Below are 72,089 nucleotides of genomic sequence, written 5' to 3'. Positions count from 1 at the left end.
ACCAAGTAAAGCCACCTGCCTTCTTCGACAAACAATGTTCAGCATCGTCTTCTCCATAGCTGTGTCTTCTGTGTTAGCCAAAACAATCACGGTAGTGCTGGCTTTCCTGGCCACAAAACCAGGGAGCAGCGTAAGGAGATGGTTGGGGAAGAGCTTGGCCAACTCCATCATCCTTTCTGGTTCTGCTGGAAAAATTATAATTTGTGTAATCTGGCTGGGAGTTTCTCCTCCATTTCCTGATTCTGACCTGCACTCCCAGCCAGGAATGATCATCCTTCAATGCAATGAAGGCTCAGTCACCATGTTTTATGTTGTTCTCAGCTACATGGGTTTCCTTGCTATCATTTGCTTCACCGTGGCTTTCCTGGCCAGGAACCTCCCTGGGGCCTTCAATGAAGCCAAGCTGATCACCTTCAGCATGCTGGTCTTCTGCAGTGTCTGGATCTCCTTCTTGCCCACCTACCTGAGCACCAAAGGGAAATACATGGTGGCTGTGCAGGTTTTCTCCATCTTGGCCTCGAGTGCTGGACTGCTATGCTGCATCTTCTTCCCCAAGTGCTACATTATCATCCTCAGACCGGATCTAAACACTAAGGAACATTTAATGATAAAAGTCGGTATCTGATTATGAAATAGTTTCTTAGGCTCACAAAATTTAATTATTTATTGCAGTTATTATTGAGTTTGTATGTTTATTTTGACAATTAAGGTTAGTTAAAATAAAAGGAAATAAACATATAATGCACGTAAGACTAAAGATAATCATCAAAGTGTAAAATAAATTAATTAATAATTTAAATTGCCATGTAACAAGGGAAGGGAAAGATAAGAAATGAGATAGCTATATCAACATAATAAAGCTGCAAAAGACTTCCCAGATGGGCTGGGGGTGTGTGAAGAAAAAAGTCCTTGCCTAACAGGGGATGAATACAAAATCTAACTCTGTTTGAACATTGTTTCTTTCTCTCTATGGCTTGTTTCCAAAAGTAGATGAGGGCTGTAGAGCTGACTATCAAACACATGCAGAGGACCCCTGGTTGCAACACCCTGGTTGACAAAAGGCAATTTTACTAAAGATGCCAAAAGAAGCAAAAGTTTCATACAAGGAACACAGTTATAAAAGATAAAAGATCAAAAATCCTAACACAATTCTAGCCATTTCCAAATTTTATTTTATTTTTATTTTATTTTATTGAATTTATATACCGCCCTTTCCCGTAGGACTCCCGTAGGACTTTGTTTCCAGCTTTGCCAGCTTCACCCCCTCATCTAGCCAATACTCTCAAATGAACCCCCAAACTCTTCCCGCTTTCTTTTCCATTATTTGATTTCTGGTAAGGTAACCATCTTTGATCCCAAAAGGCTGACATGTTCTTTAAAGGGCCAGCTACTACACACTACCCCACCCCTTGTCTTATTCCATGTCCTTTGCCTACCATTTCTTTTGTCTCTTTCAAATTTCCCAGGTATATTTTTGTCCCAATCAACTGCTTGTATTAGAATTAGATGGGGGAAATAGAAGGGGAACTTATCAAGTTTGCAGATGACACTAAGCTGGCGGGAATAGCCAACACCCAAGAAGATAAGTTCAGGATCCAAAAAGAAAGTCAAGGCGAGATCTGGGGAAAAGCCCACTTAAATGGTATAGTTAAACTATCAATCTTCCTCCTCCCACCAAAGTCATACTGTCCATTTGAAATCCAGCCAATATACAGGTGGTACGATGTTTGGGTAACTGGCACAGTTGGCTCGAATCTCAAGGTCTTCTCCAGTTTCGTTTCTCCGTAGCTGTCTCCCTGATAAGGGAAACACAGTCTTCTCTCAAGTGGATAGAGGCGGGAGAGGAAAAGCAGAAAGTGAAAGTTATCCCAAGCAAAAGCAAACTCCACCCCCACCCTCCCACCCCAGCAATGGCAGACCCCAAAGAAGAGCACATATGCAGGGAAAACAATAAGGATTTATTTATTATTTATTTATTTATTTATTTAATTACATTTATATACCGCCCTTTCCCGAAGGACTCAGGGCGGTTTACAGGGAATTAAAAACCAAAACTACAAAAGTTAAAACCAGTTTAAAAAAGATTAAATTTATCCCTGTACAAATAAAACCCCAATTAAAATAAATTAATCCTCAGCCTGGGCCAGAGAGCTCGAAGAGCCAGGTCTTCAGGCCCCGGCGGAATGAACGGAGGTCGGGGGCAGTCCTCAGCTCCACTGGCAGCTGGTTCCAGAGGGCAGGCGCCCCCCACTGAGAAGGCCCTATCCCTGGGTGTTACCCGCCAGAAATCTCTTACCGGTGGGACCCTAAGAAGACCCTCCCTGTGGGAGCGCACTGGAAGCCAATGCAGCTCGCGGAGTAGAGGTGTTACATGGGAGAATCGGGAGACCCCCATTACAACTCGCGCGGCCGCATTTTGCACCAGTTGAAGCCTCCGAGTGGTCCTCAAGGGCAGCCCCATGTAGAGAGCGTTGCAGTAGTCCAAACGGGAGGTCACGAGCGCATGAGTAACTGTGCATAGGGCATCTCGGTCCAGATAGGGACGCAACTGGTGCACCAGGCGAACCTGGGCAAAAGCCCCCCTGGTCACGGCTCCTATATGGTCTTCAAAATTGAGTTGTGAATCCAGGAGGACGCCCAAGTTGCGAGCCCTATCAATGGGGGGTAACACCTCACCCCCCATCGTTAGAGATGGAATAGTCTGGTTGACCCGAGATGCCGATATGCACAGCCACTCATTCTTGGCGGGATTGAGACGAAGCCTGTTTCTCCCCATCCAGACCTGGACCGCCTCCAGGCACTGGGACATCACGGCAAGGGCATCACTGGGTTGGTTCGCGGTGGAAAGAAAAAGTTGGGTATCATCAGCGTACTGATGATACCCCACCCCAAAACCACGAATGATCTCACCCAGCGGCTTCATATAGATGTTGAACAGGAGGGGCGAGAGAACTGACCCCTGAGGAACTCCACAAATGAGAGGCCTCGGGGCGGATCTCTGCCCTCCCATCAACACCGACTGGGAGCAGCCCAGGAGATAGGAGGAGAACCACCGTAAAATGGTGCCTCTCACTCCCAACCCCCTGAGACGCCGCAGCAGGATACCATGGTCGATGGTATCGAAAGCTGCTGAGAGATCTAATAGGACCAGGACAGAGGAGCAACCCCTGTCCCTAGCCCTCCAGAGATCATTCACCAGCGCGACCAATGCCGTCTCCGTGCTGTGTCCGGGTCTGAAACCCGATTGGTACGGGTCGAGATAATCAGTTTCCTCCAGGAACAGAGGAAGCTGATGCGCCACCACACTCTCAACAACCTTCGCCAAAAAGCGAAGGTTGGAGACTGGACGATAGTTATTTAAAACAGCCGGGTCCAAGGGAGGCTTCTTGAGGAGGGGTCTCACCACCGCCTCCTTCAAGGCGGCAGGGAAGACACCCTCTTTCAAAGAAGCAGTTATTACTGCATGGAACCAGCCTCGTGTCCCCTCCCGGGCTGCATAAGCTAGCCAGGAGGGGCACGGATCCAACAAACAGGTGGTGGTGCTCAGCCTCCCCATGATCCTGTCCACATCATCAGTGGAAACAGGGTCGAACTCAGTCCAGATAACATGCTCAAGACCGTCCGATTCCTCCACATCAGACTCTGCCCAGTCAGAGTCCAGACCGGTCCGGATCTGAGTGATTTTGTCCGCCAGATGCTGACTAAACTCCTCGGCTCGTCCCCGCAAGGGATCCTCCCTCACCTCCTGGTTAAGGAGGGAGCGAGTTACCCTAAACAGGGCAGCCGGGCGATTATCTGCGGACGCGATAAGGGCAGCAAAGTAGTTAGACTTCGCCGTCCTTATCGCCGCAAGATAAGACCTTATAAAGGTTCTTAACTGCAATCGGTCAGATTCGGATCGGCTGGACCTCCAACCGCTCTCTAGACCTCGTCTCCGACGCTTCATCTCCCGGAGCTCCACAGAGAACCATGGAGCCCAGCGGGACCTGACAGATTTACTGGTGTAAGAAATGCACTTGAATGACCATTTAGAAATTGAGCAATATCTTATGGATTACCCTGACAAACCAAAACAAAACAGATATTTTTTTTTGAGTTATTTCATGGAAACTACAAGTGAACATAAAGTTAATAAGAATTTCAAAAAGAAGAAAAGATGATAGAAGAAAACAGGACTTGGAATTATTTATTTATTTGGGTTTTTATTTATTTATTTATGGGATGTAAGGATGGTTGGGTTAAGAAAGGAATATAACATATCTACACATATACATATATGTACAAATACATGCACATATATACATATACAGACACAGACACACAGACACACAGACACATATATACATACATACATACATATACATATACATATACATATATACATATATGTGTATGTCTGTGTCTGGGTATATGTATGTATATATGTATAGATAGATAGATAGATAGATAGATAGACAGACAGACAGACAGACAGACAGACAGAAATAGAGATAGAGATAGAGACACATATGGATACATATATATAGATATGTATATATAACATACATATACATATACAGTACTTATAAAAATTGGGGGCAAAAATCTCCAGTGTTCTTCACTGGCCCTCTTCAAAGTTTGGAGCCACAACTTTGAGTTTTCCCTTTAGGCACCTCCTATTGACTCATTCAGAGTTCAGATGGTTTTCTTCCTTGCAATTATCCAAATTATAGTGATTTGTGTTGTCTAGATTAGGGCGCCGGAGATGTTTCTGCAAACTGTTATTATTCTTATGTTTATTGATACACTCCTAACCAAGTTTGGAACTGAAAATAGAATCTGGGGGGTTTTTTTGAAAGAGAGAGAGAAATGTTCTGATCCCTCCCAATGTAGACCCAAAGTTCTACTTCCAGCCTAGCTATTAAAGTTGGCTTGGTGACCTAGGCCCAGTCACTCTCTCTCAGCCCAACTCTCTCTCAGGGTTGTTTTTGTGGGAAAAATAGGAGAAGGAAGGTGTGTTGCATATATTCGCCAGCTTGAGTTATTTGTACAAGGAATAAAGGCAGGATACAAACAAAACAAACAAACAAACACTTCTGATGTCGTTTCTAAACTCTCTCTTTTCCTTCTCTTTCCAGCTTCACCCTTTCCTTCAAATCCCTCAGTTTCACAATAATTCCATAGATGGGGTATATTTGGATGAGAATGGAGAACTGACGGCTGACCTGGACATTGTGAACTGGGTTGTTTTCCCAAACAAATCTGTCAAGAGAATGAAAACTGGAAGTCTAGAAAAAGAGACAACCCAGGATTTTAAAGTCACCATTGATCAGAGGAACATTGGACAGGTAGAAATGCTGACAATCTATGACTAATATTTATTTAATTATACTAAATGTGGCAAAAACAGGACTACAATTTTGGGGTGGGTAGGTGTTTTCTTTCATTGCTTTTGAGTATTCACGTCAGCTGATCAAGTTCTCAAATGTGCAAATATAATCTTTATGAAATATTCAGTTGGTCATGAAAAATAAAAGCTTTAATTTGCATGAACTCCAATGTTCACTTTATTAGGCAAAAACAATTCGGCAAGTTTTGAAAAAAAGCTAACTCTGAAGTAATGGCAGGAAACAGATAGTTAAAAGAGTAAAGCTTTCCCTGCCATCTCTGACAGTTCAGGTCACATTGTTCTGTGGGAAAAATCCAGAGAAAGAAACATTTGGGGGAATATTAAAAAGGCAGAGTACTCAGCAGAGGCCAAGTTCAAATTCAATAATCCTTTCAGAAAACCAAGAGCTGAATTTATTGTGAAATACCTTTCTTCTTAAAAGATTTCCTTATTTCTTCTTCTGCTTGAATTAGTCTGGTACAAGAATTCCCAACAAGTGTCTGTCCATGAGTCATTGGTGGCAGGGCTGTGAAATGTTTTGGATTTCACCTTTAAAATGTGGCAATTGTCCTTCTGCATTATACTATTTAAACTTGCTAAGCATTTCTGCATACTTCCTTTATCCCCACACATTCATCCATATAATCACTAGTTTCATTCCAGCTAAGCATCTGATGGAAGTATCTGCTTTATGATAGATATTAATCTTGCTCTTTTTCAGATGCTGAACAATGCACAAAATGTCCAGCAGATCAGCATCCAAGCCTCAGCCGAGATGATTGCATACCTATGATGGAAACTTTCCTATCCTACCAAGAAATGTTGGGGATCATGCTAGCTTCCCTTGCCTTGTTCTTGTCTTTGGCAACCATTTTTGTCTTTGGAATATTCATTAAATTTCAAGAAACTCCCTTGGTCAAAGCCAGCAATCGTGATCTCTCCTACATCCTCCTCATTTCCCTCCTGTTTTCATTCTTGACCTCATTCTTATTCATTGGTCAACCAAAAGTAACCACTTGCCTTGTCCAACAAACAGCATTCAGCAACATTTTTACAGTTGCCATTTCTGCTGTCTTGGCCAAAACCGTCATGGTGGTGTTAGCCTTCTTGGCCACAAAACCAGGGAATAATGTACAGAGATGGCTAGGGAAAAGCATGGTCAATTCTATTATCCTTTTTTGCTCTGGAGTCCAAGTTGTCCTTTGCAGCATTTGGTTGGGCACCTCTCCCCCATTCCTTGAGTTGGACATGTATTCAGAATCTGCTGAGGTCATCCTTCAATGTAATGAAGGCTCTGTTGCCATGTTCTATCTTGCCCTTGGCTATATGGGCTTCCTGGCTGTCATCTGCTTCACAATGGCCTTCTTGGCCAGGAATCTACCTGGGGCCTTCAATGAAGCCAAGTTGATCACCTTCAGCATGATGGTGTTCTGTAGCGTTTGGATATCTTTTGTACCCACCTACCTGAGCACCAAGGGGAAGTATATGGTAGCTGTGCAGGTCTTCTCCATGTTGGCTTCCAGTGCTAGCTTGTTACTATTAATTTTTCTCCCCAAATGTTACATTATTTTCCTAAGGCCAGACCTGAATACAAAAGAACATGTGATGTCAAAATAAAATAGTAGCTTAAATTTGGTTTATGTGGCTCCCAGAAATGTGAATTAATAATTGTAACAAATGGTTTTTGATACTTTAATGTTTTTCAATAAAATAAAAACCACACTAATGAATTATTCCTTTAAGTGGTAGAAATGGACTCCCAGTTAAAATAAATGCCTTTTCCCCTTTCTTTTTAATGTTTTTTTATTTTTATAATACAATTTATTAGTTTATTAAAATATAAAATACAAAGAGAAATTTTAAAAAGTAATAGAAAATTGGAGATAGGGGAAGAGAAAATATCTTGTATAGAGGGAAAAGGAAAGAAAAAGACTTCAACTTCCAACTTTCTTTAGCACAGTAGAAAATAACATTACCTCAACTTTTCACTTTTACGTAACTGCAGTGCTTTTTTTCTAAAAAAAAAAAGGTGCCGGAACTCTCATCTTGGCGGGCGCAGGAGGTGGGGTGTGGGGGGGGGCGGTGCTGCTGCAGTCACAGGTGCGAAGGGTGTTGGCAGCAGGCTCCCCTCCCTGGGGCCGGAGCTGGCGCGGATAGTGCTGTGGGAGCAGCAGAGCCCACTCTATATGGCGGGGCTGCGCAATGCGGGCAGCGGAGGCGGTGCGGGCCAGGCAATGTTTTTAAAACGTTTTATGATTTTAAAAATATATTTTTTCTATTGTAAGTTTCCCCAAACCTCGCCATGTAGATTGCATACAAATATTATGTAATTGGTAAATAAAGGTAGAACATACATTAAATATACATCAAATGATAATATGCTTCCCTACAAAGTCAATTCTTGCTCAATGACAGACCAAGGAGTTAACTCGGAAAGGCAAAAGGAAATTCTAGAAGAGGTCTGTGCAGCTCTTCAACATCTTCATCAACAATTTGGATGAGGGGATAGACGGGGAACTCATTAAATTTGCAGACAACACCAAGCTGGCAGGAATAGCCAATACTCCAGAAGATAGGCTTAAGATACAGGAGGATCTGGACAGACTCGAACACTGGGCACTATCTAACAAAATGAAATTCAATTGTAAAAAAGTAAGGTTCTACATTTAGGCAGGAAAAATCAAATGCACAGGTATAGTATAGGTGGTACCTTGCTCAATAGTAGTAACTGTGAGAGAGATCTCGGAGTCCTAGTGGACAATCACTTAAATATGAGCCAGCAGTGTGCTGCAGCTGCCAAAAAAGCCAACACAGTGCTAGGCTGCATTAACAGAGGGATAGAATCAAGATCACATGAAATACTAATACCACTTTACAATGCCTTGGTAAGGCCACACCTGGAATACTGCATCTAGTTTTGGTCACCATGATGTAAAAAAGATGTTGAGACTCTAGAAAGAGTACAGAGAAGAGCAACAAAGATGATTGGGGGACTGGAGGCTAAAACATATAGGGAACGGTTGCTGGAATTGGGTATGTGTAGTTTAATGAAGAGAAGTTTGAGGGGTGACATGATAGCAGTGTTCCAATATCTAAGGGGCTGCCACAAAGAAGAGGGAGTCAAGCTATTTTCCAAAGGACCTGAAAGCAGGACAAGAAGCAACGGATGGAAACTAGTCAAGGAGAGAAGCAACCTAGAACTAAAGAGAAATTTCCTGACAGAACAACTAACCAGTGGAACAACCTGCCTCCAGAAGTGGTGAATGCTCCAACACTGGAAGTTTTTAAGAAGGGACTGGCCAGCCATTTGTCTGAAATGGTATAGGGTTTCCTGCCTAAGCAGGGGGTTGGACTAGATGAGCTCCAAGGTCCCTTCCAACTTCTTCTTCTTCTTCTTCTTCTTCTTCTTCTTCTTCTTCTTCTTCTTCTTCTTCTTCTTCTTCTTCTTCTTCTTCTTCTTCTTCTTCTTCTTCTTATTATTATTATTATTATTATTATTATTATTATTATTATTATTATTATCTTGTAGTAAGGAAAGCCCCACACTGATAAATTAAAAATCAAAGGAATGCTGGTGGGCTAATCAATGATTTGGTGACTAGAGGAGCATCTACAGTGTTGGAGCTTGTGGTCATGGTAAGCCATGGAGGCACTAGGCAACATGTGGTGGTGATTTTATTACTTAAAAAAAAGTCTGTGCTCTGTCCAAGGGTGCTTGGTAGGCTGCATGTACAGGCCTGGTCTAGAATTTATTTTGGAGCATTCAACTATCTAGAGCAGGCATGTCAAACTCATTTTGTTTGAGGCAACTTTTTATAAAAGAATTGCCATTAATTTGTTTTAATAAAATAATTTAAATCAATTTTTCACTTGATTTCAAATTAAATGAGTGAGATTTTTTAGTACAATTGCCAAATGCAATAAACTGGTTTTAGGTCTATGTTACTGGAAGGAAAAGGCAATCCCTGTTGTGTTACTGATCCCAGAGAAGCATTTGCATGTATGCAGGTATCCTTAGGGTGCCATAATTATGGATGAGAAATATTGGTTGCAAAGATGGCATTTCTGGATGTAATACAGATATTTTGGACTTATTTTTCTTTGCATGTTTGATATTTTTTAAAAGGCATACTGTATGCTACTGACTACACTTATGCACATATGTAACATGATCACTGCTTGTCCAAAATTTTATTATACAGATAATAACCCCAGAAATTATTTTAGCCTTTTTAATAAATGTTGTTATTGATGTTAAGCTCACCAGGGAAAACATCATATATTGTTATGTATATACTAGGTTAATTATTTGAAGACTGAAGTGCAACATAACTAGATTCTAAATAATCTATTTTTCAAAACACACAACAGTCCAAACAGTAAAAGTAAAGTCCAAATTAAGAATATTTCATTCTTAAGAATTGTTTAGATTCAAAATAGTTTTCAAGAGTGTACAAAAGATACTATTTTTTTCCTAGAATCAGCTAAATTAGACATATTACATTGAGAAAAATGTTTCTCATTTCTTTCCTGTTACCTTTGATTTCATTGCAGAGATGTTAACATAAGAAATAGATTATTTTGTTATCTAATTTTACCTTCCAAAAGACGGAAGCAGATGAAACATGTGAGGTTCTTTCCTGTTGGCTTTTCTGAATTAGCTGTTTTAGATTCTAAAAGTTTAGTTCCTAAAGAAGTAATCCTGTAAATAATTTCAATGTCCTCCTCTAGTGCAGGCTCTTTTATGACTCAAGGACTTCAACTCCCAGAATTCCTGAGACAGCATGGCTCAGCTTGGAAACCTCTCCCTTTCCCCTCAACATGGCTGACTCAGGATTTCTGGGAGTTGAAGTCCACGAGTCATAAAAAAGAGCCAAGATTACTAGCCCTGCAATAGGCTTTGTTGTTGTTGTTAGTTGCAAAGTCGTGTCCGACCCATCGCGACCCTATGGACAACATTCCTCCAGGCCTTCCTGTCCTCTACCATCTTCTGGAGTCCATTTAAGCTCACGCCTACTGCTTCAATGACTCCATCCAGCCACCTCATTCTCTGTCATCCCCTTCTTCTATTGCCCTCATTCTTTCCCAGCATTAGGCTCTTCTCCAGTGAGTCCTTCCTTCTCATTAGGTGGCCAAAGTATTTGAGTTTTAGCTTCAGGATCTGGCCTTCTAAAGAGCAGTCAGGGTTGATCTCCTCTAGGACTGACCGGTTTGATCACCTTGCAGTCCAAGGGACTTGCAGGAGTCTTCTCCAGCACCAGAGTTCAAAGGCCTCAATTCTTTGGCGCTCAGCCTTTTTTATGGTCCAACTTTCACTGCCATGCATTGCAACTGGGAAGACCATAGCCTTGACTATATGCATTTTTGCTGACAGGGCGATGTCTCTGCTTTTTAGTATGCTGTCTAGATTTGCCATAGCTTTCCTCCCCAGGAGCAAGCGTTACAAGTATACAATAGTAAATAACAAAATCATTTGTAGATAGCTCAAGTTACACCAACAAGTTACATCAGTCTTGTCATCTCTTCTTCGACCACGTCCAGCTTGCCTTGATTCATGGATCTTACATTCCAGGTTCCTATGGAGAAAAAATCTTTACAGCATCGGACTTTCCCTTCACCACCACACACATCCACAGCTGAGCGTCCTTTCAGCTTTGGCCCAGTCGCTTCATTCTTTCTGGCACTACTAGTACTAGCCCTCTGCTCTTCCCCAGTAGCATATTGGACACCTTTCGACCTGAGGGGTCATCTTCCAGTGTCATATCATTTTGCCTTTTGGTACTGTCCATAGGATTTTCAGGGCAAATATACTGGAGTGGATTGCCATTTCCTTCTTCAGTGGATCACGTTTTGTCACAACTCTCTGCTATGACCTGTCCATCTTGGGTGGCCCTGCACGGCATACCTCATACCTTGATTGAATTACACAAGCCCCTTCGCCACGACAAGGCAGTAATCTATGAAGGGGACTCCAATACTACACTTATTCTTTTTAAGCTTGAGGCTTGCTTTTTGCAGCCTTTGAAGGACAGCTCTCAGCCTCTTTGCCAGCACCTCAGTGGACTCACCGGCGATGAGCACATCATCAAAATGGGGGCAAACCCCCGGAATGCCCTTGAGTGTTCGCACCCTAATGCCTTAAAAAATGCCACGCTGACCCCAAATTGCAGGCGTTTTACTTTAAATTCCCCCCTGCGGGTTACAATTGTCTGTGCCACAGCTGTGGACTCATCAACAGGAAGCTGTTGGTAGGCCTGAGCCAAATCTAATTTTTCAAAAATTTTAGCACCTTGCAAGGATGCCAGGATGTGGCTTACTACGGGTACTGGGTATGTATGCTGTTTGAGTGCACGATTGTGCATTTGTAATCGGCACAGTTTCAGACCTCCCCATTGGCTTTTAGTGGCATGACGATTGGGGTCTCCCATTCACTCGTATCTATGGGCTGAAATACCCCTTGTTCTACAAGTTTATCTAACTCAGGATCTATCTTGTGTTTAAGAGCAAATGGCACTCTATGAGGTTTAATCCTGACCGGCACTACAGTAGGATCTAGTTTAAATGTTATTGGCGGGCCCATGTACATCCCCAGATCTGAGTTAAACACATCTGTGAATTCCTCACATACTGTCTCTAGACTCGCGACTTGTGTCTGGTTGATTCCGGTTACTTGGATGCCTAGTGCATCAAACCAATTGAGCCCGATCAGGCTCGTTCGCTGACCCCCTACTACGACAACATCCAGGTGCCCAGAAAACCCCTTAGATTTGACGGCCAGTGTGGCCTCACCCTTGACTGCGACTCTTGCATTCTGGAACTTGGTTAGTATATTGTCAGATGGCCTCAGCTTGGCCTATCTCTTGCTGCGATTGCAGACGAAATTAAATGTCTCAAGTGATATAAAGAATATGGCTGAGCCCGTATGTAGCTCCATCTTGCAAGAGACCCCTTGCAGTTCCACCTGAAGTCTAAACTTCAGCTTAATAGGGTGGTGAGCTCCCATATGGCAAATGCTTATGCAGCTGGAGCAAAATCCTACGCTATACTGCTCTGGGGCCCCAGTACCTCTCCTAATTGGAATGTCCAACTGGCAATTCGATTGCTGGTCCCTCTGGTGACCTCTGCAGATGGACGCGATGTGGCCGGTCTTCCCGCAGGCCTGGCACGTGGCTGTCCAGAACCTACAGTCCATGCATTGGTGGTGGCCACCACACCCTGGGTACCTAAGGAAGGGATCTGCCTTGTAAGTTGCCCCTTGTTGCTTGTCGCTGTGATGCTGTTGGTCATTGTCCCTTTGTAGCTTGTCAACTTCCATGTTGACTTTGGGGTCTTCCGCGTGTTCGGCATCCTCGTGGTGGATGGCTTCCTTGTGCTGTGCTGTTTTAATAGGCCACATGGCTCGAACGGCCCCACTGGTGGCTTCATCCACCATGATCTTTTTCAGCACATCTGGGAATGACAGAGTCTCTTTGGTGAAGAATTTTTTGCTGTAACTCTTGATTTCAGAGATCATAGACAAGCCGGTCTCGGAGCCTCTCCTCTACGTCGGAGAACTGGCACAGGCATGCAGCCTGCCTGAATACCGCAATGAATTCAAATGCTGTTTCACCTTGTTGCTGAACCCTCTGTTCAAATGTGTGGAACCAAGCGATTACCGACAGCTTGGGCTGGAAATGGTTGCCGAGCCGTTTCTTCAAGTCCGTGAATGTTATGGACTCCAATGGCATTGGCATGAACAAGTTCTCCGCAATGTCGAATGTGGCTTGGCCACGCGCACACAGGCCGTCCTCGGTGACTTGATTCACACGTAGATAGTTCTCGACCCTGGATAGATATGAAGACAATCTTTCTGGGTGAGCTATATCAAATTCTTCCAGCTTTCTGACCTTTGCCATTTCTTCTGGTCTTCATGGCTGGGGCTCGACGTCTTCTTATCCTGCTCCTCCATATGCCCAGGGACTGGTCCTCTGGGTGCGTGGTCGCTAGTGTGGCTGTGCTAAGCTGACCGTAGGGGGGGGGAATTGCTTTTCCCACCAGGTGTGCTCAGCTTCTCCCCTAGTGACTATTAGCTCTGCTGGAGGAGCAGAATCCTACCTTCGCCGCCAGTTTTATATACTGGGTTCGTTGCTTGATTGACGAGATGAGTGAGTTCAGGAAGAATCATTCTTTATTTGCTTATGGGAACTGAAATGAGAAACAGGGCTATGAATGCAGCAATTTATACCCTGGCCTCTAGGTGGCAGCCAATAGGTTTAAAGCAACTTATTGCCACCCTAGAAGCAGCCAATGGCGGCGCTGGAGACAGGTTGTCTGAGGAGCTGGGAGCCGATAGGCAGCTTCTCTGCTTAAACAACCTTCCAGCAATTAACCCCACGTGATACTCTTTTTTAAGACAAAACCCAATATATTACATTATGCATAATGTATGCAATGAAATCTCATTTTAATGTATGCTCCTTAGGATATATTTAAAGTTACAAAAAAGTTATTATTCTGTTCTGTTCTGTTCTGTTCCGTTCCATTCCATTCCAACAACCTCAGACCAATGCCCTCTAAGGTGTATCTGTAATTTTTCATTAACATGCTTTTCTCCAACTTCTCCTCTGCATATGGAGGCCCAGAAGTAGTTCAGAGTCCTCAGAGAAGTTGCTTCTTACAGTAATTATTAAATCCTGGTCTTTGAGGTGTCTCCTGATACTTCTCCAGAGATTGCCTTTGATGTAAACATCAAACTGAAGCAACATGCAAGGGATCTTGCATCAGGAAAGGATAAATGTCTTAGGTGACATTCTGTGTGGTACAAATTTGGGCACATTCAGGGACTGTGCTCTTGAATGTACCTTTCTCTCCTTTCCAGGAGAAGTTTTTTTATCTCTCTCTCAATCAAGAAAGTCATTCTCAGTTTCATCTTTTGAACATGCTTTGAATTTGTTGAACTCTTGTTCTCGTTTAGAAACAGGAAGGGGATTGATTCAGCCCCATGAATTATGGACCTTCTTCTGCTTCTGCTGCTGCTGATGTTTCAGCCAGTCTTTGGCAAGCTTAGAAAGAAATGCCTGCTGAGTTTGGAGCAGCAGGATGGAAAAAAGCAATGGAACTATTACAGGCCAGGAGACCATCTCATTAGTATAGTCTCCTCTGCCACAATAACATCCCCTATAACTGTATCTTTCAACACAGCTCCTTATAATCAATCTCTCTAGTAAGTCATTCAGCGTGATGGAGTTGCATTTCCTCCATTTGCAGTCCTAACACTCTTCTTTCAGTTACTGCTATATTGTCTAATTTCTTGAATCATTTGGATTTCCATGGCTTCTTTTAATATTTTATTTTAAGGGACCCCAATCCAAGGATGGAGGAATCCCCTCACCCCAAGTCCAAATTATCTTCCCATCTCTGTACAATCCTGAGTTAATCACAACTGTTTATAAGCACTAAATGCTTAGAGCTCAAAGCATTGTTAGAGACCCCACACACCCACTTCACAGTCTGTTTCTGTTACTCCCCTCTGGGAGGAGGTTTTGAAGTATTTATAACATAACTACTAGATTCTGTAACAGCTTTGTTCCCTATGCCATCTGTCTGCTAAACTCAGAAGATTCATTTTTCTTGCCATGTATATGTATGCTTCTATAATCATCATCATCATCACCACCACCACGATCATCATCTTCTTCATCATCTGGAGGCAGATTGTTCCACTGATTAATTGTTCTGTTTCTCCTTAGTTCTAGCTTGCTTCTCTCTTTGGTTAGTCTCCATCAGTTGCTTCTTGTCCTGCCTTCAGGTGCTTCAGAGAATAGCTTGACTCCCTCTTCTTTGTGGGAGCCCCTGAGATATTGGAACACTGCTATCATGTCACCTTCTCTTCATTAAACATACCCAATTCCAGCAAATGTTCCTTGTATGTTTTAGCCTCCAGTCTCCTAATCATCTTTGTTACTCTTCTCTGTACTCCTTCTAAAGTCTCAACATCTTTTTACATCATGGTGACCAAAACTGGATACAGTATTCCAAGTGTGGCCTTACCAAGGTATTGTAAAATGATATTAACATTTCACGTGATCTTGATTCTTTCCCTCTGTTAATGCACCTTAGCACCGTATTGGTTTTTTTTTGCAGCTGAAGCACACTGCTGGCTCATATTTAAGGGATTGTCCCCTAGGACTCTAACATCCCTGTCACAGTTACTACTATTAAGCAAAGTACCACCTATACTGTAGCTGTGCATTTGGTTTTTCTTGCCTAAATGTAGAACCTTACTTTTTTTTTACCATTGAATGGTGTCGTCTGCAAATTTGATGAGTTCCCCATCTCTCTCCTCATCCAAATCATTGATGATGTTGAAGATCACTGTGCCCAGAAGACCCCTGGGATACCACACTACACACTTCCCTCCATGTAGATGCAGTTTTATTGAGGAACACATTCTGAGTATGGCCAGTCAGCCAGATACGAATTCATCTGGTGGTGATGCTGTCTAACCCATATTTTTCTATCTTAGCAAGTAGTAAGTTGTGGTCTACTTTATCAAATGCCTTACTGAAGTCCAAGTAAATTATATCCACAGCATTCCTCTGGTCCATTAATTTTGTCACCTGGTCAAAGAATGCAATAAGATTTGTCTGGCATGATCTGTTTTTGACAAACTCATGTTGGCTTTTGGTAATGACTTTGTTTGCCCCTAGGTGTTCGCTGATTCATTGCTTGATTATCTTTTCTGAGATCTTCCTAGGTATTGAAGTCAGGCTGATAGGTCTGTAGTTTCCTGGATCCAGTTTTCTCCCTTTTTTGAAGGTGGGAACTACATCAGCTCTTTTCCAGTCCTCTGGTAGTTCCCCAATGCTCTAGGATCTTTGAAAGATATAGTTCAGTGGTTCTGAGATCACATCTGTCAGTTCCTTGGGAACCTTGGGACGTACTCCATCTGGTCCTGGTGATTTGAACTTGTATAGGCTGGACAGGTGCACACTTACATTTTCTTGCCTATCTTAACTTGTGTTTCTATTCTGTTTTTTAACGGTACTGTTTTTGATAGGTTGAACTGTTTCTTCCCTTTGTGTAAATACGGATGCAAAAAATAAGTTGAGTAGTTCTGCTTTCTCCCTATTGCTTGTCACCTTCTTGCCACTTTCTCCCACTAGTGGACCAATCATTTCCTTAACTTTTTTCTTGTTTTTTACATGTTGAAAGAAGCTTTTCTTTTGTCATTTTTTACTTTTGTTGCAAACCAATTGTTCATTTTGAGCCTTAGCTTTCCTTCTGAACTAGATTGTATTCTTTCTCTGAGTCATATATGTGTGTGTATGTGGATATATGCATAATTATTTTTGTCATGTTAATGCTGTATATTGGGGATGTTTACACTTTGAGACTTCTATCCAATGAAATCTCATTTTATTGTATGCTGACTAGTTTACATTTAAAGTGACAATAAAGTTATTCTTCTATTCTATTCTATTCTATTCTATTCTATTCTATTCTATTCTATTCTATTCTATTCTATTCTGTTCTGTTCTATTCTATTCTGTTCTGTTCTGTTCTGTTCCGTTCCGTTCCGTTCCGTTCCGTTCCGTTCCGTTCCGTTCCATTCCATTCCATTCCATTCCATTCCATTCCATTCCATTCCATTCCATTCCATTCCATTCCATTCCATTCCATTCCATTCCATTCTATTCTATTCTATTCTATTCTATTCTATTCTATTCTATTCTATTCTATTCTATTCTATTCTATTCTATTCTATTCTATTCTATTCTATTCTATTCTATTCTATCATTATCTGGCTTATTGAAAAATTTGTAGTTGCCTCTTGCCAACCCATTTCCCTATTTTTATAACTACTCATTAATATTCAATGCCCAGTCCTAGTAGGAATAGAGGATCACCTATTTTTAGAATTGCTTTTCTGGGTCACATATGAAAACTTCACTTTGATAGTGATTCTATTTTCATGATTGAATGATTTTCAAACTTGGGTATGGCACAAATTGAAAATGAGCATTATTAAAAGTAATGATGTATTTGTGAAAATTAAATCTCCATCTCACTATCTCAAGAATCATAAAAATTAAGCAGTGATGGGTGACTATAAATTTGCTTCTTCTTTTGGACACTTGGCTTAAGACTGAATGGCCTTGTGGAGAGAAAGAGGAATAAATGAAAATATATTTTGTTGTTGTTGCTAGAGATGATATCATCATTAACATTTTTATATTAGTTTATTTACTAATCCATCAAGAATCCTATGCTTCATTTTTCCCATTCAACAAATCAACAAGAATTCTCAGCTTTTGTACAATCTCACACTTGGCTACAATATCCACGACAATTATGTGAGCACACTTGGCACTTCAGATGCCTTGCTGAACATGCTCTCAACTGGAGAAGCCAATGTTCCCAACTACAGCTGTGGAAAGAAGGACAATCTTTTGACTTTTCTTGATGGAGCTCTTGATGACATATCCATTCAGATGTCAACATTAGTGGGCACCTACAAAGTCCCACAGGTTTGTGTTTGTGTGTTTATCTGGTAAAGTGAGCAGGGTGGTGGTAGGTGGGTAATAGAGTCAATTATATCTTTTCTATGGACTTCATGAGCTGCTTTTCATCATGGCCTATGTGATCCCATGCTTAGGGATTGGGATCCACAGTGGGGAGGAGGCCTACACATTTAATCAAGCAGACTTGAGAAGCTGGACACAACATTAAATATAGAACATTTAAGCAAGTCTCTAAAAATGACCTGCTTTATCAGAAAGTTTTGATTCTAGAAAAATATTTACAGAAAGTTTAGCAATTTTTTTTCAAAAGAAAAAAGAGTACTTTTTCCAGCAAGATTGAAGAATTTGAAAGTACATAGTTAACTTTGTTAATCAAAATGGTGATAGTTTACAAAGATTATTATGTTCAAACAGAAATACATACTATTCCCAGAGCAAGGAAGATAAAACAGGAATGGTTAAATTGATCATCCTATTCAAAGAGGAGAATATATTTCAGTATGTTTTTCATTTGGATACCACTTCTGGATTTCTTGCTTGTTGGGGAAAAAAATGAAATGTTGATTTTGTCAATTAGATTTGTCACTATAGAAATGGATAGTTATATATTAATGTGTAAAAAAAAGCTGAAGTTGGAGTATTTTTATCTTGTACTGTGTTCAAAAGAATCAGAAATCAATATCTTTATTTTCCATTTTTCCCTTGTACCACACGCCTTCTCTTCCCCTCTCCTTTTCCCTCCCTTAATTTCCTATTTCTATTTTTCTTTGTGTGTCATATATTAAATAAAAATTAAAATTGCAAGGTAAAAACTAAAAATGAACTGATTTGCATTTGCAGTGCTCTAGAGATTGAAGACATATACGTCTATTATCAGAATGTCAATTTTATAAGAAAAGGAAATAAACTACTCTAATATGTTCATGAGAGCCACACTGGATGTGTTAAAAGCTTACATTTTGGACTTCCTCTGACTTAAATATAATACACCAATCTTTGCTCTTTTTTCAGATCAATTTTGGAATTGTTTCAGAGGCTCTGTGTGATAAAAGACAAATCCCCTTTTTCCATCAGATGTTCCCCCAAAATGGGATCCAGTATCCAGGAATTCTCCAACTACTCCTCCATTTCAGATGGACTTTGATTGGTCTCTTTCCACCAGACACAGAGGAGGGAGAGAATTTCATGAAAACTTTCACTCCTATGCTTGTCAGAAGTGGAATTTGTGCTGTTATCTCACAACAGTTCTCAATGACAAGAACGACAGAACCTCTCAGAAATGCCATCTCTAAGTGGAGACAAGTCAATGTCTTTGTTCACTTCATAGAATTTGTTTCCCTTTTGGATAGAATTCGCCATATCCATTTAACACTTGAAAGTTTGCCAGGACCCATTGAAGGGAAAGTCTGGATCACCACAATCGTGGAGAAATTAAAAGTTCCAAGGCATACACTTTACAAATATATCCATAGTATTTGGAACTTTGATTTTCAGGAAAAACAATGGCCAAAGGATGAAGCCTTTCAGCCCAATCTTTTTAGGGATTCCAAATTCGAAGAGCATTCTTTTCATTGTTCTTTTTCAAAGCACGTTCTTTCTGTCAAGGGCCGGAGACGATGCACCCAGATAGCACCACTGGATATGCAGGAGAAGAGGAACAGTATTCAGATCCAAATTGCTCACCGTTTTTACAGTGTTGTTAAGACTCTGGCCCATGTCTTGAATGCTGCATATTCCTCAACATCTAGGAGGGCAAAAAAGGAGGAGATAGAGAGATTGGAAGTTCCAAGGCTACAACCATGGCAGGTATGGGATCCTGATAAGGATCCATCAAACCTAGTCCCTACTAAGAAAAAACTCCAATGCTGATGTAGAACTTCCTTCTTTTACAAAAGACCAACAGTTTTGGCCAAGATGCAGCTAGATTTAGCTCAGAGGATTATGTTCCAAAGAGCAGGCACTGTGACAATTATATTTTGATATTAAACACTATTGTAGTGTTTATAATAACATTATTATACATTCCTGTACTTATGGGTTTGTAATTAGCATTGTAGAATTTTATATTCATAAATTTCAAGTGAGCCTGGGAGCCTTTAGTCCAGAGATGTCAAACTTGCGATGTCATGTGATGTCGCCGGATGGTTTTGCCATTGCCGGCAATGGGGTGGATGCAGCTTCCGCATGACACGTCCGGTCCACGGGCCAGCAATTTGACACCCCTGCTTTTGCCCAACTCTTTCTCACTGCAGAAATCCAATTAAAACTTTTCAGACTAATGGCTGTTCGGTCTATGCATTTAGCTGTGGTGGCACAGTGGTAGAATGCAGTATTGAAGGCTAACTCACTGTTCACTGCCAGGTGTTCGATCCTGACCAGTTCAAGGTTGACTCAGCCTCTCACGCTTCCAAAGTTGGTAAAATGGGAACCCACATTGTTGGGGACAATGTGCGGACTCTTAGCCACTTAGAGAGGGCTGCAAAAGCACTGTGAAGAGGTATATAAGTCTAGGTGCTACTGCCAGGGCTTTTTTATATCATAGAATGCTCAGAATGGAGTTCCGGCATCTTTTTTGGATGGAACCTTGTAGGGTAGGCAAGGCGGGCTGTATGACATGTATGAGTTCCGGCACCTTTTTCTTTTACAAAAAAAGCACTGGCTACTGCTATTTAGTCAAATAATGAAGGGGAGACTGAACTTCTCCTGTTCACTGGCTCACCTTTAAAATTGCTTTCCCTTTTGGTATGTTTCAAATTTCTTTCAAAATTCCTGGATGTTTCAATTCTAGTTCCATCCTTTTCTGGAGAAGAATGAGTTTTGGAATCTTTCCTGGGAGAAGCTGTACTTGGACCAAAGTGGAAATGTAGCAGCAGATCTGAATATCATAAGTTGGTTGCTTTTCCTCAAGGAGGACGCCATCAAAGAGCAACTGGGGAGTTTTGAAAGACAGAGGCTTATTATCAACCAAGATGCTCTTTCACGGCTAAAGTTGCTCAACAAGGTGGCTGAAAATATTGGCAACTTTTCTCTGTCTATATGGTTGGTGTTAGGGACGCGGTGGCTCAGTGGGTTAGGACGCTGAGCTTGTCGATCTGAAGGTCGGCAGTTTGGCGGGTCGAATCCCAAGTGCCGCGTAACAGAGTGAGCGCCTGTTACTCGTCCCAGCTTCTGCCAACCTAGCAGTTCGAAAGCACGTAAAAATGCAAGTAGAAAAATAGGGACCACTACGGTGGGAAGGTAACAGCGTTCCGTGCGCCTTTGGCGTCTAGTCATGCCGGCCACATGACCACGGAGACGTCCTCGTACAAGCGCAGAATAAAAACTAAAAAAGCACATGAAAATACAAAATTTAAAAAAGAATTAAACAGTTCAATACATAGTAATTTAACCCCATAAAACCAAATTTAAAACCATAGTCAGTCCATTCCAGGTGATCCAAGGTGTTCAGTTAAAATGGAATCAGAATCACTTCTCTGATGTGAGTTAATGCCTTAATCTAGAAAAATGAAGGACTGAAAATGACTTTGACCCCATCCCCTAAAAAATTCCTTCTTCACACTTGAAATAACGAGGGTCAGTTTGTAATGAAATGCTACTTAGCTTTGGTCTTTGGCTTGTAAGCCATCAAAAAATCCCTTGAATGCAATTTTTAATCTTGATTGTCAGCTACCTTTTGAAACAAAGAACTCTCTAAATTTAAGTAGAAAAAGACATGTGGATCTTTCTTTCCATGTTATCTTATAATAATAACAACAAATTTAGACGGGACCCTGGAGGTCATCTAGTCCAACCCCTTGCTCAGGCAGGAAACCCTGTAACATTTTGGACAAATGGCTGTCCAGTCTCTTCTTAAAAACTTCCAGTGTTGGAGCATTCACAGCTTCTGGAGGCAACCTTTGCCACTGCTTTATTATTCTCCCTGTCAAGAAATTTCTCCTCAGTTCTAGGTTGCTTCTCTCCTTGGTTTCTATCTGTTGCTTCTTGTCTTGCCTTCAGGTGCTTTGGGGAATAGCTTGACTCCCTCTTCTTTGTGGCAACCCCTGAGATATGGGAACACTGCTATCATGTCACCCCTCGTCTTTATATGTTTTAGTCTAATTGTATTTCTGTTTCTGGGAAACGATGGAGGACAGGTGGTCCTGGAGTTTGATGGTCCTTGGGGTGTCCAAGAGTTGGACACGACTAACGATTAACAACAAAACTGTAATTCTTCAACAGAAAGGACCCTGTCTTGAATACTTAACTGGACCTTAGAAATATCCCTTTCGCACACAGGGTTCATATTCAATGTGCTGCATCAAAAGACGCCTGACTTAACTGTTTTGAGGGATGACTCATGATTATGTCATCTTCATAAGTGGAGATGAAGTCTCATGACTTCATCTCCACTCATCCTCAGTGTAATTCTAGAAACTAAGCAATAATGTTTAGTTTTATTTCTCCAGCACGGCTGCTGTATGAATTGAAAATATAAATGTACAGATATAACTAAATAATACTTCATTTGAGGTTGACAGCCCTAGTTTGTGAGGAATTTTTTTATATCTTTTTTTTATTAAAAGGTTTTACAATACATTTTTAAATACAAAAAACTCCCTCCTCCCCCTCCCCTCTCCCCAACCCTCCCCTCCCCTCCCCTCCCCCCCTCCCCGACTTCCCAGAGCTGAATACAGGGTATAGTGATACAAACATAAGCTAAAATATGCTAACAACAAAAGTAAAACATTAAATTCTATCGCACTTTAACTCTCCATAATAATATTAATGAAATAACAAATAACTAATTATACATCATAAAAATCCACTACTTATTCAAATGCTAAATGAAACATTTTAGTCCCATATTTATTCTGAATATATTCAATCCATCTTTTCCATTCCACAATATATCTCTGTTGCGATTGGTCTTTCAAATATGCTGAAATCTTTGCCATTTCCGCCAAGTTAGAAACTTTCAAAGTCCACTCTTCTGTTTATATCTTAACTGGAACAAGGTTTTGGATTATTTTTAATGGTGAATGCCTTTGCAATATTCTATTTAGTCCAGAAGAAACCATTCCTGATCCTCCTGCTCAGAAGTTTTTTTCTTAATCAGTTTCATTTTATTTTAATAAATCTAATATATAAAAATTTAGCAGATATTTTGGAATGAATTCTGTTTTTCTGTTTAGTCTCTGCCTGAGTCCAAATGTGTGGACAATTGTCATCCTGGATTTGTAAAACGAGCTCGGGAAGAAGAACCAGCATGCTGTTATGATTGTATTCCATGTCCAGAGGGGACCATATCCACTCAGGAAGGTGGGTGACACCAGAGAGGAGGGCAACTGGATTCAACCAAAGCATTTTATCATAGTGTATGTAAAGAGACATATGTGAACTTGATTATTTTTTTTTAAAAAATATTATTATTATTGTTTTAAAAATTCCATTTCTACATTGAACAGTGTGTTGTCTAGGTATATAAGTATTAAAATATAATAATCATCACATTCATAATAACCTTATCAAAATACAATCATATACTAAAAAATAGCAATCAAAATATTGAAAATAGTATTACCCACATTAACATTAGTTATATAACAATCAAAGTATTTAGTAATCCATTTTAAATCTTGCTCACATAATTCACATATTCTCATATTTCCAATTTTCTAACCTCTATTTTTATCAGCTAACCATTGGTAAAATAAGTCCCATGTCATATAATATTCCGTTTCTTCTATTTAAATTTTTTAATGTTAACCTATCCATTTCTGCACATTCCAGTATTTTTTTAATTATATTCTTCTCTGTAGGAGTTTCTTCATTTTTCCAAAATTGTGCATATACTATTATAGCTGCTGTTAAAATATGTAAAACTAAATAAGTATTACCTTTATTATTATTTCCTTGTAACATGCCCAGTAATAATATCTCTGGTTTTAAATCTATATGTTGTTTTATCATTACTTCCAACCATAGATGAATTTTGTTCCAATATTTTTTTGCTTTGGGACATGTGATAATACGAACCTGGTATTTGATGGCATTTCCAACTTTTAGCAGATTTATCTTTATACATATTTGCTAGTCTAACAGGTGAAAGGTGCCATCTGTACAACATTTTATAAAGATTTTCTTTATATGCTCTTGACATTGTAAGTTTATTGTTTCTGTCCCACAGTCTTTGCCGTTTACCGAACTCTATTGTACAGCCAAAATTTTTAGCCCATATTACCATTGTCTCTTTTAGTTGTTCTTCCAGTTTAGTATTTAATAAATAATTATCCTTTTAATTAATTCTCATCTGTCCCCATTAGAATCTGATCCAATTCAATTGGTTCTGTATTAAAGCCATATAACTTCCTGTCTTTTTCATATTTGGAATGTATCTGTAACTGTGGCCACCATGATAGTTCAAACCCTAGTCTATTAAGTTCTTGTTTAGTTTTAAGTTCCCTCTTTACATTTAATATATCATTATATCTTATAATTTTTTTCCATATTAATTACATTCGGATGTATTAACATCTCCATTGTAGATAACCAGACTGGTATTTTCAAATAATGTAGTTCTTTGATTTTTGTCCATACTAGCAGTAATGCATTCCTTATATAATGTCTTTGGAAGTAGCTATGTTTCTCACTCTTCCCATACCATAAAAATGCATGCCATCCATCAGATTAATCCATTCTTTCACCCATGTGAGTACTGATGCTTGATAATATAGCTCCCATTCCAGAAGGCCAAAGCCTCCTCTATTTTTGGCATCTTGTAACATTTTTACATTTATTCTCACTTTTTTACCTTGCTATATAAATTTTAATATCATTTTATTTAATTCTTCAAAGTATTTTTCACTAGTCTTATTAGAATTGTCTGAAATAGGTACAATAATCTTGGTAAAATATTCATCTTAATTGTAGCTATTCTACCAACAAGGTCAGTTGTAGGTTTTTCCAATTTCCCAAATCTATTTTAATTTGTGCTTTCAATTTTTCACAGTTATCTTCTTTGATATTTACACATCTTGCTGTTAATTGAACTCCTAAATATTTAACTTTCTTTCCGATCTGCATACCCATCATCTTAGCAAATTCTCTTTTCTGTTTGTCTGTAAAGTTTTTAACTAATATTTTAGTTTTCTCTTTGTTTATTTTCAGCCCTGCAACTGCACCATATTCTTCTATTTTCTCAATTAGTTTGGGTCCTGTTTCTTGTGGTTCTTCTAGGATGAACACTAAGTCATCAGCAAATGCCTGTAATTTATACTCCTCTTTCTTTATTTTCATACATTTTATTCCACTTTCTTGTCTAATATTTCTATTTAACACCTCTAGAGTTAGTGTAAATAACAATGGTGATAAAGAACATCCTTGCCTTATACCCTTAGTTATATAAATTTTTTCTGTTAAGTCCCCATTTATAATCACCTTAGCTGTTTGTTTATGGGATATTGCCTTAATCGTAGTAATAAATTTCTCTCCAAAGTCCATATGCTTTAATTGTAAAAACATAAACTGCCAATTCACATTGTCAAATGCCTTCTATGCATCAAGGAAGATCAGTGTCATTTGCTTTCCAGGGTGCATCTTATAGTATTCCAATATATTCAAAATCATCCGCATATTATTTTTAATTTGCCTCTTAGGTAGAAATTCATTCTGATCTACATGTATAAACTCATTTAAGAACCTTTTCAGTCTCTCAGATATTATTGAAGCATACATTTTATAATCTACATTTAACAATTATATTGGCCTATAGTTTTTTATTTGTAATAAATCAGAATCTTCTTTAGCTATCAGTGTTATATTCATTTCCGTCCATGTTTTAGATATCTTTGCTTCTGATTGTGCTTCATTACAGACTTTGAGCATAGATGGGCCTAATGAGTCTTATAGGTGTTTATAAAATTCTGTCGGTAAGCCATCTATCCCAGGTGTTTTATTATTTTTTTGTCTCCTAATTGCTTCTGTTAGCTCCATCATTATTTTATTCTTCACTGTTCTTTTCAATGTGTCCCATAATGGGAGGACTGAGAAAAAGATCTTGAAGAAAAAGGCAGGGAGTGATAGAAGAACATGCTGGATTGGCCAAGATGAATTCTGCTAAAGGAAGTATTATTTCTACAGTACTTGTCAGCTTGGAAGTTTCCTTCTGTGTTTATCATCTAAATTTTTTGAAACTTGAGGAATGGTTTCAGGTCAATGGGTTTTGCTCATCCAAACTAATGTTATCTTAAAGGTCAAAAGCTATATCAATCAATCCATCAGTCAGTCAGCCAGTTAATATTTATTAAGATCAAAGAGGTGGTGGCTGAAGAGATCCTCTTTTAACTTAATAAAGATAAGGTCCCTAAAAGTGATTAAGAAATGAAAGGCACAACTTACAGTCAATTTGAAAAATAAATTCCAAAATGGCTGCCTTTTGAACAAAGAAGTGATTGCAGCCCTGCCTGGCAGCTGAACATCTCACCAGATCACTCCAAAGCACACCTCCTGAAGCTACTTGCACACCACTTCTGTATGGAGGATTTTGTATGGGGTGTTTCTAGAACTTTGCCTAATTCAGGCGAGTCATATAAACAAAGGAATGCCGGTTCCTTCTGATAGTAAGTTGAAAAAGTGACAGAACAGAGAAAACCATTTCAGGGAGCCCAAGGGAGCCTTCTCTGAGCATATTGTCAGTTGGCCATCTTCACTGGAAGTCACCATATTGCCCATCAAGAGGATATCAGTATGAGAGAAGGGATGCAGAATAAATTTTCCATTATTGGGGATAAAAACCTGCCTCTTTCCTCTCTGATGCACTAATTATCCATGTTGTGGATTAAGAGGTAAAACACAAATATTGTTAATACCCCAATTCAACAGTTTATCATAGCCATGATAGTGGATTTCTTGGTAGGATTACTACTGGGTCTTCCCCCTTCTCCTATCTTTCAATGTTCTTCCTTATAATATAGTGAAATGTGAAACAATCACCACATGAACAAAAAAGGAATACAGTCATGTTTGTGAAAGGAAGGAAATCCTTCAAACCCTTTTAGGATGAAAAAGAACCAGAGCTAAATAAAGGAGAGGGTAAAAAATTAATAAAAACCCCAATCTACATAATATCCAATAATATTTATCTGGAGCTCAGTCAGTCTTTAAAAATTGTCATCACATCTAGACAGTATGGAAATATATTGCTTTATCTTCTCATTTTTAGAAGCTAAATACATTGCAGAGACAGATAACAGACTCATTATCTATTCCTGAATTATTTCACAAAATAATTTTTGATGCCATAAATCATGATATCCTTCTGGCCTGATTTCAGATGACATAGGTCCATCTTTTAGGACTTCTCTCCTTTCTTCCTCATCATTTACATGAAACTGCTAGGTGAATTCATTTGCCTTTATGAGGATGGTATAATCAGTATGATAACCATGGCTGGGCAGCTGTTGCTGGTGTCATGCTAGCTGAAGACCTAGAGGCTGTGTGGACTGGATGGGGAGGAACCAACTTTGACTCAACCCTAGGAAGGTGGAGTAGCATCCTGTTTTGGGGCCCCTCAAGGTTCTAGTGATAAGCCATCTCTGAATATGGAGGGAGATGATGAACAAGTTGTGGGTCTTCCTAGACTCTTGCTGTAGTTTGTTGTGCAAGGGGAAGCCATGGCTAGAGAAGGTTTCTTGGGCACTAACTCTACCCTTTCCTGCACTGCGGAGTCTTGCTCATGCCTTAGTCAATTCCTGTTTGAATTACTACAATATGTTCTACATGGGGTTGATCTTGAATACCACCTGGAATATACAAATGGTCCAGAATGCAATGGTATATACAATGTTGGGTGCCCGTATATTCTTCCATGGTACACCACTATTACATAAGCTGCACACGATCTCAGTTTTCTTCCAAATGCAATTAAATTCACCTTTTAAACCCTACTTTGCATAGGGCCAGGATATCTGTAGGGCCTCCTCTACCTGAGAATATCTGTTTGTCCCACTATAGCAGATACAGAAGACACACTGTAGGTCTCTTCCCTAAAACATTGCTACCATGTGGATCCTCAAAAGCCTGCCTTTTTTGTTGCAGCTCCTGCCCTATTAAACACCTTCCCCATTGAAACCCAACAGGCCTCCACTCTCCTAAAGCTCTGGAGACCTAGTTCTTCTTCCAGGCATTGGGAAGAAGTGAGGTCTGTGCAAGATTGCAACAAGGTACATTGCCTCAGGGAAGAGTGTTTATAGTGCCAATTATTTCCCTTTGGGGTTTTAGTTTGGTTTTTGTTGACATTTTTATAGTTGTATATATTGGGAGTTTACTAAAGTGGACTGTAACATTTGGTTTAAGATGGGCAGCTGGAAAGAATTTATATCTTTCTATATCTATATTTATATTTCAGTTTACCAATTACTATGGCTTTCTTGTCTCTCACTATCAGCTGTCATCCAGAGAAGGTCTTTCTTGAAATGTGAAAGAGCAGAATATCAAAATAATATTACTTATTGTTTTCTCAGATACTGAAAAATGTACCAACTGCCCAGATGATCAATATCCAACCGAGAACCGAGTCCAGTGTATCCCCAAAACAATAACTTTCCTGTCCTATGAAGAATATCTGGGTATCATCTTGGTCTCCTTTGCTGTACTCTTGTTTCTAACAACAGGCTTTGTTTTAGTCATATTCCTTAAATATCTAAGAACTCCCATTGTCAAAGCCAACAACAGGGACCTCTCCTTCATTCTCCTGCTTTCCCTCTTGCTTTGCTTCTTGTCCTCCTTTATCTTCATTGGCCGACCAAGTAAAGCCACCTGCCTTCTTCGACAAACAATGTTCAGCATCGTCTTCTCCATAGCTGTGTCTTCTGTGTTAGCCAAAACAATCACGGTAGTGCTGGCTTTCCTAGCCACAAAACCAGGGAGCAGCGTAAGGAGATGGTTGGGGAAGAGCTTGGCCAACTCCATCATCCTTTCTGGTTCTGCTGGAAAAATTATAATTTGTGTAATCTGGCTGGGAGTTTCTCCTCCATTTCCTGATTCTGACCTGCACTCCCAGCCAGGAATGATCATCCTTCAATGCAATGAAGGCTCAGTCACCATGTTTTATGTTGTTCTCAGCTACATGGGTTTCCTTGCTATCATTTGCTTCACCGTGGCTTTCCTGGCCAGGAACCTCCCTGGGGCCTTCAATGAAGCCAAGATGATCACCTTCAGCATGCTGGTCTTCTGCAGTGTCTGGATCTCCTTCTTGCCTACCTACCTAAGTACCAAAGGGAAATACATGGTGGCTGTGCAGGTTTTCTCCATCTTGGCCTCGAGTGCTGGACTGCTATGCTGCATCTTCTTCCCCAAGTGCTACATTATCATCCTCAGACCGGATCTAAACACTAAGGAACATTTAATGATAAAAGTCGGTATCTGATTATGAAATAGTTTCTTAGGCTCACAAAATTTAATTATTTATTGCAGTTATTATTGAGTTTGTATGCTTATTTTGATAATTAAGGTTAGTTAAAATAAAAGGAAATAAACATATAATGCACGTAAGACTAAAGATAATCATCAAAGTGTAAAATAAATTAATTAATAATTTAAATTGCCATGTAACAAGGGAAGGGAAAGATAAGAAATGAGATAGCTATATCAACATAATAAAGCTGCAAAAGACTTCCCAGATGGGCTGGGGGTGTGTGAAGAAAAAAGTCCTTGCCTAACAGGGGATGAATACAAAATCTAACTCTGTTTGAACATTGTTTCTTTCTCTCTATGGCTTGTTTCCAAAAGTAGATGAGGGCTGTAGAGCTGACTATCAAACACATGCAGAGGACCCCTGGTTGCAACACCCTGGTTGACAAAAGGCAATTTTACTAAAGATGCCAAAAGAAGCAAAAGTTTCATACAAGGAACACAGTTATAAAAGATAAAAGATCAAAAATCCTAACACAATTCTAGCCATTTCCAAATTTTATTTTATTTTTATTTTATTTTATTGAATTTATATACCGCCCTTTCCCGTAGGACTCCCGTAGGACTTTGTTTCCAGCTTTGCCAGCTTCACCCCCTCATCTAGCCAATACTCTCAAATGAACCCCCAAACTCTTCCCGCTTTCTTTTCCATTATTTGATTTCTGGTAAGGTAACCATCTTTGATCCCAAAAGGCTGACATGTTCTTTAAAGGGCCAGCTACTACACACTACCCCACCCCTTGTCTTATTCCATGTCCTTTGCCTACCATTTCTTTTGTCTCTTTCAAATTTCCCAGGTATATTTTTGTCCCAATCAACTGCTTGTATTAGAATTAGATGGGGGAAATAGAAGGGGAACTTATCAAGTTTGCAGATGACACTAAGCTGGCGGGAATAGCCAACACCCAAGAAGATAAGTTCAGGATCTAAAAAGAAAGTCAAGGCGAGATCTGGGGAAAAGCCCACTTAAATGGTATAGTTAAACTATCAATCTTCCTCCTCCCACCAAAGTCATACTGTCCATTTGAAATCCAGCCAATATACAGGTGGTACGATGTTTGGGTAACTGGCACAGTTGGCCCGAATCTCAAGGTCTTCTCCAGTTTCGTTTCTCCGTAGCTGTCTCCCTGATAAGGGAAACATAGTCTTTTCTCAAGTGGATAGAGGTGGGAGAGGAAAAGCAGAAAGTGAAAGTTATCCCAAGCAAAAGCAAACTCCACCCCCACCCCCACACCCCAGCAATGGCAGACCCCAAAGAAGAGCACATATGCAGGGAAAACAATAAGGATTTGGGGACCTGACAGATTTACTGGTGTAAGAAATGCACTTGAATGACCATTTAAAAATTGAGCAATACCTTGTGGATTACCCTTACAAACCAAAACAAAACAGATATTTTTTTTTGAGTTATTTCATGGAAACCACAAGTGAACATAAAGTTAATAAGAATTTCAAAAAGAAGAAAAGATGATAGAAGAAAACAGGACTTGGAATTATTTATTTATTTGGGTTTTTTATTTATTTATTTATGGGATGTAAGGATGGTTGGGATAAGAAAGGAATATAACATATCTAAGGTAAAGGTAAAGGTTCCCCCACACATTCGTGCTAGTTGTTTCCGACTCCAGGGGCCGGTGCTCATCTCCGTTTCAAAGCTGAAGAGCCAGCGCTTGTCTGACGACGTCTCCGTGGTCATTTGGCCGGCATGACTAGACGCCAAAGGTGCACGGAACGCTGTTACTTTCCCACCGGAGTAGTCCCTATTTTTCTACTTGCATTTTTACGTGCTTTCGAACTGCTAGGTGTCCAGAAGCTGGGACGAGTAACAGGCACTCACTCTGTTACGCAGCGCTCGGGATTCAACCCGCCAAACTGCTGACCTTCCGATCGACAAGCTCAGCGTCCTAACCCACTGAGCCACCGCGTCCCTACATAACATATCTACACATATACATATATGTACAAATACATGCACATATATACATATACAGACACAGACACACAGACACACACATACATACATACATATACATATATACATATATGTGTATGTCTGTGTCTGGGTATATGTATGTATGTATAGATAGATAAATAGATAGATAGACAGACAGACAGAGATAGAGATAGAGATAGAGATAGAGACACATATGGATACATACATATAGATATGTATATATAACATACATATACATATACAGTACATGTAAAATTGGGGGCAAAAATCTCCAGTGTTCTTCACTGGCCCTCTTCAAAGTTTGGAGCCACAACTTTGAGTTTTCCCTTTGGGCACCTCCTATTGACTCATTCAGAGTTCAGATGGTTTTCTTCCTTGCAATTATCCAAATTATAGTGATTTGTGTTGTCTAGATTAGGGCGCTGGAGATGTTTCTGCAAACTTTAAAAAAAAATTACACAAACAAATGAGAAATTGGTTTGACATCTATATAAGACTCACAGGCAAAGTTGAGAGGAGTCTACATCAGAAATACTAGATGCATAAATGACTCTGGAGACAGAAAGTGAATCTGGGGCTGATTTCAGGATAGGTAGGTGCTGTGTTTACGTCTCTTGGCTGGGCTCTGACTGCATCTGAAGCCACCTTACTGGAATACATTAGGTTCTCGTTTCTTCATCTCACACTTGGTTAAAACGACCCAAGTGCCACAGAGAAGGCTCAAATCATGTCGCTACTGCTTCAGCTTATTCTGCTTCTGTGGCCGAGGGGAGCCTCTGGGAAACCCAGACAATCACTACAAGTTAGGAGATTATTTCATTAGCGGCATAATCTCTGCAAGGGACACGAGGTTTGAATCATTAAGCTTTGACACAAGTCCTTCATTAAAGTTCCTTGATTAAGTCCTGCATTGCATTGGAGCCACTCCATTTTCAATGAATGTCTACTGTTCTAGTTCTCTGGAAACACAAGGGGCTCTCTCCTTGATGGTGCTCCTTTTGCTAAGTTACTTTCTGATTCTGTCTTCTGTTGCACACTGCAGGTGACAAAGATCATTGTGAGAGGTAAAGTCTAAGAATCCAATCACAATGTTTGCCCCATTCCATTTTCTTTCTGTCCTCTGAGCAGAGCTAGAGTGTAAACACAGAGGTCCTTTCTCTTCTACCTCAATTCTCAGCTGAGCTGGACTCCAAGGGATACCTGGTCTAACCACAGAGGGATGCTGTATTTTCTCTTTGCATCAGATATGAGATAAATCCACTCTAGCTTATCCACATCAAAATTTATTGTTGGTTTCAAAGCATCCCAATTAGGAAGACAGCCATTCAGAGAAGTTGCAGATATCTCTGATTCTCATTCAGAAGTTCATGCCAGGGATTTAACAATGAAACATTTTAAACAAATGAAAATATGATCTCTGTTATATTGATTGGAATTCATAGGCCCATGTAACTCTGGAGAGCTTACAATTAAAAGAAAAAGAAATAGAAAACAGGAAAAGAAAAAAAAAACAGCGCCAGAAACAACAAAAGGCATTCTCAATAACTTTGCTCCAACTCCACAAATATTTATCATATACCAGAGCAAATAGTAATAGTGTTTTTAGCCATTCAGTATCTTAACATTTAAAATTATTTGATAGGATCATAGAGCTGTACCAAAACATGGAAGTTATCTGTGAGATGGTCTCACGAGGTCGATGGATCGTTAAGGTGCTTCCAAGTAAAAAGGCATCACACAGAGATGCAATCATATGAAGCTTTATTTAACTATAGATTAGATAGAAAGAATTACTTGGCATGAAGGCATTCATGCCTGCATGTGAGAGAGAACAAAAGAACAGAAAGCAAGCTAGCATAGCATAACTGGAACAGAACAAGAAGTAGAAGCAGAACTGAACTGAACTGAACAAAGAGCAGCCCCTTGAGCAGAGGTATTTATGGGGGGTCTCAGCACCTCCCTAACCATAAAACTCTCTCGCCAATGGGGATGCAGGGGTCTGGGACCCCTGACTCATCAGTGGAAGCAAAGAAGCCTCTTTGCTCCCATCTGATGACCTTTTGGGGGAACTGCCAATGGCTGGCACAAAGCCTCTAACATTAACTGTGTATATCACCCACCCTCACCCAGAAAGAGGAAATAAGGCATCCAGGCATTATTGGAAATTTCTGCCCTTCCTTTTTGCCACTGAGGAGATTGACAAGAATGGCCATGTCTTGCCTAACATCACTCTGGATTACAATGTTTATCAAATTTTCTTCAAGGTAGAAATGACTTCAGATCCGTTGCTGGACCTGCTTTCAGATGGGGAGGCCAACGTTCCCAACTACAGGTGTGGTCGGCAGAGAAACACAGTGGCTGTTCTAGAAGGGGCTGAGACTGGCATCTCCATCCATATTTCAACCATGCTCGGCACCTACAAAATCCCTCAGGTATGTCTTACTTGAATCAAACATCCGCTGCCGTAAATGACAAGCAGGTTTTATTAAGGAAATTGGAGGAATTGCATTTTGCTTGTTACATTCAAAAGAACATCATCTTCAATTCAATCTTTAATCAAGGAGAGAATCAACCTAGGACTAAGGAGACATTTCCTGACAGAACAATTAATCAGTGGAACCATTTACCTCCAGAAGTTGTGGAACACTGGACGTTTTGATGAAGAGATTGGACAACCATTTTTCTGAAATGTTACAGTTTCCTGCCTGAGCAGGAAGTTGGACTAAGAAGACCTTCAAGGTCCTTTTCAACTCTGTTGTTCTCAGGGCATTTTTTCTCATAGAACACTCAGAACGGAGTTCCGGCCCCTTTTTTGGATGGAACCTTGTAGGGTAGGCAAGGCGGGTTGTATGACATGTGTGAGTTCCGGCACCTTTTTCTTTTACAAAAAAAAGCACTGGTTGTTCTGTTAATTCTTTTCAGATCAGTTACAGTTTGGCTTCCCAGATTCTGCGGGATAAAACTCACTTTCCTTTTTCCTACCCAATGCTCCCTGCTGAAGGAATCCAGTACCCAGGGATGGTCAAGCTGCTCCTCTATTTCAAGTGGACCATGGTTGGTCTTGTTGCTCCAGAAACTGACCAGGGAGAAAGGTTCATGAGGACGTTGTCTTCTTTGATGTTAAGGAATGGCATTTGTGCAGTTATCTACCAAAGCTTTCCACTAAATCTGTATCGGCTAGTTTTAAGACTTGGTAAATATTATAAGTGGAGAGAAATCAATGTAGCTGTTTATGGTTCGGAGGTAATTTCCTTCCAGGTAGGAATTAGGATTCTACAAACAATACTTCAACATTTTCAGGGACCTATTGTAGAGAAAGTCTGGATCACCACTGCACACTGGGATCTCAGTCTCGAGTTGTTTACCAGCGCTTCCTTTAAATACATTGGTGGCATTTTTTCCTTCCTGATACAGAAAAGGAAATGGGCAAACTATGATGCTTTTATTTATTTATTTATTATTTTATTTTATTTTATTACATTTATATACCACCCTTTCCCGAAGGACTCAGGGTGGTTTACAGGGTAATTAAAAACCAAAATACAAAAGTTAAAAACAAGTTAAAAAAAATTAAATTTGTCCCTGTATAAAATAAAACCCCAGTTAAAATAAGATTAATCCTCATCCTGGGCCAGAGAGCTCGAAGAGCCAGGTCTTCAGGTCCCGGCGGAATGAACGGAGGTCGGGGGCAGTCCTCAGCTCTACTGGCAGCTGGTTCCAAAGGGCAGGCGCACCCACTGAGAAGGCCCTATCCCTGGGTGTTGTCCGCCGGCAATCTCTTATAGGTGGCACCCTGAGAAGACCCTCCCTGTGGGAGTGCACTGGATGAAGGGAACTTGATGCCGGCAGCAGGTGTTCCCTCAGATATCCCAGACCCAAGCCATGTAGGGCTTTATAGGTCATCACCAGCACCTTGAATCTCACCGGAAGGGCAACTGGAAGCCAATGCAGCTCGCAGAGTAGAGGTGTTACATGGGAGTATCGAGAGACCCCCATCACGACTCGCGTGGCTGCATTCTGCACCAGATGAAGCGTCCAGGTGGTCCTCAAGGGCAGCCCCATGTAGAGAGCGTTGCAGTAGTCTAAACGGGAGGTCACGAGCGCATGAGTGACTGTGAGTAGGGCATCTCGGTCCAGGTAGGGTCGCAACTGGCACACCAGGCGAACCTGGGTAAAAGTCCCCCTGGTCACGGCTCCTATATGGTCTTCAAAATTGAGTTGTGAATCCAGGAGGACGCCCAAGTTGCGAGCCCTATCAATGGGGGGTAACACCTCACCCCCCATCATTAGAGATGGAATAGTCTGGTTAACCCGAGATGCCGATATGCACAGCCACTCAGTCTTGGCGGGATTGAGACGAAGCCTGTTTCTCCCCATCCAGACCTGGACCGCCTCCAGGCACTGGGACATCATGGTGAGGGCATCACTGGGTTGGTTCGGGGTGGAAAGAAAAAGTTGGGTATCATCAGCATACTGGTGATACCCCACCCCGAAACCACGAATGATCTCACCCAGCGGCTTCATATAGATGTTGAACAGGAGGGGCGAGAGAACCGACCCCTGAGGGACTCCACAAATGAGAGGCCTCGGGGCGGATCTCTGCCCTCCCATCAACACCGACTGCGAGCAGCCCAGGAGATAGGAGGAGAACCACCGTAAAACGGTGCCTCCCACTCCCAACCCCCTGAGACGCCGCAGTAGGTTACCATGGTCGATGGTATCAAAAGCCGTTGAGAGATCTAATAGGACCAGGACAGAGGAGCAACCCCTGTCCCTAGCCCTCCAGAGATCATTCACCAGCACGACCAATGCCGTCTCCGTGCTGTATCCAGGCCTGAAACCCGATTGGTACGGGTCCAGATAATCAGTTTCCTCCAGGAACAGAGGAAGCTGATGCGCCACCACACTCTCAACAACCTTCACCAAAAAGCGAAGGTTGGAGACTGGACGATAGTTATTTAAAACAGCCGGGTCCAAGGCAGGCTTCTTGAGGAGTGGTCTCACCACCGCCTCCTTCAAGGTGGCAGGGAAGACACCCTCTTTCAAAGAAGCAGTTATTACTGCCTGGAACCAGCCTCGTGTCCCCTCCCGGGCCGCATAAGCTAGCCAGGAGGGGCACGGATCCAACAAACAGGTGGTGGTGCTCAGCCTCCCCATGATCCTGTCCACATCATCAGGGGAAACAGGGTCGAACTCAGTCCAGATAACATGCTCAAGACCGTCCGATTCCTCCACATCAGACTCTGCCCAGTCAGAGTCCAGACCGATCCGGATCTGAGCGATTTTGTCCGCCAGATGATGACTAAACTCCTCGGCTCGTCCCCGTAAGGGATCCTCCCTCACCTCCTGATTAAGGAGGGAGCGAGTTACCCTAAACAGGGCAGCTGGGCGATTATCTGCGGACGCGATAAGGGCAGCAAAGTAGTTAGACTTCGCCATCCTTATTGCAGCAAGATAAGACCTTATAAAGGTTCTTAACTGCAATCGGTCAGATTCGGATCGGCTGGACCTCCAACCGCTCTCTAGACCTCGTCTCCGATGCTTCATCTCCCGGAGCTCCGCAGAGAACCATGGAGCCCAACGGGATCTGTGCCGGGTCAGAGGTCGCAAGGGTACAACGCAGTCAAGTGCTCCGGCGGCCGCCCTTTCCCAGGCATCCACCAGAACATCGACTGGGCTGTGGGTAAAGGTGATGGGTATAGGCCCAAGCGCCCTCTGGAACCGTTCCGGGTCCATTAGGCGCCTGGGGCGGAACCACCTGGTCAGTTCTGCAGCCCAGCAGCAGGGGTGGCATAACGGAAGACCAGCCACAGGAGGTAATGATCTGACCATGACAGGGGGGTGATGGTTGGTGAACCCCCTCCCAGATCATCCAACCACTGTCCAGATAGGAACACCAGGTCAAGAGTATGATCCCCACATGAGTCGGGCGCTCAATAACTTGGGTCAGGCCCATGGCCGTCATGGAGGCCATGAACTACCGAGCCAACTCAGACGACCCTCCCAGTGAAGGCAGGTTGAAGTCACCCAGAACTATAAGCCTGGGGAACTCCACCGCAAGCCCTGAGAGAGTGTCGAGGTATGTGAGCAACAAGCCCAACTGAGCCCGAGGAGCACATCTCAAGAGGAGGGATTCACTCCCGGCCATCTGGACAATGGTGGACTCCCGTGGGCATAGAGTCTCCCGGACAACCACCGCCACCCCACCACCCCTGCCCTGAGCCCGTGGCTGGTGTAGCACCCAGAAACCTGGAGGGCATAACTCGGTCAGAGGCACCCCTCCCTCCGAGCCCAACCAAGTCTCCGTAATGCACACCAGATCCGCACATTCCTCCTCGATCAAATCATTAATGAGGGGAGCCTAGTTAACGATGGATCTGGCGTTAAAATAAACCAGCCTGAGCTCAGGGACCTGATCACCCTCATCCCCGGGTAAGAGGGTGCTAACCGGAGGGTCGGAGCGCGCCACCGCTCGAAGACAGCGGGGGCGCGATCCCAGTCTCTTCGTTGACTCAGTATTTAACTTTTCAAAGAAAACCTTTACGTGTTCGTCCACTAAGGATGCCTTTTCGGTGAAAGTCTGGAGACGGTGCAGACAGAGAGAAGAAGTGGTGACTCTGAAGGAAGAGGAGATTGATTGGATCCTGGCTATGGACAGTTACCTGACTTACAGCACCATCTGGGTTGTGGGAAGGGCCTTACATTCAGCTCATATCTCCACATTCAAGAGATCAGTGAGGAACAGAGGCATGAAGCTAGAAGCCCCAGGGCTGACAGGTTGGCAGGTATGGCTTTTCCATCAGGCATGTACTGACTCTTCTGCAAATGTGAATCAGTTTTGTAAGTGGATGCCTTGGTTACATATTCTGAAAAATTAAATTATCCTGAAACTCTAATGCAACCCAGTTGCAATCTATCTTCCCCTTCTATTTCTTTTCCGTTCCCCATCTCCCCTGCAATAGTTTTGTCACCTTCCAGCTCAAGTATCCAAATAAAAGTCCTAGATTATTTTCATTTCTTGAAAAGCTTACTGTTTATTGAATACATGGCCTGGTAAAGGTAAAACCCCAAGGCATCAGGCTATAGCATATAACAAGGACTTTCCCCAGATGCCATGTAGCTCTTGTAAACATGTTCTCTTTGATATGGAACCAGTCTGCTATCTTCTTCACACCTGCTAGAATGTTCTTGAAAGGCTTCCATACTGCCCACTCGAAAACAACACCTTCACCCCACCCTTATTCTAATTGCAGGATGAAAACAGAGAAGGACATAGCTGCCAAATTTCCCCCCTGATAAATGTAGGAAACCTGTGATATTTCCACCTTAGGCTCACATAAAATGGCGCAGGTCTGGCTCAGGGCAGAGACAAGTTTCGTTTCTGTTCATAAGTTGCAGTTTACCAGAAATGAGATGACCTTGCTACGTGCAGACGGACAATCCCGTTGGAACACGTACAAGAAAGTAACAGATACAAGAAAGTTACAGGAACAAAGACATTCCATACAGGGCTATAACTGAAATGTAACCATTGCATAGCTGAAATGTAACCATTAGATAACTGCTTGTTGCTTGTGCGTTGCTTGTATCTCAATAAAAGAGAGCTTGGGACTTCGGTCTTGGCCCTCATCCCGAGAATGCTCAGAGAGACGTGTCCTCATTTATTGGCAAGTTCATGAGGAGCCCGCCGGGTGCGAAAAACCCGCAACTGGTGACCCCAACATGATCCGCCGCGAGTGGATACGTCTCTGACGGTCTCCATACTCATCGCCTGGAATAGGCTGTGCACCCGATCTCGCCTCGTGAAGACGACGATCCATTCGTGAGTATGGGGAACAAATTTTCTAAGCAACAGACAGCGCATCTGAAAGAGCTTGAGGAAATAGTCAGAACTTCTAATATTTTACTTAAAAATAGTGGCAAACAATTACCAGCAGTTTCAAAAAAGGAGTTGATTGCTTTGATGGAATATATTTGGGAAAATACTCCAGCTTACCCGGAAAAGGGCTCGTTGAAAACAGGGACTTGGAGAAAAATTGGAGAATGGCTCCACGAACCTCCTTGAGCACTTCCAAAAATACTAACAGCCTGGCGAGTCTTAATGGAAAGTTTGTTGATTCACAAAAAGGGACTTAAAGAAGCCTTTTCCGTTTCTCCGGCGCCCCCTCCTTATGAGGAACCTATTCAGCCGGGAGAAACTCAGCAGGGCACCTCAGCTGCGGCTCCCAGTGCCCCTTAGGCTCAGCCAGAATCTGTTAAATCATTTCCAAAAGAAGGACTAGTGGCAGCTGCTTTTCGACAAGCTGCACAGACAGGACAATTGAACATGGAAGATTTGTCATCTTGTTATCCTGTTAATTTTTTGCCGGCACCAGCAGCCGGAGGTTAACCAATCCAAGAGTATACACCCTTGCATCATGAATTGCTCATAGAAATAAAGAAAGCTGTTTCTAGTTATGGCATTCAATCTAACTATGTGCAAGGATTTTTAATAAGTATAGGTAACACTGTCGCCCTGCCTATTTAACTTATATGCAGAGCACATCATGAGAAAGGCAGGGCTAGATGAATCAATAGTTGGAATTAAGATTGCTGGAAGAAATATCAACAACCTAAGATACGCAGATGATACCACTCTAATGGCAGAAAGTGAAGAAGAACTAAAGAGCCTCTTGTTGCGGGTGAAAAAGGAGAGTGCAAAAGTTGGGTTGAAACTTAACATTAAGAAAACCAAGATCATGGCATCTGGCCCTCTCAATTCCTGGCAAATAGATGGGGAAGAAATGGAGGTAGTGACAGATTTTGTTTTCCTGGGCTCCAAGATCACTGCAGATGGGGACTGTAGCCAAGAAATTAAAAGACGCTTGCTCCTGGGAAGGAAAGCCATGGCAAATCTAGACAGCACACTAAAAAGCAGAGACATCACCCTGTCGACAAAAGTGCGTATAGTCAAGGCTATGGTCTTCCCAGTTGCAATGTATGGCAGTGAAAGTTGGACCATAAGAAAGGCTGAGCGCCAAAGAATTGAGGCCTTTGAACTCTGGTGCTGGAGAAGACTCCTGCGAGTCCCTTGGACTGCAAGGCGATCAAACCGGTCAGTCCTAGAGGAGATCAATCCTGACTGCTCTTTAGAAGGCCAGATCTTGAAGCTAAAACTCAAATACTTTGGCCACCTAATGAGAAAGAAGGACTCACTGGAGAAGAGCCTAATGCTGGGAAAGATCGAGGGCAATAGAAGAAGGGGACGACAGAGAATGAGGTGGCTGGATGGAGTCACTGAAGCAGTAGGCGTGAGCTTAAATGGACTCCAGAAGATGGTGGAAGACAGGAAGGCCTGGAGGAACGTTGTCCATAGGGTCGCGATGAGTCGGACACGACTTCGCAGCTAACAACAACATAGGTAACACTTATACCATGTGTTTAATTGACTGGAAATCTATAGCTAACATGGTTTTGACTCTATTACAATATGTTGTTTGGGAATCTGAATATAAAAAAGAGGTAGAAAAAAAATTCTTGCTGGGCTACCTCAAGGAGTCAATAGAGATCAATTATTTGGAACAGGGCAATTTGTAACAGCCCCAGAACAAGCAGATTCTCCTAGAGACGCTTTTTCTGTCATAACAGAAGCTGCATTGTCTGCCTTTAAAAGAGTGGATGATAGCACTTCAAAACCAGAATTATCTTTTCCAAGAATTTTTCAGGGCTCTAATCAGCCCTATGCGGAGTTCGTAGACCAACTCCAACAAGTAATTGCAAGACAAATTGACAATGAATATGCTCAAACTGAATTGATATTGAAATTGGCTTATGAAAATGCTAACAAGGACTGCAAAAAATTATTAAAACCAATGGGAGCATTGCAGCTAGGTTTGCCTAATCCAAATTTAATTCCTCAAAATTATGATTTACTGATAATTGATTTAAAAGATGCATTTTTTCTATCCCATTGTGTAAAGAAGACAGACAACTTTTTGCTTTTACATTGCCTGTTTTTAACAATTCAGAACCTGCCCAAAGATATCAATGGAAAGTTTTGCCTCAAGGCATGCTTAATAGCCCCACCATGTGTCAATGGTACGTGGCAAAAGTGTTGCAGCCATATTGTGATAAGCATCCACATTTTTTGGTTTATCATTATATGGACGATATTTTAATTGCAGCACCAGGCCCCAAAGAAACTGTTATGGCAACTTTTGATTTTTTAACAAGGCTTTTAAATCAGTTTGGATTTTTTGTCAGTCCACAAAAAGTTCAACACATGCCGCCTTATTCCTACTTAGGCCATAAGCTTTTGTCCACAGCAGCTTTTCCTCATATGCCAAAATTATTTTTGCCATCAGAACCTACATTGGTAGAATTGCAGCAATATCTGGCAACCATTAATTGGGCAAGACCATATCTGTCCTTAACAACATCAGATTTGTCTCCTTTGTTTAATGCTTTAACGTTAGGAAAGCATCCAGCAGACAAAATTTGTTTGTCAGAACAACATATTAAAACTTTGCAGTTGGTAAATGATGCATTAAAAAAGGTCTGGGTAGATCGTATGGTTATCGATGTTCCTTTTGTTGCTATTATTTTAAACACGCCTGGACTATTTACTGCTGCTATCGTTCAATGTGCTAACCAATTGAAAATTTTGGAGTGGATCCATTTATCCCATACGCCCAAAGTTTCTATTTTAACCAGAGAAGCACAATTGGCTCAATTGATTTTTAAAATTCGTCACCGAACGAAAGCCTTGATTGGGCTGGAGATAGACACTCTTTTTGTGCCTATGTCTTTGAAAATTTGGGAATCATTTTTTCAAACCTCAAGTGAATTGCAATTTTCCTTAGCTGATTGGCATGGCAAGGTTTCTTGCCACCCACCACCCGATTATCGTTTGCAAATTGTTCGCACTGTACCCATTGACTGGTTGTCACCCTTGTCTCCTCACCCCCTACATTCGGCTGTCACAGTTTTTGCAGATGGGAGCAAGGAGTGTGGTGCCTGTGCCTGGTTGGAAAATGGTCAATGGACAACCAAGCAAACAACACCCCAGCGGTCAGCTCAAAAAGCTGAATTGGCTGCTTCAATTTTGGCCTGTCAAATTTTTTCATTTCAACCTTTGAATCTTATTGTGGATAGCTTTTATGTTTATCACACAATTCAAGTGATTTATGGATCTTATTTATCCCCATCCATTCAACCAGATTTGTTACAACTTTTTTAACCTTGCAAAATTTGCTTTTTGAACGCCAACATCCTATTTTTGTTGCTCACATTCGTAGTCATCAGCCTTTTCCAGGTTTTTTGCAAGAGGGAAACAATGTTGCAGATCAGGCTGCCTCCGGACCTTCAGCCTGTTCTTTGCAACCCCTCACCCCCTGGGAAAGTCATTCATATTTTCATCAAAATTCCAAAGCTTTGCAGAGGCAGTTTGGCATCACCGCTGCAGAAGCTATTGCAATTCGCCAGCAGTGCCCAACCTGCAGCCAACAAGCAACTGCAATCCCTATGGGTGTCAATCCAAGGGGATTGGAGCCTTGCCAAATTTGGCAAATGGATGTCACACAATATGCACCATTTGCCCCATGGAAGTATTTGCATGTTTCAATTGATACCTTTTCAGGATTCAACATGGCCACCCCCCAAAGGGGAGAAGCCACCAAACATGTCATTAATCATTGTATTCGGACCTTTGCAGTGCTGGGATGTCCAAAAGAACTCAAAACAGATAATGGCCCTGCCTATAGCAGTCAAGCCATGGCAGAATTTTGTCATCATTGGCAAATAACACACAAATTTGGAATTCCATATAATAGCTAAGGCCAAGCCTTGGTGGAAAGAGCTAACTAAACCTTGAAACATGCTTTAGATCGTTATAAAAATCAGAACGGGGGAAAACGAAACCCCAACCTCCCAGCAGTGCAAGAAACTCTTAACCTTTGCCTCTACACTCTGAACTTTTCAAACTTGACTGGCCATCCCTTAACCACAGCTGCAGAGCGGCAATTTTCATCTCAAGTTGCAGATCAGCCTAAACCCAAAGTGTGGTATCGCCAACTTCCAGACCTAACTTGGCAAGGCCCTGCAGACCTTATCACCTGGGGCAGAGGCTACGCTGCAGTCCAACTGCAGGGACAAAGTGCTGTGGATCCCCGGTTGTCATGTTCGTCCATATCATGCCTCCACAAAAACAACTGCAGAACCCATTAAAGATGACAGCATGGTTTGTGACTTTTCTCAGCTTTGTTCTAACACCACTGACTGACGCCACTAAAACACAATTCCACCTGAAAGCTTACCCCAGACGTCAAGTTTTGCCGCCTACTCAGCCTGCAGTATTTCATTGTGCCTCCACTTCACCAGCTATCCCATCCCGTTCTTTACAATGGCTCACACCTTTGACATTGCTTCCAGTTAAAAATGACTCTTTTCACACTGTTTTTATTCAAGACTCAGTGCTAACCTTGATTCTTTTTCCACCCATGATCAATCAAACCGCCAACTATTGATAATTTTGAACATTATTGGATAGGGGTTCGAGTCATTTGGCAGCCACATCCTTGCCCCTCTCGGTCCCCACACCATGGGGTGATACTTGGCCCTACCTTTGTTTATGGACATACTGGCGATATTGTTTATTTTCATTGTTCAGATCACTCTCAACTTTATTGCCCCATCGCATGGACCCAGAAGGAACAACCTGTTGTCAACAACGAGTCTATGGTCATTTATCATCATCATCCATGTCGAGTTTTGTTTCAACTTATTGTTAGCCCCAGGACCACTGGCTTCTATTATTGTCAAGGTTTCAGTAGAGGACGCCAATTTAAAGACTGGGTAGAACTTGCTTTCATTGATAACTTTGCTAAACCTCCCCTCTCCCAGGACTTGTTTGTTTACATGCATCGTTATAAGACCAAGGCAGGACAGATGAACACGTCTAAAGTTTTGTCCCGGCGTCGACGTTCCACTAATACTCAGACTGAGGGACAATGTGAACTCTGTATGGTTACCACCAAGCTAGGTACAACAATAACCCAAACATTGATTTTTCATACTCAATGACCCATTTAGCAAAAGAAAGTGCTAAATCAAGAACTTATATTATGCAAAATCGATTGGCCCTGGATTATCTCTTAGCAAAAGAAGGGGGGGTATGTGGAAAATTTAATCTTACAAATTGTTGTATTGAAATTGATGACAGCGGGAAAGTGATTCAGGAGATCACAGACAAAATGATTAAGGTAGCTCATGTTCCTGTCCAAACATGGAATGGTTTTAACTTTCAGGAATTATTTGGCTCCTGGTTTCCCAAATTACCTGGTTTGCAAGCTATTGTAGCTTTAATTAGTATGATTGCTTTAGGATGTATTATTTTGCCTTGTGTTTTACCTATTTTTGTTAGAACTATCTCCAATAGCATTTCATTCATAGCAGAGCAACGTGCCATCAAGCATGTAAATGCCTTGTGGGAAAGAAAATATCAGTTATTGCCTCAAGAAGACCTTGAGTCAGATACTACAGACCGCGCCATTGAAAAGGCCTCCTTCGCATTAGACAGAGATGGCGAGGAGGGCCAAAAGAAAGCCTTATGCTTAGCAACGGAATGCACCACATCTCTGTCCTCCTGAGCCCCTTGGGTCAAAAAACAAAAAAGGAGGAGATGTAGGAAACCTGTGATATTTCCACCTTAAGCTCACATAAAATGGCGCAGTTCTGGCTCAGGGCAGAGACAAGTTTCGTTTCTGTTCATAAGTTGCAGTTTACCAGAAATGAGATGACCTTGCTACGTGCAGACGGACAATCCCGTTGGAATACGTACAAGAAAGTAACACATACAAGAAAGTTACAGGAACAAAGACATTCCATACAGGGCTATAGCTGAAATGTAACCATTGCATAGCTGAAATGTAACCATTAGATAACTGCTTGTTGCTTGTGCGTTGCTTGTATCTCAATAAAAGAGAGCTTGGGACTTCGGTCTTGGCCCTCATCCCGAGAACGCTCAGAGAGACATGTCCTCATTTATTGGCAAGTTCATGAGGAGCCTGCCGGGTGCGAAAAACCCGCAGATAAAATTTCCTCTTTTTATTTTTTTCAAAGATAATACTTTGATTATTTTATTTCAATTTTTAAAATCAAATTTTATAATATAAACTACAAATAAAAGTAAAGATAGGGAGATGGGGAAGGAAAAATGGAAGAAAGAAAAGTCCAGGATAGGAAGAAAAAGAAGATTTTTTTTTAAACTTCCAACTTTTTTCAGTGTGGTAGAATAAAAATAATAAAGTACAGACTCAACTTTTTACTTTTGCACACTTAATATACTTGCCATTTCTGTAACAACTGACTTATGTAAGCAGCAAATCCCAAAGCAAAACGTTCATTGTTTTCTCTTGACCACAAAGTCTAGAAGCAGTTTCCAAATAGAAACAAATGTAAATGTATTTTTTTCTGTAATTAAAGCAGTTAATTTGGCCTATTTCTGCAAAATCAGTCAGTTTTTCCATCCATTCTGGTGATTAATATTTATTTATATTTTTGTTCTTAAAGAATTCTTTCTGCAATCAACACACATATATATATATAGTAACAAAGTTCCAAGTTTTTTTAAAAAATTTCCTTGTCCAGAAGTCCTAAAAGAAAAGTCTCTAGTTTCTGTTTTATATTCATGTTAACAATCTTCTGCATTAAAATTTGAATTTGACCCCTTTATCCGAAGATCACTAAAGAAGATAAAAACTTCCTTACAGTTGCATTTCAAACATACATTATTCTCCAAAACACCTGAAGGCAGGACATGAAGCGATGGGTGGGAACTGACCAAGGAGAGAAGCAAGCTAGAACTGGAAGTTAGAAGAATTAATCAGTGGAACAACTTACCTCCAGAAGTTGTGGATGCTGGAGGTTTTCAAGAAAAGATTGGACAACCATTTGTCTGAAATTGTATAGGGTTTACTGCTTGAGCAGGGGGTTGAACCAGAAGACCTCCAATTTCCCTTCCAACTCTTATTCTGTTATTCAGACATTTGAAATACCTCTATACAATTTTGAAAATTCATCAGGTGTTAAATACTAATGATACATTGTTTAACAAAAGTTCTCTTTTAAATTAAAACACAGGAAGGTAGGAAATGTAGAGCTACCTCAGAAACATGAGCACATGTTGAAACTCCTGTCTTTCACTATCATAGATCTGATCTACATCTTTAAGCATGATCTTAGCAGCTGTTATTATTCTTATGTTTATTGATACACTCCTAACCAAGTTTGGAACTGAAAATAGAATCTGGGGGTTTTTTTTGAAAGAGAGAGAGAAATGTTCTGATCCCTCCCAATGTAGACCCAAAGTTCTACTTCCAGCCTAGGTATTAAAGTTGGCTTGGTGACCTAGGCCCAGTCACTCTCTCTCAGCCCAACTCTCTCTCAGGGTTGTTTTTGTGGGAAAAATAGGAGAAGGAAGGTGTGTTGCATATATTCGCCACCTTGAGTTATTTGTACAAGGAATAAAGGCAGGATACGAACAAAACAAACAAACAAACAAACAAACAAACAAACACTTCTGATGTCCTTTCTAAACTCTCTCTTTTCCTTCTCTTTCCAGCTTCACCCTTTCCTTCAAATCCCTCAGTTTCACAATAATTCCATAGATGGGGTATATTTGGATGAGAATGGAGAACTGACGGCTGACCTGGACATTGTGACCTGGGTTGTTTTCCCAAACAAATCTGTCAAGAGAACGAAAACTGGAAGTCTAGAAAAAGAGACAACCCAGGATTTTAAAGTTACCATTGATCAGAGGAACATTGGACAGGTAGAAATGCTGACAATCTAATATTTATTTAACTATACTAAATGTGGCAAAAACAGGACTACAATTTTGGGGTGGGTAGGTGTTTTCTTTCATTGCTTTTGAGTATTCACGTCAGCTGATCAAGTTCTCAAATGTGCAAATATAATCTTTATGAAATATTCAGTTGGTCATGAAAAATAAAAGCTTTAATTTGCATGAAATAGAGATAGATAGAGATAGAGATAGAGAGATATCAATACATTGATTATCTGGGTGTACTTCCTTTCATTCCTCAGAGCCTACCAACTTCTAGGTGTGTGGAAAGCTGTCATCCTGGATTTATGAAGGTGGTTTTGGAAGGGAAACCCATCTGTTGCTACAATTGTGTTCCTTGTCCAGAAGGAACCATCTCCATCATGGAAGGTTAGCGATACCAGAGAAAAGAGGAATATTTGGGGGAAGACCATGGCCTGTGACTTTTTAATGAAATCATGTTTTCACAGGGGTTTTTAAACTTGACTTTAAAAATAATTTCTTTTCATGTGTATAATTTATAGGGAGTTACAAGAAATAGTCTGGTGATTTAAATATGGAGCAGGCTATTAAAAGCAGGAGATTAATCAAGAATTGGGATTAAAAGAGAAATGGCATTTCTTTTTCTTCATCTTATTTATTGGTGAACCTCTGGTATTTTTTTTGGTGTCTTTGCAGAAATGGAGAACTTCTGATGCTCTCCTCTCCTTTTCCTCTCCTCTCCTTTTCCTTCCCTTCCCTTCTCTCCTCTCCTCTCCTGTCCTCTTCCTTCCCTCCTCTCCTCTCTTCTCCTGCCCTCCCCTCCTCCCTTCTCCTCTCCTCTCCTCTCCTCTCCTCTCCTCTCCTCTCCTCTCCTCTCCTCTCCTCTCCTCTCCTCTCCTCTCCTCTCCTCTCCTCCTTTCCTTGATCCACTAATGCATGTGTCAACGCTGCTAACATTGAATGTTATTGCTTGACAAGAGATGAAGAAGTAGCCATTTCATATATTAAACTTGTGTATTGCTTTAAGAGATTAAGTTTAAGGTTGGGAGGGGGACGAGTAGGATTGCACCTTCAAGGCCATCTCTAACTAAATAAGATAAGACCTTGGCAGGTTTTTTAATGGAAGGGAAACTGATTCTTTAAATTAATTGGAGAATATGATTAATAACAAAATTATTAATGTGTATTAGGCTAATAAAGGACTTTTAAGGTAAACAATGCCTCAGAGTCACTTGAAAAGCCCATACGTCGGAAACTTGACATCAAGCTGGAATCCACACTACTTTTTAAACTATTTAGGGAGTCACAACCTCCCGTCGCTGTCTCCAAGTTTGGGAGGCAGTCTAGCAAAGAGTTGGGTAAGATCCCATAATGGAGGGAGAAAAATTGCTTGAAACTAGCTCCCGGGCACCAGCAGCCACCCCAGTGGTGGAAGGGCCAGCGAAAAAGCTGGCAGGGAAATAGTTTCAGCAATCCTCCCAGCTGGGAGCTAGACCCAAACAACCAGGAGAATTGGTCTGGTCGTCAGAGTACATTAAGCCCAGCGGAGACTCCAGGCACCTCGGAGCAGCCAGGCCAGCTGAAATTGAATACTTGGGTGAGTGGAAAGTCCTGTCTGCAGATCAGACTGCCTGCCAGACCCAGGAGTCCCCTGCCAAGCCCTCCAGACCCATAGAGACAGAGGACCCCAGCCTAAGGCCTCTGCAGCAATGGGAGGCTGAGAAGCCCCCACAAGTGAAAGGCCAACAACCTCTGAGCTTGCCCCAGCTAATAGAAGCCTTGCAACAGCTGGGGCTGGTGCAGAAGCCTGGAGATCAGGAGCTGGTGGGAGGACAACTGCAAGGGTGGCAGCAGCAGGACCCAAACATGCAATCCCTGAATGTACAGCAGGAACAGTGGGGCCAGCAGCAGGGGGCCCCCTGGCAGCCATTAAATCAGCAACTGGAGACACAACAGCAGCAGTGGGCGCCCTGGCAGCCGGTGAATCAACAACCAGGAGGGCATCAGCAGCAACTGGAGGCACAACAACAGCAGGGGGCCCCCAGCAGCCATTGAACCAACAACTAGGGTAGGGCCAGAAGCAATGGGGGCCCCAGCAAGCAATGATGATCCCACCCTTCAGAACCATTTTCGATGGGGACCCAGAGAAACTGATTTTTTTCCTCAATCAAGTACGCTCTCGCTTGTATCGCTGGGGTCACATTTACCCAGACCTGGGTGCGATGGTCGATGTGATTGCATCCAAACTAGAGGGAGAAGCATCTGAATGGTTGAACAATTTATATAACGAGCAGGCCCCTGAATGGGAGGACCCCCACCTTTTCCTCCTGGGGCTGAGGGAAAGATTTGAGGACCCATCCATTGCCCTCAAAGCAAAAGAACAAATCCATAAGATAAAGCAAGCTGGCCGGCCTGCCCTAGAGTACGTACGGGAGTTTTGAAAGATGGCAGGTCGGATAGAGAGATGGCCTGAGCAATCAATAATTCATCTTTTTAGAGAAGGGTTAGATGACCACCTTTCTCAGGCATGTATCTACCGAGCTGTACCCAACCAGCTGCATGAATGGTACCAGGCAGTGGTGAAATTAGATGTCCAGCTCGCCCGCCATAAAATGTCTCCCCCACCTGAAGCTTCACCAAAAGCAGGATCCAGATGGCTACCACTCCCCCGAAAACCCCCAATGACTGCTACTGCTGAAAGACCTAGACCACCTACAGGTCCGCCAATCAAGTGCTTTCGATATGGACAGCAGGGACATCGAGCAGCGAACTGCCCAGTTCCTTACCCACAACAGCAGAGTAGACCAGATCCAACAACGAGGAAGAAACCTGCACAGCAGCCATCAAGAGAAAAGTCCAACTGGGCCACCCAGGAGCCCATTACCCAGGTTACGTCCCCCACCCAAGAGGATGCCGGCCCACCAACTGGACCCACTCCCACTTTACCCAGTTTTGACAGTGATGATGAAGGGGAGAATGACCCGATGGTGAGTCGCCGCATCCTACCTTTTTTATTGCCTGCTAAACTCATAATTGCTAAGTCAGGAGCACAAGTAGACCTGAAAGTGCTACTAGATAGCGGCTGCTCCCAATGCATCATTAGCCTGTCATGTGCCTTGAGACTGGGCATAAAGGCCAAGCTGCTCTCCAAACCTGTGAGGTTTGAGCAAGCTGATGGCTCCCTATTGGGAGGGACTTTAGTCACGCAATTAATGGAGCCCTTACGCCTGGAAATTGGCAAGCACTGAGAGTTCATTTGCTTCCTGGTAGCTCCAAAGATGTCCAAAACTGTGATTCTACGACTAGCCTGGGTAGACAAATGGAAGCCATTGATCTGGTGGGAAAAGGGAATGAGAATTGTGAGACTACCCATAGGGCCCGATCCCCCCATTGATTCAACAGAGGTTACAGGAGAATTTAGCCCACCCAATGAGCGAGTAATTAGTAAATTACATAATCAAGCAGGGGAGATAGTACATCAAAATGATGGGAAAAAATGGGTGATGTATGAATTCTATAAAAATCTTTATAAAGAGGAGGAAATGTTCACTGAGGAAAGAATATCACAATATCTTATGAAAGCAGACCTACCGAAGGTTTCAGAAGAATTTCAAAATATATTAAACAAAGATATAACAGTCCAGGAAATTATGGAAGCTATTAAAAAACAAAAAAAGTAATAAAACACCTGGCCCTGATAGATTACCGTCTGAAATATATAAAAACCTCCAAGAACCTTTGGTCCCAACCCTATTGGATTTATTTAATGAGGTACTAAACACAGCAAAAATTCCAAACTCATGGAAAGAAGCAATCATCTCACTAATCCCTAAAGAAAACTCTGATTTGACCTGTATTAAAAATTATAGACCCATTTCTTTACTAAACACGGATTACAAGATTTTCATGACTATAATGGCAGAAAGATTTAAAAAATATTTAGCTGAATTTATCCATACTGACCAAAACGGCTTCTTGCCTAAAAGACAAATCAGACATAACGTCAGGATCATACTAGACATCTTAGAATACTATGAATTTCACAGCGAAAAACAAGTGGCATTAATTTTTGTTGATGCTCAGAAAGCATTTGATAATGTCAAATGGAATTTTATGTTGACTCAACTTAAACAGATGGAATTTGGAGAAAAATTTATAAATATGTTTAAAGCAATCTATTCCAACCAAGAAGCAAAAGTAATCATAAATGGAGAATTAACAAATAGCATTCAAATACAAAAAGGTACGAGACAAGGCTGTCCACTATCTCCTTTATTATTCATTCTTTCTTTAGAAGTACTCACAAGAATAATCTGAAAAGATTAGATGATTAAAGGATTAGAAATCAGACAAGAGATATTTAAATTACAGGCTTATGCGGATGATTTAGTTTTCATTCCGGAAGACCCTTTAGAATCTGGAACAAGATTATTAAAGGTGCTGGAAAATTATGGAGATGTTGCAGGATTAAAAATCAACAAAGAAAAAACTAAAATACTAGTTAAAAATATGTCCAATTTACAAGAAACTGAGCTAGTAGAAAAAATTAACATCCAGACATCTAAAAGAGTAAAGTACTTGGGGATTCAATTATCAGCAAGATGTACTACACTTAAAAGAGAAAATTATGATAAGTTAATGGACCAAATTATAGTAGACCTAGATAGATGGAAAAACTTGCAGCTCCCTTTTATGGGAAGAATAGCGACAATCAAGATGAATATACTGCCTAAATTACTCTTTTTATTCCAATGTGTACCAATTAAATTAAGTAAGGATTTTTTTGAAAATTTAAATAGAATTACATGCAAATTTATCTGGCAAGGTAGAAAACCGAGAATCAAGTTAAAATTATTACAGGATGAAAAGGAAAGAGGAGGGCTCGGCCTCCCAGATTGGAAAAAATATTATCAAGCAGCAATAGCGGTATAGATAACCTTCTCAACCATGGGAAGAAATAGCTATGGACTTTATAGTAGACCTACCTGACAGTAGATGAAATACTGTCATTTGGACTCTGACAGACCTATTTTCAAAACAGGCTCACTTTATCGACTGCAAAGGACTTAATAATAATAATAAGTTGGAAGGGACCTTGGAGGTCATCTAGTCCAACCCCCTGCTCAGGCAGGAAACCCTGTACCATTTCAGGCAAATGGCTGTCCAGTCTCTTCTTAAAAACCTCCAGTGTTGGAGCATTCACCACCTCTGGAGGCAGGTTGTTCCACTGGTTAATTGTTCTAACTGTCAGGAAGTTTCTCCTTAGTTCTAGGTTTCTTCTCTCCTTGACAAGTTTCCATCCATTGCTTCTTGTCCTTCTTTCAGGTGCTTTGGAGAATAGCTTGACTCCCTCTTCTTTGGGGCAGCCCCTGAGATATTGGAACACTGCTATCATGTCACCCCTCACCCTTCTCTTCGTTAAACTACACATACCCAATTCCAGCAACCGTTCCCTATATGTTTTAGCCTCCAGTCCCCCAATCATCTTGGTTGCTCTTCTCTGTACCCTTTCTAGAGTCTCGACATCTTTTTTACATCGTGGTGACCAAAACTGGATGCAGTATTCCAGGTGTGGCCTTACCAAAGCATTGTAAAGTGGTATTAGTACTTCACTTGATCTTGATTCTATCCCTCTGTTAATGCCGCCTAGCACTGTGTTGGCTTTTTTGGCAGCTGCAGCACACTGCTGGCTCATATTGAAGTGATTGTCTACTAGGACTCCAAGATCCCTCTCACAGTTACTACTATTGAGCAAGGTACCACCTATAGTATACCTGTGCATTTGATTTTTCCTGCCTAAATGTAGAACCTTACTTTTTTCACCTTGAATTTTATTTCGTTAGATAGCGCCCAGTGTTTGAGTCTGTCCAGATCCGCCTGTATTTTAAACCTATCTTCTGGAGTATTGGCTATTCCTGCCAGCTTGGTGTCGTCTGCAAATTTGATGAGTTCCCCATCTATCCCCTCATCCAAATCGTTAATGAAGATTTTGAAGAGCCCTGGGCCCAGAACAGAGCCCTGGGACACCACACTACACACTTCCTTCCATGTAGATGCAGTTCCATTGAGGACCACACGCTGAGTATGGCCTGTCAGCCAGCTACGAATCCATCTTGTGGTGATGCTATCTAACCCACATTTTTCTATCTTATCAAGTAGTAGGTTGTGATCGACTTTATCAAATGCCTTACTGAAGTCCAAGTAAATTATATCTACAGCATTCCTCTCGTCTACTAATTTTGTCACTTGGTCAAAGAATGTAATAAGATTTGTCTAGCATGATCTGTTTTTGACAAACCCATGTTGACTTTTAGTGATGACTTTGTTTGCATCAAGGTGTTCACTGATTTGTTTTTTGATTAACTTTTCGAGAATCTTCCCAGGTATTGAGGTCAGGCTGATAGGTCTGTAGTTTCCTGGATCTATTTTTTTCCCTTTTTTGAAGATGGGAACCTTTCCTTCCTTCCTTCCTTCCTTCCTTCCTTCCTTCCTTCCTTCCTTCCTTCCTTCCTTCCTTCCTTCCTTCCTGTTCCTTGATGAAAAATAGTAGACATTCTCTGTCATATTCTGGCTGAATAAGCCCAACCAAGCAAAACACTAGAGACACAATGAACTCCAATGTTCACTTTATTAGGCAAAAACAATTCAGCAAGTTTTGAAAAAAAGCTAACACTGAAGTAATGGCAGGAAACAGATAGTTAAAAGAGTAAAGCTTTCCCTGCCATCTCTGACAGTTCAGGTCACATTGTTCTGGGGGAAGAATGCAGAGAAAGAAACATTTGGGGGAATATTAAAAAGGCAGAATCCTCAGCAGAGGCCAAGTTTTAGAAATCCAAATTCAATCATCCTTTCAGAAAACCAAGAGCTGAATTTATTGTGAAATACCTTTCTTCTTAAAAGATTTCCTTATTTCTTCTTCTGCTTGAATTAGTCTGGTACAAGAATTCCCAACAAGTGTCTGTCCATGGGTCATTGGTGGCAGGGCTGTGAAATGTTTTGGATTTCACCTTTAAAATGCGGCAATTGTCCTTCTGCATCATACTATTTAAACTTGCTAAGCATTTCTGTAAACTTCCTTTCTCCCCACACATTCATCCATATAATCACTAGTTTCATTCCAGCTATGCATCTGATGGAAGTATCTGCTTTATGATAGATATTAATCTTGCTCTTTTTCAGATGCTGAACAATGCACAAAATGTTCAGCAGATCAGCATCCAAGCCTCAGCCAAGATGATTGCATACCTAAGATGGAAACTTTCCTATCCTACCAAGAAATGTTGGGGATCATGCTGGCTTCCCTTGCCTTGTTCTTGTCTTTGGCAACCATTTTTGTCTTTGGGATATTCATTAAATTTCAAGAAACTCCCTTGGTCAAAGCCAGCAATCGTGATCTCTCCTACATCCTCCTCATCTCCCTCCTGTTTTCATTCTTGACCTCATTCTTATTCATTGGTCAACCAAAAGTAACCATTTCTACTGTCTTGGCCAAAACTGTCATGGTGGTGTTAGCCTTCTTGGCCACAAAACCAGGGAATAATGTGCAGAGATGGCTAGGGAAGAGCATGGGCAATTCTATCATCCTTTCATGCTCTGGGTTCCAAGTTGTCCTTTGCAGCATCTGGTTGGGCACCTCTCCCCCATTCCCTGAGTCGGACATGTATTCAGAATCTGCTGAGGTCATCCTTCAATGTAATGAAGGCTCTGTTACCATGTTCTATCTTGCCCTTGGCTATATGGGCTTCCTGGCTGTCATCTGCTTCACAATGGCCTTCTTGGCCAGGAATCTACCTGGGGCCTTCAACGAAGCCAAGTTGATTACCTTCAGCATGATGGTCTTCTGTAGCGTCTGGATATCCTTTGTACCCACCTACCTGAGCACCAAGGGGAAGTATATGGTAGCTGTGCAGGTCTTCTCCATGTTGGCTTCCAGTGCTAGCCTGTTACTATTAATTTTTCTCCCCAAATGTTACATTATTTTCCTAAGGCCAGACCTGAATACAAAAGAACATATGATGTCAAAATAAAATAGTAACTTAAATTTGGTTTATGTGGCTCCCAGAAATGTGAATTAATAATTGTAACAAATGGTGTTTGATACTTTAATGTTTTTCAATAAAATAAAAACCACACTAATGAATTATTCCTTTAAGTGGTAGAAATGGACTCCCAGTTAAAATAAATGCCTTTTCCCCTTTCTTTTTGATGTTTTTTTATTTTTATAATACAATTTATTAGTTTATTAAAATATAAAATACAAAGAGAAACTTTAAAAAGTAATAGAAAATTAGAGAGTAGGGAGAAAAGAGAAAATATCTTGTATAGAGGGAAAAGGAAAGGAAAAGACATTTACTTCCAACTCTCTTTAGCATAGTAGGAAATAACAATATTACCTCAATTTTTCACTTTTACATAACTGTATATGCTAGCCATTTCTATAGCAACAAACAGCAAAAACATAAAAGTTTCATTTTCTTTTTTCATTGCAAGCACAAAATCCAGATGCAAAATCCAGATCTTGGGGCAGGAACGTAGCAGAATAGGCTGTAGACTTACTTTTTCAGAGGTTTTACAGTAGATAAGGAGCAAAATGGAAAAGGCCAGCGTATAGCAGAATTTAATATGTGGCTAAAGGAGTTGTGTAAAGGAGAAGGCTTTGGTTATACTAATCACGATGTCTGTAGCTGGTCCAATGAAAAAATATACAAAACAGATGGTGTGCATCCATCAAAGAAAGGGACTGAGTTACTTGGTAACAAACTCACAGATTTTCTGGAGGAATATTTAAACTAAACAATGGGGATAGTGAGTTAATTGATAGAGAATATCCCTCTCCCTGGCAATCAAAAAATTATACGGTTAGCAGTGTATGTAACATAGATGTGTGTGTGGACAAGAATATCAACCTTTCTGTCAAGCAAAATCAAGCTTTTAATAGTGAGTGCCACACAAAGTGCACTAACCAAACAGATGGTAAGAAAATAGAAGAACAGGGGCACCACACAGATTATGTAGAAAGTAAACACAGGTTCAGTCATAAAGGACTCAAATGTCTATACACCAATGCACAGAGTATGAACAGTAAACAGGGTGAACTAGAAATTCAGGTAAATGAGGGCAGATATGATATTGTTGCCATTACGGAAACAAGGTGGGATGAAACCCACAAATGGAACACACAGCTAGAGGGATTTAAATTATTTAAAAGAAACAGACCAAATAAAAGAGGAGGTGGAGTTGCTCTCTATAAAGGAAATAACTACTTCTCTACAGAAATAGAGCACAACAATGATGAAAACTGTCTTGAATGCATTTGGGTCAATATAAAAGGGGGGGTGACATTGCCATAGTGTATGCTATAGGCCACCCAACCAAATAGAGGAAATAGATGAACTTTTTGCTAGTAGGCTTACTAAGGTATGTAGGAAGCACAACACAATAGTAATTACCTGATATCAACTGGGAGACAAACTCTGCACCAAGTGGAAGATCGGATTCCTGATAAAGCTAGTAGACAACCTTCTCTCCCAAAAAGTAGAGAAGGGATCTAGGGGATTAGCCATATTAGATCTAATCTTCACTAACATAAATGAAATGATAGAAGGTGTAGAAGCCACAGGAACCCTGGGGGGAAGTGATCATGCAATGTTGGAATTCAACATTCTGGAAGCAGAAGCAATAGAACACAGCCAAACTAGAGTCTTGGACTTTGAGAGAGCTAATTTCAGTAACCTAAGAGACAGCTTGGGAAGCATTCCATGGATGAGAATCCTCAAGGGGAAAAAAACTCAAGAAGCTTGGAAAATTTTGAAAAGTGAAATAGTAAAAGCCCAGTCTGGCACAATACCAAAAAAGAAGAAAAATAACAGCTCTCAAAAGAAACCAACATGGCTGCATAAAGAACTCAACTGATAAATTGAAAGATAAAAAGGACAAGTATAAAAAGTGGAAAGAGGGGCACATAACTAAAGCAGAATATCAGCAAACAGTCCAAGCCTGCAAAGATAAAATGAGGAAAGCTAAGGCTCAAAATGAACTAAGGCTTGTATAGGTGGTACCTTGCTCAATAGTAGTAACTGTGAGAGGGATCTCAGAGTCCTAGTGGACAATCACTTCAATATGACCCAGCAGTGTGCTGCAGCTGCCAGAAAGGTCAACACAGTGTTAGGCTGCATTAACAGAGGGATAGAATCAAGATAATGTGAAGTACTAATTCTACTTTACAATGCCTTGGTAAGGCCACACCTGGAATACTGCATCCAATTTTGGTCACCACGATGTAAAAAAGATGTCAAGACTGTAGAAAGAGTACAGAGAAGAGCAACAAAGATGATTGGGGGACTGGAGGCTAAAACATATAGGGAACGGTTGCTGGAATTGGGTATGTGTAGTTTAATGAAGAGAAGGGTGAGGGGTGACATGATAGCAGTGTTCCAATATCTCTGGGGTTGCTGAATGTGGAAGATCTGACATGTAGTCTAAAAGCAATCTCAATTCCATCCTTCCAGACTTTATTAAGAAGAAAGGTGCTATATTGTAATGTAATATGTCAGTAGTTTGCAACTTTTAGAGATTTATATTTATCTAAGTGAAGCCCAGAGTCGATTTTCTTTATGTTTATGTCGAATAGCATTTTCCTTCAATGATTTGTCTTGTTTTTATTGATGTTCCTTTGTTTTCTGCTTAGTCTTTCCCTCAGTCCCAATGTGTAGAAAATTGTCAGCCTGGATTTGTCAAACAGGTTCAGGAAAGAGAGCCAGTTTGCTGCTATGACTGTGTTCCTTGTCCGGAAAGGACCATCTCCACTCAGGAAGGTGGGTGACTCTGGAGGAAAAGGTACTGGATTCATGCAGAGTATTTTGATCAATGTGCATGTTAAAACAGATACAGCTAAGCTTGACTATTTGGTTGTACTTAATTTTCAACATGCCTTATCCATAATGGTAGGAATAATAAAAATGTCTTGAAGAATGAGAAAGCAAAACAGAGAAGGATACCATGGATTGGGCAAGGTTACTTCTTTCAAAGGAAATCTCTTTTCTACTTTTCATTTTTAAGGGTCCTTCCATTTCGCCTTTTGTAGGAACATCTGAATTCTTTAAAACTTGAAGAATGGTTTCATTTCAGATTATAAAAATATTACTTTCTGTTTTCTTAGATACTGAAAAGTGCATCAAGTATCCAGAAGATTAATATCCAGCTGAGGAAAGAGTCCAATGTATTCCCAAAAGAATAGTCTTCCTGTCCTATGAAGAATATCTGGGAATCATCCTCGTCACTTTTGCCCTACTCTTGTTCCTAACCACAGACTTTGTTTTAATCCTATTCATTCAATACCGAGAGACTCCCATTGTCAAAGCCAACAACCGGGATCTCTCTTACATCTTATTGGTCTCCCTTCTGCTTTGCTTCTTGTCTCCTTTTGCCTTCATTGGTCAACCACTAAAAGCCACCTGCCTTCTCCGACAAACCGTTTTCAGCATAATCTTCTCAGTTGGAATTTCTTCTCTCCTGGCTAAAACCATCACGGTGGTGCTGGCTTTCATGGCCACAAAACCAGGAAACCAAGTAAAAAGATGGTTGAGGAAGAGATTGGCCATTTCCATCATGCTTTCTTGTTCTGCAGTTCAGATTATCATCTGCTGCGTCTGGCTGACAGTTTCTCCTCCATTCCCTGAAACTGACCTCTATTCCCAGGAAAGAGAAATTATCCTGCAATGCAATGAAGGTTTTGTTGTCATGTTTTATATCACCCTCAGCTTTCTGGGCTTCCTGGCTTCCATCTCCTTCACGGTGGCTTTCCTGGCCAGGAATCTGCCTGGGACCTTCAACGAAGCCAAGATGATCACTTTCAGTATGTTGGTCTTCTGCAGTGTCTGGATCTCCTTTGTGCCCACCTACCTGACCACCAAAGGGAAATAAAAATGGTGGCTGTGAAGGTCTTCTCCTTCTTGGCTTCCAGTGCTGGTCTGTTGATCTGCATCTTCATCCCCAAATGCTTCATTATCATTCTGAGGCCATACATGAATACAAAGGAGCAACTTACAACCAGAAGAAATGTAGAAATGTGAGTAATTTCATCATTCAATATGCTCCAACAGGCCAAACCTAGATATTAGTCCAAGCTGCTCTCCATGCATTAGTGAGCCAACTATTAATGATTAAAGGGCAGCTGGAATGTAGCGTCCCTCATCCTTGAATAATAAAACCACAAGACATCTACTGAACATTTTCAAGCAGTAAAGCCATCATATATTTCCTTTGTCTTTACTCTGTGTGAGGCTTGAAATACTCCAAACAGATATTTTGAAACTTAACACTTGTACAATGGTAATCTTATGGATATGCCAGAGATGATTTGGGGGATTCCAAAAATTATTATTTTAGTGTATGTACAATTAAGGTTCTTTGAAGTGTTGGACTCAAGGTCTCAGCATCATAGATGTTGAAGAAGAGAGGAGCTAAAATAGATTAGATTTTTAGAAAAGAATTCCTACAGAATGGGATGATTGAATGTCCCAATGGATGTGGTATGAGTGAGGTAAGATTGGGCATAATCAGAAGAAAGGGGAACTCATACATGTCCATCTTCTGCTTGTAGACATTCCAGAAATATATGTGCAGTCACTAGGAAATGAAGATGACTCTGGCCTGACCCAGAAGAACTATTTTTACCTTCTTAAAATGAAAGTTTGCAAGAAGATTTTTATTCACAAACAGAAGCCATCACATTTATTTTCAAGTGTAGCAAAAATACATGTGTTTGAATGAATCTTCCTTCTTGGATACATCATGGCTGTATCTTCCTAGCATCTAAGAGGTATTCAGCCTTCTTCTTTCCCTTCTTGGTTTGGGATGAATAAGCAACATTTAAGGCACATACCATAGTCCACAGTGCAGTTAATGAGGTTGTTATTAGGGACAAGTTTCTTTCAATCTCTTCCTGGGGGAGAGTTTGCAGTTTATCTTTCTCTGGTGATTTTGTCCAGCCTTCCACTGAACATTTATGTCTGGAGTTAGGAAAAAGGTATGCTTTAGCTAGCTGAGTTCATTTGAGAATCAAAACTCTGAGCACTACAGCAACCTTTCCCGGTGTCTCCATTATCTCATCCCTTTCAAGATTCTTGAGACTCCTAGAAATTCAATTATTGAATCAGAATTCAAAATTTATCGTATCTTTCTCTCTCTCTCTCTCTCTCTCTCTCTCTCTCTCTCTGTGTGTGTGTGTGTGTGTGTGTGTGTAGAGGGGAGGGGAGGGGAGGGGAGGCAGGAAATTGCTTGGGTTGACCAAATCAACAAACGTGCCTTGAAATATCATCATCATTTTTCTCATTCATTCTCCAGAAGAATCAAAAGGATCCTCATGTTCCTCAGAGATGTTCTGTTCAGTTGTTTTTTTTTCTGTGGACTTTGGGGTGGTTTTTTCCCCATCTTTCTATTTGAATCTTTTAAAATAAGAAGACTTTAAAATGCATTAGTAAGGACACATTTGGAATACTACTGGAAATGGGTATGTCTACTTTAATGAAAAGAAAAGGTAGGGGTGACAGGATAGTAGGGTTCCAATATCTCAGGGGTTGCCACATAGAAGAGGAGTCAAGCTATTCTCCAAAGCAGCTGAGGGCAGGACAAGAAGCAATGCATGGAAACTAACCAAGGAGAGAAGCAACCTAGAGCTGAGAAGAAATGTCCTTTCTCGCCATTGCTGTTTATATACACATTGGAAATTTTAGCCAGAGTAGTAAGGCAAGAGGAGCAGATTAAAGGGCTTGAGATGAAGAAGGAAATATACAAACTCCAATCGTGTGCTGATGATTTAGTATTAATATTGGAAGATCCAGAGCAATCAGGTCAGAAACTATTTGAAATACTAGAGGAGTATGGAGGTTCGGCAGGCTTGAAAATAAACAGAAACAAAACAAAGATCATAGCTAAAAATATGGCCAATGCACAAAAAGAAAATCTTGCCAAAAATAGGTATACAAATAGTTCCTAAAATAAAATATCTGGGAATTGTTATTTCTGCACGTTGCTCATCAATCAAAGAAGACAATTATGGGAAATTAGTAAAGCAAATAAAAGTTCTTAGACCACTGGAGAAACCTAAATCTTTCACTTCTTGGAAGAATTTCAGCAGTGAAAATGAACATTCTACCTAAAATGATATTCTTGTTTCAAAATATTCCAATCCAAAAAAAATTAAAGAGTTGAATAAATTAACTTTAGATTTTGTGTGGCAAGGAAACAAGGCGAGAATAAAACAAAAGTCTCTACAGGATGCCAAAGAGAGATGGGGATTAGGTTTTCTGCATTGGGAGCTGTATTATCAAGCAGCGGCCCTAATATGGATTAGGGATTACTCTGGAAAACAAAAGATGTTTGTATTTAGAGGGGCATGACCTTCAGCAGGGTTGGCATGCCCATTTATGGACAGGGAAAGGCAGGAACCACCAATACTTCCTGAGACACAAAGTTCGGCAAGAGCTAATAAAAAGTTGGAATACTGTTAAATGCCAACACTATATAGAAGCTCCAGATTGGCTTTCACCATTAGGAGCAGTCACATACCCCAACTTATATAGGCAAGATAAAGTTATCACATATCAAGATATTTTGTCACAGGAAGGTCATCTGAAGCAAAGACAAGAGATGAGACAGCAGGGAATTGTTTTGGAATGGTGGTCTTATCTTCAAATGCAAGCGAGGTATGTGAAAGACAAGAAAGAGTGGGGAATTAATAGACAAGGTATGGGTCAGTCCTAGAGGAGATCAATCCTGACTGCTCTTTAGAAGGCCAGATCCTGAAGCTGAAACTCAAATACTTTGGCCACCTAATGAGAAGGAAGGACTCACTGGAGAAGAGCCTAATGCTGGGAAAGATCGAGGGCAATAGAAGAAGGGGACGACAGAGAATGAGGTGGCTGGATGGAGTCACTGAAGCAGTAGGCGTGAGCTTAAATGGACTCTAGAAGATGGTAGAAGACAGGAAGGCCTGGAGGAATGTTGTCCATAGGGTCGCGATGAGTCGGACACAACTTCGCAGCTAACAACAACATGGGGCTTCACAAAATATTACCAGGTTGGGAGAAAAAACAAATTAAAAACATATATAAATATTTGTTAGAATATAAATTGTATGAGGAACAAGTTAAAGAAACGATGGTTACCTGGGCAATAGATTTGGGACATGCTATAAATGTGGATCAATGGTAGCAAATTTGGGAACATAATAATAAAATTACTTCAGCAACATCTTATAAAGAAAACCTCTATAAGATGCTTTATAGGTGGCACCTGCCACTGGCCAGACTTGCAAGAATGTATAGTGGTTACTCACCAACCTGTTGGAAATGTAAGAAGGAAAAGGGTACATATTTTCATGTCTGGTGGGCTTGCAAAGAAGTACAGATTTATTGGCTCAGGGTTTGAAAATGGATAACGGAAATGATGGGTCAAAAATACAAACCAGAGATGCTATTATTAGGCATATTAGAAGAGAACATAAACAAAGCCAACACATACTTAATCATACATGTTATAACGGTGGCAAGAATTTTACTTTCTCAAAACTGTGAAGTAGCTGAGGCTCCTAGCAGGGATGCGCTAATAAGAAAAATCTTGTACTGCGCAGAACTGGACAAGATGACAAAAGAACTAAAAGATCAGGATGAAACAGAATATTACATAGTATGGAATAAATTTTACAAATGGAGGGAAAAAAGAAGGAAGTCGATAGAATGGATATAAGTAGAAAAAGTTTAACGGGAAATATATAGCTGTATATAAGTATGTAATATGTATTTTCTTATGTACCACATGCAAGGTTACCAATGTGGAATGATCAGAGAAAGATATATGTCAAAGATGATACACTACGTTCAATTTTTTTTAAAAAAAATTCTGTACTTAATAAAATGTGTAAAAAAAAGAATTAAATTTCTAAGATGCTTGCTAACTTCTGTCACTACTCAATTTGCCATAGAATCAGGGAGGAGGATAAGTTTGGGAAAGAAATGGGATTTTTAAAAAGCCATCTATAGACCGTGAGGACCAAGGTCACAAAAATAGGTGTCTGATGAAGAAGTGGACCTTTCTCATAACAAACCAAAGAAATGTGATTGGCCAGCATGAACACTCAGTGGGTGGGGTGTATGGAAAGCTATTGTTAACTAACCAGATTTTCTTATTGGAAACCAGAGTTGATAACTAGAGTAAGACAACTTTCAAGTAATGGACCAGAGAGAGATGGGCCATTCTCTGTCCCTCACTGTCAGGATGGACCTACCTTTTCCTCAACTCCCCCCTCATTCACTGGAAGTTCTTTCTTCTAGAACAGGATGTACATATAAACAAACTCTCCCCCTCCAGATATGAAACAGAACCCCTCAACAATCAATTATGATAAACCAGGAACACAGGGATTCCCAACTACATCTTCAAAGCAATTGTAAGGCTTAAGAAGGGAAGGTCAGACACATCCTCAGAGATGGGAATGTCAAAGGAATGTGAAGAGCATCTACCCAACAAGCAGATGAGCATCTACCCAACAAGTTGCCCTAAATCATATTCTGGGCTGATGTAGCAAGAAATCGGGTCTCACCATTGACCATGCTGTGGACATTGCTACCATCTTAGCTGCAGAGCTCACAGTCCACTGTTTGTTTAATAAACAAAGACATTTCAAAATATAAAGGTACTCGGAATCTTACAAGGGTGAGTGTAAAGAAAAAAAACATCTATTCACCCAATACCTATTCCATATTTACCCAATGATACAGCTGTCTGACTGTCCTATATGGAGATTCTCAGTCATCCAGGTCATAGTTTGACCAAAGGTGATTTTTCAAGAGGCAACTGGACTTTCTTGTTTTTCTCTGAACACATTTTGCTTCTCTCAGAGCTGAAGAAGCTTCTTGGATGAGAAGCAAAACATCTTCAAAGGAAAAAAAAAGTCCAGTTGCCTCTTAAAAAAGCATCTTTGAGGTTGTCTGACTGTCAATTTCCTGTCCCTTAGTCTGAAATATCATCCCAAAATTGATACTTCTAGAAAAGAGGGGAAATGAAATTCCACTTTTGCATGAGCAACGTTCAAATCACTTCCAAATAAGAGTCCTTGGGGTCCTAGTGGATGATCATTTGACTATAAGCCAGTAGTGTGCAGCAGCAGCCAAAAAAGCTAATATAATACTGGGTTGTATAAACAGAGGCATAGAATCGAGATCATGATAACTATTACTCCCACTTTATAAAACCCTAGTAAGACCACATCCGGAATACTGCAGCCAGTTTTGGTCAACATTTCACAAAAAAGATTTTGAGACCTTGGAAAAAATTCAGAGAAGAGCAACTAAGATGATCAAAGGCCTGGAGAATAAAACATACGAAGAACAGCTGCAGGAGTTGGGTTTAGCTAGTCTAAGGAAAAGAAGAAAGAGGGGAGACATGATAGCACTATTCCAGTACTTGAGGGGCTGCCACAAAGAAGAGGGAGTCACGTTATTCAACAAAACACCAGAAGGCAGGACAAGAAACAATGGTTGGAAATTAAACAAAAAGAGAAGAAACCTGTAATTAAGGAGAAACATCCTGACAATGAGGACAATAATCTAGTGGAACAGCTTGCCTCCAGAAATTGTGGGTGCTTCATCACTGGAGATTTTTAAGAAGAGGCTAGACAGTCACTTGTCTGACACGATATAGGTTCTCCTGCTTGAGTGGAGGGCTGGACTAGAAGACCTCTAAGGTCCCATCCAGTTCTATTCTATTCTAAATTACAAATAGGCCCTAGTCTTAAAATTAGGAAGGGTTCAAGGTTACAGATTGGCTACAAGAGACTACATTGAAGGACAACACCCATTTTTCTGGGTGTCAAACTATCTTCCTTCAGCATCACTTTCTAGATATGTCCTGAAAGGAAGGACCACAACCATACAGAGAGCGGTAAGGACAGCTGAAATTATAAGAAACTCATTTCCCATTATTTAGGACACTGCTTATAAGTGCTCATATCTGCTTAGATTTCCAAGCATTATTAGAGACCGCACACACCCACTTCACAGTCTGTTTCTGTTGCTCCCATCTAGGATGAGGTTTGGAAGTATTTCTACAAGGACTACCAGATTCTGTAAAAAGCTTGATTTCCTATGCCATCCATATGAGAACCTCATAAGATTCATTTTTCTTGCCGTGTATATCTATCTATACATCCGAAGAAGACTTTGTTGTTTCTCTAGGACGTGTGTGTGTGTGTGTGTGGGGGGGTATATGTGTTATATACTGGGTTCATTGCTTGATTGACGAGACGAGTGAGTTCAGCAAGAATCATTCTTTATTTGCTTACAGGAACTCAACTGAGAAACAGGGCTGCGAATGCGGCTATTTATACCCTGGCCTCTAGATGGCAGCCAATAGGTTTAAAGCAGGGGTGTCAAACTCAATTTCATTGAGGGCCGCATCAGCATTGCGGTTGCCCTCAGGGGGCCGGGTGGGTATGGCCAGGGTGGGCATGGCCTACTGGGTGGGCGTGGCTAGAGTGTGTATGGCCTACTGGGTGGGCACTTCAATAACACAACATTATAGCTCAGTTATTTTGGAACAAAATATTGTAAATACGCTGGAGGCTTGTGAATCCTCATGGAATGCCTGGGAGAGCCAGGCACTCCCCGGTCTACCAGCTTGCCCGCCGGGCTGCGTAGACCAGGGTCCATAAGTTCAAGTGAGTCTGGCTGACCCAGAATTCTCTGGCAGGCCACTCCAGGTCGGCCCACCCCAGAGTCTAATCCTTCTGCAGAGTTAGCACAGCGGCTGTAGTGTTCAGGTTGACTGTCTCTGTCAGAAGCCCCATGTTGCACTCCTGGGCTTTGTCCCTCTATGACCACCTCCCCATTGCTCTGAATGTTTGGGACCTTAGAGCATATGGATTGGCCTGGCTGCTGGTTTGAGATTCGTGCATGGGACCTCTAGCCACCCCATGTGGTCCCAAGATAGCACTCTGCTTAGAGTCTAGTCTGCTGTTGTTTGTAACCTGTGGGTTACAATTTTTTGTGCCACAACTGTGGCCTCGTCAACAGGAAGCTGTTGGTAGGCCTGAGCCAAATCTAATTTTGCAAAAATTTTACCACCTTGCAAGGACGCCAGGATGTGGCTTACTACTTGTATCGAGTAGGCATGCTGTTTGAGTGCACGATTAATTGTGCATTTGTAATCGGCACAGATTCGGACCTCCCAATTGGCTTTTAGTGGCATGATGATTGGGGTCTCCCATTCACCCCATCTACGGGCTGAAGTACTCCTTGTTCTACGAGTTTATCTAACTCAGCGTCTATCTTGTGTTTAAGAGCAAATGACACTCTATGAGGTTTAATCCTGACCAGCACTACAGTAGGATCCAGTTTAAATGTCATTGGCGGGCCCGTGTACATCTCCAGACCTGAGTCAAACACATCTGCGAATTCCTCACATACTGTCACTAGACTCGCGACTTGTGTCTGGTTGATGCCTAGTGTCTGGTTGATGCCTACTTGGATGCCTAGTGCATCAAACCAATTGAGCCCAATCAGGCTCGTTCGCTGAGCCCCTACTATGACAACGTCCAGGTGCCCAGAAAACCCCTTAGATTTGACGGCCAGTGTAGCCTCACCCTTGACTGCGACTCTGGCATTCTGAAAATCGGTTAGTATAATGTCAGATGGCCTCAGCTTGGCCCATCATTTGCTGCAATTGCAAACAAAATTAAATGTCTCAAGTGATATAATGGATACAGCTGAGCCCGTATGTAGCTCCATCTTGCAAGAGACCCCTTGCAGTTCCACCTGAAGTCTAAACTTCGGCTTAATAGGGCGGCGAGCTCCTATATGGCAAATGCTTATGCAGCTGGAGCAAAACCCTATGCTATACTGCCCCGGGGCCACAGTACCTCTCCTAATTGGAATGTCCAACTGGCAATTCGATTGCCAGTCCCTCCGGCAACCTCTGCAGATGGACGCAATGTGGCCAGTCTTCCTGCCGGTCTTCCAGAACCTACAGTCCATGCATTGGTGGTGGCCCCCACACCCTGGGTACCTAAGGAAGAGATCTGCCTTGTAAGTTGCCCCTTGTTGCTTGTCACTGTGATGCTGTTGGTCGTTGTGCCTTTGTAGCTTCTCAACTTCCGTGCTGACTTTGGGGTCTTCAGCATGTTCGGCATCCTCGTGGTAGACGGCTTCCTGATGCTGTGCTGTTTTAGCAGGCGACATGGCTCAAACGGTCATGCCGATGGCTTCATCCACCACGATCTCTTTCAGCACGTCTGGGAATGACAGAGTCTCTTTGGCGAAGAATTTTTGCTGTAGCTCTTGGTCTCGGAGCCTCTCCTCCACGTCGGAGAACTGGCACAGGCGTGCAGCCTGCCTGAATGCCACAATGAATTCAAATGCTAAGTCCGCGAACGTTATGGACTCCAATGGCATTGGCATGAACAAGTTCTCTGCGATGTCAAACATGGCTGGGCCACACACACACAGAGGAGTGTAGCAGCCTTCAGGCTCTCCTCGGTGACTTGATTCACACGTAGATAGTTCTCGACCCTGGATAGATACGAAGACCATCTTTCTGGGTGAGCTATATTAAATTCTTCCAGCTTTCCAACCTTTGCCATTTCTTCTGGTCTTCGTGGCTGGGGCTCGACGTCTTCTTATCCTGCTCCTCCGTATGCCCATGGAATGGTCCTCTGGGCGCTTGGTCGCTAGCGTGGCTGTGCTAGGCCGAATGTAGGGGGGGAATTGCTTTTCCCACCAGGCATGCTCGGCCTCTCCCCTAGTGACTATCAGATCCGTTGGAGGAGCAGGATCTTACCTTCGTCGCCAGTGTTATATACTGGGTTCGTTGCTTGATTGACGAGACGAATGAGTTCAGCAAGAATCATTCTTTATTTGCTTACAGGAACTGAACTGAGAAACAAGGCTGCAAATGCAGCAATTTATACCATGGCCTCTATGTGGCAGCCAATAGGTTTAAAGCAAACTATTGCCACTCTAGAAGCAGCCAATGGCGGCGCTGGAGATGAGTTGTCTGAGGAGCTGGGAGCCATTAGCCAGCCTCCCTGCTTAAACAATATTCCAGCAATTAACCCCACGTGATACTCTTTAGTAAGACAAAACCCAATACATTACATTATGCATAATTTATTTTTATTTTTTGTTATGTTTATGCAGTGTATATTGGAGGTGGTTACTATTTGAGACGTGTATGCAATGAAATCTCATTTTAATGTATGCTCATTAGTATTTATTTATTTATTTATTTATTTATTTATTTATTTATTTATTTATTTATTTATTTTTTTGGAGTTATATGCCGCCCTATCTCCCAAAGGACCCAGGGCGGCTAACAACATTTAAAGTTACAAAAAAGTTATTATTCTGTTCTGTTCTGTTCTGTTCCGTTCCTTTCCATTCCATTCCAACAACCTCAGACCAATGCCCTCTAGGGTGTATCTGTGATTTTTCATTAACATGCTTTTCTCCAACTTCTCCTCTGCACATGGAGGCCCAGACGTAGTTCAGAGTCCTCAGAGAAGTTGCTTCTTACAGTAATTATTAAATCCTGGTCTTTCAGGTGTCTCCTGATAGTTCTCCAGAGATTGCCTTTGATGTAAACATCAAACTGAAGCAACGTGCAAGGGATCTTGCATCAGGAAAGGATCAATGTCTCAGGTCACATTCGGTGTGGTGCAAATACCCTTCTCTCCTTTCCAGGTGAAGTTCTTTTATCTCTCTCTCAATCAAGAAAGTCACTCTCAGTTTCATCTTTTGAACGTGCTTTGAATTTGTTGAACTCTTGTTCTCATTTAGAAACAGGAAGGGGATTGATTCAGCCCCATGAATTATGGACCTTCTTCTGCTTCTTCTGCTGATGATGTTTCAGCCAGTCTTTGGCAAGCTTAGAAAGAAATGCCTGCTAAATTTGGAGCAGCAGGATGGGGAAAAACAATGGAACTATTACAGGCCAGGAGACCATCTGATTAGTATAGTCTCCTCTGCCACAATAACATCCCCTATAAGAGTATCTTTCAACACAGCTCCTTATAATCAATCTCTCTAGTAAGTCATTCAGCGTGATGGAGTTGCATTTCCTCCATTTGCGGTCCTAACACTCTTCTTTCAGTTAATGCTATATTGTCTAATTTCTTGAATCGTTTGGATTTCCATGGCTTCTTTTAATGGTTTATTTTAAGGGACCCAAATCCAAGGATGGAGGAATCCCCTCACCCCAAGTCCAAATTATTTTCTCATCTCTGTACAATTCTGAGTTAATCAGAACTGCTTATAAGCACTATATGCTTAGAGCTCAAAGCATTGTTAGAGAGCCCACACACCCACTTCACAGTCTGTTTCTGTCACTCCCCTATGGGAGGAGGTTTTGAAGTATTTATAACAGAACTACTAGATTCTGTAACAGCTTTGTTCCCTATGCCATCTATCTGCTAAACTCAGAAGATTCATTTTTCTTGCCATGTATATGTATTTTTGTATAATCATCATCACCATCATCATCATCATCATCATCATCTGGAGGCAGGTTGTTCCACTGGTTAATTGTTCTAACTGTTTCTCCTTAGTTCTAAGTTGCTTTTCTCTTTGGTTAGTCTCCATCAGTTGCTTCTTGTCCTGCCTGCAGGTGCTTCAGAGAATAGCTTGACTCCCTCTTCTTTGTGGCAGCCCGAGATATTGAAACACTGCTATCATGTCACCCCTTGTCCTTCTCTTCATTAAACATACCCAATTCCAGCAAATGTTCCTTGTATGTTTTAGACTCCAGTTTCCTAATCATCTTTGTTACTCTTCTCTGTACTCTTTCTAAAGTCTCAACATCTTTTTTACATCATGGTGACCAAAACTGGATACAGTATTCCAAATGTGGCCTTACCAAGGCATTGTAAAATGATATTAACACTTCACATGATCTTGATTCTTTCCCTCTGTTAATGCACCTTAGCACCGTGTTGGCTTTTTTCTGCAGTTGAAGCACACTGCTGGCTCATATTTAAGGGATTATCCACTAGCACTCTGACATCCCTGACACAGTTACTACTATTGAGCAAAGTACCACCTATACTGTAGCTGTGCATTTGGTTTTTCTTGCCTAAATGTATAACCTTACTTTTTTACCATTGAATGGTGTCATCTGAAAATCTATCCCCTCATCCATATCATTGATAATGTTGAAGAGCACTGTGCCCAGAAGACCCCTGGGACACCTCACTACACACTTCCCTCCATGTAGATGCAGTTTTATTGAGGAACACATTCTGAGTACGGCTGGTCGGCCAGCTACAAATTCATCTGGTGGTGATTCTGTCTAACCGACATTTATCTATCTTATCAAGTAGTAAGTTGTGGTCTACTTTATCAAATGCCGTACTGAGGTCCAAGTAAATTATATCCACAGCATTCCTCTGGTCCATTAATTTTGTCACCTGGTCAAAGAATGCAATAAGATTTGTCTGGCATGATCTGTTTTTGACAAACTCATGTTGGCTTTTGGTAATGACTTTGTTTGCCTCTAGGTGTTTGCTGATTCATTGCTTGATTATCTTTTCCGAGATCTTCCTAGGTATTGAAGTCAGGCTGATAGGTCTGTAGTTTCCTGGATCCATTTTTCCCCATTTTTTAAAGGTGGGAACTACATCAGCTTTTTTCCAGTCCTCTGGTAGTTCCCCAGTGCTCTAGGATCTTTGAAAGATATAGTTCAGTGGTTCTGAGATCACATCTGCCAGTTCCTTGGGAACCTTGGGATGTACTCCATCTGGTCCTGGTGATTTGAACTTGTATAGGCTGGACAGGTGTTCACTTACCATTTTCTTGCCTATCTTAACTTGTGTTTTTATTCTGTTTTTTACGGTACTGTTTTTGATAGGTTGAACTGTTTCTTCCCTTTGTGTAAATATGGATGCAAAAAATAAGTTGAGTAGTTCTGCTTTCTCCCTATTGCTTGTCACCTTCTTGCCACTTTCTCCCACTAATGGACCAATCATTTCCTTAACTTTTTTCTTATTTTTTACATGTTGAAAGAACCTTTTTTTGTTATTTTTGACTTTTATTGCAAACCAATTGTTCATTTTGAGCCTTAGCTTTCCTTCTGAACTAGACTGTATTCTTTCTCTGAGTCATATACTGTATGTGTGTGTACATGGATATATGCATAATTATTTTTGTTATGTTAATGCAGTGTATATTGGAGATGGTTACACTTTGAGACCTTTATCCAATCAAATCTCTTTTTATTGTATGCTGACTAGTCTACATTTAAAGTGACAATAAAGTTATTCTTCTATTCTATTCTATTCTATTCTATTCTATTCTATTCTATTCTATTCTGTTCTGTTCTGTTCTGTTCTGTTCTGTTCTGTTCTGTTCTATTCTATTCTATTCTATTCTATTCTATTCTATTCTATTCTATTCTATTCTATTCTATTCTATTCTATTCTATCATTAACTGGCTTATTGAAAAAATTGTAGTTGCCTCTTCCCAACTCATTTCCCTATTTTTATAACTACTCATTAATATTCAATGCCCAGTCCTAGTAGGAATAGAGAATCACCTATTTTTAGAATTGCTTTTCTGGGTCACTTATGAAAACTTCACTTTGATAGTGATTCTATTTCCATGATTGAATGATTTTGAAACTTGGTTATGGCACAAATTGAAAATGAGCACTATTAAAAGTAATGATATATTTGTGAATATTAAATCTCAATCTCACTCAATCTTTATCTCAAGAATCATAAAAATTAAGCAGTGATGGGTGACTATAAATTTGCTTCTTCTTTTGGACACTTGGCTTAAGACTGAATGGCCATGTGGAGAGAAAGAGGAATAAATGAAAATATATTTTGTTGTTGTTGCTAGAGATGATATCATCATTACCATTTTTTATATTAGTTTATTTACTGATCCATCAAGAATCCTATGCTACATTTTCCCCATTCAACAAATCAACAAGAATTCTCAGCTTTTGTACAATCTCACACTTGG

Source organism: Vipera ursinii, assembly GCF_947247035.1.
Source record: "Vipera ursinii genome assembly, chromosome: 2".
Classification (NCBI taxonomy): Eukaryota; Metazoa; Chordata; class Lepidosauria; order Squamata; family Viperidae; genus Vipera; species Vipera ursinii.
Note: the sequence above shows the minus strand (reverse complement) of the source record.